This window comes from Lytechinus pictus, chromosome 11 (assembly GCF_037042905.1).
Source record: "Lytechinus pictus isolate F3 Inbred chromosome 11, Lp3.0, whole genome shotgun sequence".
Taxonomy (NCBI): domain Eukaryota; kingdom Metazoa; phylum Echinodermata; class Echinoidea; order Temnopleuroida; family Toxopneustidae; genus Lytechinus; species Lytechinus pictus.
In genome coordinates this window covers 35,164,649-35,225,596 of record NC_087255.1, presented here as the reverse complement: position 1 = coordinate 35,225,596, position 60,948 = coordinate 35,164,649, and the positions used below count along the sequence as shown (strand labels likewise).

Sequence of the window (60,948 nt, the reverse complement as noted above, 5' to 3'; positions counted from 1 at the left end):
ATTACGCAACATTTCGTAAGTGCATGTCAGACCAAAAATTGTTCCAAAACGTGATTTTGTGTGCAAAGTCAATGCAAATTGAGTTTTCTCATCTTATTCATAAAGATATGATTATTTTTGCTTTAAACAGCTGAAATCAATTGATTTAAGCATAATTATGCTTCAAAAAGGTTGTGCAATAAATCTGGTGAAAAAAACAAAGAAAAACAAAAGGTTGAAAAACAAGGAAATACATAAGAAATTCATAAAACAATAAAATACATAAGAAATTGATTTCCAAACCGAAGTTTTTTTCAATTGCTATTGTTAAGAATGCTACAAAGAATATTTTTTACCAAAAATTAGCATTCTAGGAGCTTTATTTAGTGAATTAGAGCAAAAAGTATGATTTATGCATAAATTAGCATAATTAATTCATATAAAATAAATCTCATTATTTAGGAAAATTTTACCATACAGCCTTGTAGATTACATCGCACACTACCAGCGTGCAAATTTTTGCGGCGCTCGCGCGATCGGCGGCCGAGATCTCAGGGGGGGGGGTTGAATCAACCCCCCCCCCCCCCCCCCCCGGCCACAGAACAGCCAAAAAAGCCCGGCCTAGTTAGGGTTAAGCAATTGCCACCGGAGCAAATGTCATGGAACCATTGGTGATGGTGATTGTGCTGATTATAATGAAAATGATGGTTATGATCATGGCGGTGGTGATGGTGGTGATGATGATGGTCATGATAGTGATGATGGTGATGATGATGATTGTGCTGGTGGTGGAGATGATGATGATGACGATGGCAGTGGTGATGGTGATGATAATGATAGTGACAAATGATGATGATGATAGTGGTTGTGATGATGGTGATGAAGATGATATTATGTTTTAGCAGTGCGTTCTGCATTTCTATTTTAACCCCTCTAAACTGTAGATGCAAGCTTAAATCTGATTTCTGTAGCAACACAATGTTCAACTAACATTAGACAAATTGTACAAGGTGTGTACTCTTTAATTAACATGATAGCAAGTCCTTATTTCATTTCTGAAGCAACACATCTTTCTACCTCCATGATTCAACTAACAGACAAGTTTTTATTTTAACAAGTGTATATAACTCTCTAATAATCAACATAATGCAGATAGAGGCCAGTCACATTAAAGATACAATTGATTTTGAATAAGCCTGTGTGAAAGAATGTACAAAAAATAATTCAAATTCATACATTTCCACATCTGAATCTATTGTACGTTTTTGAAAACTCGTTACTTCAAAATTTTTCATACTGAAATCCAAAACTAGATTTCATAGAAAATATTAAAGTCATGAAGATTCCACAGTCAGACCGCAGGTCCCTATGCTAATGAGCAAACAGGCCAGATTCATCCAAATCCTCTTGTGGCTCAATCCTCCTCCCTGCAAAATCTTGTGAATCATTGGTATGGTTTATTGAAACAAATATCAAACAGGCAGCTCGCAGGCTGAAAATGTTCAATTTACAAACAAAAAATCAACAGAGATAGTAAAATTATACAATGGGGAAAGATAAAACATAAATTAAATTAACATTGATAAAATGCCAAATGCAAATTATGGAAATAGCAATAAATCAACTTTCTAATATAATGTTTGAATTAAAATACAGAAACCAACAAATAGGGCTAAACGAACAACAATGAACAAAAGCAGAAAAATAGTTGTGTAGTTGACGCAAGAGTCAACTGATTGAAATTTAAATAAAGCAAGTCTGTTGCGTACACAAAAACAGAATCAATATTTTTTCAGGCCAAAATAATATGAAAAGAAACAGTAAGCCTGTGTGCAGCAAGGTGTCAAGGTTAAAGAAAATTTGATAAATTTTAACTGTTTCGAATTATTGCAAATTAATTGATAGATAAATAGGATTGAACACGGGGTGACAATTAACTTAAGTTCAGTATAATTAAACAAAATAAGAAAATATCGCAGGATATAAATATGTTTTCTACAGAAATCAACAGAATATTCTATTTTCAAATAATGAACGATGAATTATTTAAGTGACTGATATTGTGACAATATGTGTCAATTATTGCACAAATATAAAAAACATTACGGAGAGAGTAATAGAAAGTTAAAACACACAAAAATAGAGTGGAAAGCATTATCAAATCATAAGATTTTACCTGCTTTATCCTTAACTCAAATTAAATATCTTTGCAACAATTAGACAGAGTAAATGTTTCTCTTTCATATATAAGTAAGCAAATAAATAGGCAAATTCAGGCATGAAAATGTGCATCAAAACTGATTTTTTTTTTTCCCTCTGTTTTCTGTCGCAAATTGTGCAAAAGTTTTTACTTTGAGCCTCAAAGATGTCTATATCACCACAAAGCTGAATTTTTGTATCTTCTCACAATGTCACTCTTAATATGTGGCATCTTTTAATCTGGTCAAGAACACACTTTTCCCACCAAGGTACAAGACGAGCTTTCAACAATTTTGGAGTAGCATGGAATCTAGAGTTCAGATTGGCTGGATAAGGCTTTTAAAACAACAACTCGGATAATTTTATGAGATAACCACATGGGGAGTGTGACCTAAATATGAACACAGCACTGGAACCGTTGAGTGTGTTCTCTTTGACCAATCAGAGTGCAGTATTCTTGTTTTCAAGCTGCTTTATGTACTTGACCAATGAAAAGTGTGATCTTAACCCGATTAAACCGATTCTTGTTTGAAAACCTACACCATTTTAAAGCCTAGATATTCAGCATTATCATGATTTAAAAATCATTTGGGCTCAAACAAAAAAAAGTGCAAAAATAACAACTTTTGTCAGGTGAAAATAATTATTTTGAAGCCCACCCGGCCTAGACAGGGTTAAGCATCTTATGAAAATCCTGTAGTACTGTTTACCTACACATGCATCTGCCTTTAACAGGCCACTGCCATGCAAATCTGCAATCATTTACCTTTGCTGAGTCTATCCAAATTTTGTCAAGGTCATTCGTGTACAATCCACATTTTATTTGTCTCTGGTTTGTGCCAAGAAAATGCAATCATCTTTCTTTCAAAACTCTTAGTTTTCTTTCATCTCATCATATCCTAAACCATCCAATTTAGGAAATCTACAATAATTGATCTTTACTGACTTTCCTGTCCTGTCCTGTTCCACCTTTTACCTATCTCACTCAATTCAATGCCAAGTGAATCAACCGTCGTCTCTCTCTGCTGGCTTTCCATAAACCATCTCATGGACTGTTCTGTAGCATCCTCTATCTATCTCCATGGCAACAGATTTAAAGCACTCCCTTGCTAGCTCCTGTTGTACTACATCTTCTGATGCCATCATCTCCCCATAAAGAAAGACACCCATTGCCTACAAACAGGACAGACATACAGAGAGATAGAAAAAAAAAAAAAAGAAGAGAAATACACACAAGAAAAAAAGGAAGAGAGACAATGACAAGGGAATTTAATATTTCAATGTGAGTAAACAAATCCTCGATATAGACCTGTTTCAACATTTCCAGTTTACAGGGTGGCCGTGATCTGGCATAACTATGTAAGTCATTTATTAGCATTTAGAATTTCTTATAGTTTTGAATATGCTCTTTCATCAAATTTTCCCAACTGAAACAAGGTAGGCAAGAGTAGATTTTCTAGTATACGCACTATTCTATATTATAATTTATTGTTCATCTGACAAACATGAGATCTTATAAAAGGCTATTAAAGTTGGAGGTCCAACTATCATCATCATCTCTCCAAACTTTTCTTAATCCTTATTTGAAACATGTACATACATGCCTTGCATTGTGTATGTTAACCAGTTTCTTTCACAATTAATTAATTCACATAAGTTTTACATGGGGATATTATATTTGCTGGACGCAATGCCGATTTGTTAATGGAGAAAATTTGTTAGATTGCAAAGATGTATGCATGTGCACACAATTTAAGAAAATATTGCAGTTATGGCCGTCAAACGACCACATACGTAGAAAGGTACTAAAATTATCCTTTAGTACAAGGATTTGGGTCATACAATTCTTATCCTGATTTAACACTTAATATGAAGTGTTTGCATGGATATCAGAAAATTACCCACTCAGGCACCGCATGTGTGGCAGTCAAATGCTATCTAGAGTTTTATACATGTACATGAAATAATTATTGGCATTGAGAATGGTGTTATATCCTTATATTGCATCCTGCTTTGTAAAATATGTTCAATCCGGTCTTTGGGGTGCGATGGATATTACTTTCATTAAAATCATTTTCGATTAAAACGTTTTTCAATTTTATTCCAAGAGAAAGTCTAGAAGATGCATGTATCAAAAGTATTGAGAACCAAACAAATTCTGGAGACAGCTCAATTGCATCTTGAGAAGGCTCAACAGATACCCAAGACAGCTCGTCAGATTCTCAAGACAACCCAGCAGATTCATCTGACACCCGAGATAATCAAAAGTATTCCTGTGACAGAAAAGATGGGCATCACAAAACCACTGCAGACACAAGGGATTCCTGAGATGGCTCAGGTGATCTACGAGAAGGCCCAAGACATTCCTGAGATGGCTCAGGTGATCTACGAGAAGGCCCAAGACATTCCTGAGATGGCTCAGGTGATCTACGAGAAGGCCCAAGACATTCCTGAGATGGCTCAGGTGATCTACGAGAAGGCCCAAGACATTCCTGAGATGGCTCAGGTGATCTACGAGAAGGCCCAAGACATTCCTGAGATGGCTCAGGTGATCTACGAGAAGGCCCAAGACATTCCTGAGATGGCACAAGGAATCCATATTCATTCAATTGTAACTCTACTGAGTTACACACATTCAAGTCACAAAAACTTTTATCTAGAATTCCATTTATTTTGCCATGAATACCAGGCATAACCAAGAATTGTAGAGACTAAACCCAATACAAAATTATACTTGTATTACATCACATCCATGAACCTTTTATATCATAAAGAGTTATTAAAGAATGTATGTTAATATATTGTTTATCAATGTATCTCCTCAATTATGCATGAAAAGTACTCATGATAGTAAAACATGTAGCTATTATGTTTTAAGCTGTACTGTGCTCATTGCATTTTCTACACACAAAAAAGCGATGCAGGTTAAAAGATCAAGGTTTGGAGAAAAACGTGGCCAATCATGCTTCATGTTGCCACCATGTTCATGCAAACGCAAATGCATTCACAGGATATCAATGACAGAGCATTAATATAATATTTGGAATGTTTTGGAGCAGATGCTAAAATGATAGACGGTACTTCTTTGTAAGGAGCGTCAACCAAAAACAAATGCGAAGACGAAAATGAGAGGCGAAATATCATTGTTTGTAAAAAAAAATTCTTCCTTCACACTCATGGTTTTAAGAATGATGATTTTGTGATATCTTTCCTCAACAGCAACAGTATGAATGCAGAGCTGCCAACCTGAACATGTACATTTCAGTATTTTAAAAGCTGAAAATCAGTATTTTGGTGAGGAAATCAGTATTTTCAAAGATATGCCATAGGACAAAACATAAAACTGAACTTTAGAAATTAGCATTTTGTATGAAACCATCGGTATTCCTCTCATTTTTCAGTACTAAATACGGAAAATCAGTACTACTTGGCAACTATGTGAATGGTAAGAGGATGACACGCACCAGCAAAAAAGTATAGACTGCACAAACTGAGGCAGAGCTACAACACACAAAATCATGTAGACTATGTGTATCACACTAGAAGCTAGCTCCTCACAGGAAATACTTCCCATCGTCCTTATCGGTTACAAAACTACACAAAGAGTTTAGTGAGAAGAATGAACAATTGAAGGTTTCGTATCAAACCTTTCATCAAATATTCAAGACATTGAACCTATCTTTCAGAAAGCCTAGTTTTGATGAATGTACTCATTGTACATCACATGATAATGCTCATCCACTTCTTGAAGGATATAGTTGTGCAACCTCTGGATGTGCAACTTGCAAGAAATATCCTGCACATCTTACCCATGCAAGAGAAGAGAGAGGCTCTCCATACTGATAAAGAGCATATGACAAATAATTATCGCAAAAAAAAGGATATTACACTTTTCACAGACAATTGTTCCTCTCAAAAAACAAGAATAGGAAACTATAAGGTTTACTCATAAGATATGTGAACGATAAGTCGTCTGCCACACAAAGACTCACTATGAAATATTTTGAACCTGGCTATACCTACATGTCCCCTGATAGCAATCATTTTAACAGCTATCAACAAGGAAAATCAACTTCATGAATTTGAGAGTCCTGTACAAATCATAAATCAGAGTAAAAGAAATATGGTAGGAAAGGTCACCAACTTCAGCTTGTTTGAGCCTGAAGTAAAGGCCATGTAGTACATACCCATATCAAAAGTGAAAGTTGCTCAGTTTAGGTGGTCACTTATTGTGTTTGTAAAGATCAGTTACCCAACTGAGTTTGAGGAGCAATGCGTGCTAACCAAGAATGTCACTGGATAGCTGCACCAGCTCATCCGAGCACATAAAAACCTCATCCATGAGGGATCTAAAAATATGGAAGCAATGGGCATCACTGAGGCTAAGAATAGAGAACTTCTGAAGCTCGCGAGCATGATGACTCTATGGAAGAAGGTACTTTTAGACAATTTGATTGTTTGTGATGTACAAAAACTGGAAATCAAAAGTATTCTCAAATAATCATCTTGACTTGGCATGGCTGAGAAGCAGCACCATGCAGCTCATCCATGAACACAAGAATCTCATCAATGAGGTATGGAAGAAGATGGAAGAAATAGCCCATCACTGATCTTAACAAGAATTACTTTTGAAGCAAAATAGCAGGATGCCTCTATAGAAGAGCAGTTTTTGATGGATCTAAACAGATTTGAAAATCATATCTTGAATTTATTATTTATCTTTATTTATGCATGGCCATGAATAAAGAATCGGTGAAGCTCTTAAACTCTGACTCTTCCATTATGAGGATACAAGGCAAACATGTTAATCATATATTCCATGTCAATTTACCTTTTGCCTACAGCATGAATCATATGTATATGTTGCTGGGTTTTTTTACTATTGCTTTTAGAGAGTGGAGAATGGAAGGATGCAGACATTGTCCTCTAAAAATACTGAAAATACTTTATGAAGAATATCTGATGGTGTAATTGCATTTCAGTAATTAGAAAGAGAGAGCTAGAATGTAATATTGTGCATCATGAGCTAATGTATAGAGATAGAAAGATAATGTATCACACAATGTTAGGTAGACACATGTACTGTACCAAACAGAATGTTAGCTGTGTTGATTAGAATGCATTCACAAATATTAAATTTAGTAAATCAGATACAAGCCTTGGCATTATTCTACTGGCATACAAATATATTCTAGTCTAATAACTTTGTGTATCCCATAGACACTGTATGGACAATTGGTGTAAATAATTGGTGTAAAAAGTGACCTCTTGGGTAATTTCTCACAATATATATATTTCATCTATATTTAACATCTGAACACACTGTGTTTGATTATAAAAAATGACTGCTCTATGGAAATGGTAATCGTCATTACATTTGGAACACTTCAATACCGCGATATTTCAGCTCAATATTGATGCGTTTCAATCCATAAAAACAGCAAATAAAATGTTGAATTTTTATGCCTCTGCTACAAAGTGGCTGGAGGCATTATGTTTTCTGGTTGTTTGTCTGTCCACACATCCCGTTCTTATGATTGCATATCTCAAGAACAGTTTGGCAGATTTTCACCAAACTTGGTACGTGTATGTATCCTGAGGAGCCAATAAACTGATTAGATTTGGGGGTTATGGAAAGAGACACAAGAAAGATAGTATGTAGCATTTGCATCTCAAAATATTTTGTTGACTAGAAAGAACAATTTTAGAGATTCCCTCAAAGCATCATCAGACAAATTTGGTTTTCATAAAGAAATGCAGACGATTTGCTTAAAACTTATTTGTCACACCTGTTAGCAAAATATAGTTAACTGTGCAAGACCATTGTACTGTACGGCTGTATATGTTCTCTCTGTTCACAATAATGAGCAATTCAACTTCAATTTGGGCATTCTGCCTAAATGAAATCAAAACTAATTTGAATTATGATTATGCAAAAAGAGATCAGATAGGGCCTATACTAATATATTTCATGTGGTATTACAAATAAAATTAAAATGGCCTGAAAAGAGCCTATAAAATGAACGGTTTTCCATTTATCATTTCATTGAATACTAGACTACTGCATACTTTCAAATTTCAGAGATAGAAACATATTCTTGATTCATGGGAAGCCTTACAAAATTTGATATTTGCAAATGTGATATGGCCGACACCCTAACCCTTACATTTAAAGCACTTTACGATTTCTAAGACATACATGTACATAGTTTTGCCTGATAAAACTTTGCAATACTTAGGAAATACACTCTTTTCCCTGATAAACCAGTCATTTGCAATGTCTAGGACATACATAGTTTTGCTTGATAGCTTTGCAATGTATAAGACATACACAGTTTTGCCTGATAAAACTTTGCAATTCATAAGTAGTTTTGCCAGATAAAACTTTGCAACGAGCAAGACACACATAGTTTTGCCTGATAATCCTTTGCCATGTTGAAGACATACATAGTTTTGCCTGATCAAAAGCTACAAGTGTAGTCATCGGGTAAAAACATGTTTTTAAATGAAGACAATTACAAGATTAAATGAGGAAATACAAAACACATATTGACCCCAGTTCTGTATGTTCCACAGGTCAAAGGAAAACAAAATCTGATAAACCATTCTCCATTTTTCCAAAGAAAGCAAAAGAAGCAATTTTGAATTTTTAAGCTCGAAAATCTCGGAATCGTAGTTCTGCCAGTTCAGGGCCGAGGAAGGGATGTATACAAACGCATACAAAAGGCAGATTTTCATATATTTACTTTCTACATTGTGTATAAAAAAAAAAAACATATTTTACAGGTAACTATCTATATGACTTGGGAGAATGGAAGCATGTAACACATGGTTCAAACTATCTGACCCAATTTACCTAATGAAAGGATTATAGGGTTGGTCGTACCTGTTCTTCTTTCAAAAAGAGACACACATCAGGATATGATTTAGTGAGCTTGTGTTTGATGACCAGCTCACACCAACGATGTCGTACCTCTGCATTCTGATCTTTGAGGCAGTAGGTTGTATCAAGATCAACCAGAGTTTCTTTTGCCATGGTTTCCACATCTAAGATTCCTTCTAAGAGGAGGATCAGCTGATCTGGAGTAAGCTGAAAAATAAAAATCTTTTCTTCAATTTTAAAACATGTAGACCTGAATTCACAAAGGTAGTGTTTAATACATAATGTGAAACCATGATTTATATTTACATAAAAAGTGGGCGGGTTAATGCAGTAAACTTAGTGACAAGTGTGGAGTTAGAAACCTTGTTAAAGGGGAATCCAGCCTTGGTCATAAACTGTTGTGTTGGGAAGGAGAAAAATTAATTAAACAGAATGGTGAAAGTTTGAAAGAAATCGGACAACCAACAAGAAAGTTATAGCTGCTTTAAAATTGAGATCACTAATACTATGTAGATTTCAAATTGGCAACTGGGTAAGTAAATTATGACAAGGGGCAAGGACAACTTTCCCATAGGCCGAGTACTTTATCATCAGGGATTTGTGGTTTTCTCCTAAGTACCCATTCTCCTGGGGTAGTAATCTAAATATAATCCAGGTAGTATATTGTTTTATGTCCTCATGATAGAAAAATATAATTTGAAATAAAACTTTTTGGAAAAATGACATTTTAGCCATAATATGTATTGGAGTACATGGAAAAGTAGTCCTTGCCTTACATCACTATGACATCCCATATGCGGCCAATTTGAAGTCTCCATGGGTATAGTGATTACCAATATTTACAACTTTTAAAAATTCATTACTTTCTTGTTGTTTGTCCAATATTGTTCAAACTTTCACCTATCATCTTGTTTGATTTTTCTTTTCCTTATAAAAACAAGTTTTTATTTGGGTTGGATTCCCCTTTAATAGTCTATGCCAAGCTCTTTGGCGGTTTTGCTGTATTCATTAGTTTACACTGGAATTGCCCCGTGCCTGAACATGAAAAAATAACAAAACTTGTTAGCTGAACCTGTCTACACATAAATAAAAACCTTGGATAGAAAGCTTTCCTGATGCGTATTGGAAAAAATGCTTATATGCTTGTGATTATTGGACCATATCAATTAAAGTTTCATCCAGATGTAGAAAGTGAATAGTGGATTACTGGTGTAAAGGTACATGTATGAAAATATAATGCTGTAGTAAGTTATACCCATTTACAGTGCCATTAAAGAGGGAGTTAACTGTGTGTGTTCTCTCATTGACTGTGTTTTATAAATACATAGTCTTAAAATATACATTTTCAGATATCTACTAATACTACAGAGAATAAATTGACCTATTGTATTTGTATAGAGAAACTAAAATGATTTGAGAGGAAAAGTAATCGTTTTGCTACTTGGTAACATAATTATTGCGGTATGAATGTATTGAGAAGTTAATTAGCATGTTATCATTCAAATGGGTCTATATTACTAGACTACACCAGCATTATGGGTAAGGAAACTGGCCAGGTATGAGTAGTTGAGGACTCGAGATGGCACTATTGGTTCGTATCTGCTTTAAAACTTTTTGTTGGACATGCTGTATTACAGCTATTTCCAGTGCTTTTCACATCTGGGGTCAGCAAATTTTAATTGTCTCCTAACGAAAGTTCACGACAGAACGATTTAAATTCTTCTTATTGCTTAAAGCCGATACTGAGTTAGGCCCGGTTTGAAAGTCCATTTTTGATGCACGTGTACACGGCGTGTTTTTCGGTCGTGTACACGTTGTAAACACTGAGAGTGAGTTACGGTATATTTTCAGTGATTCTTACATGTCGACATTCACGGACCCGCATCCACCTGTCAATGTAACATAAACGGGGCCTATGTAGCCTAAGTCACGGTTTTAAAGCTTACCTTAGAAGTTAGAAGTATCAAAAGTTTACTCAGGTTAGCAGCGCATTAAATTAATAAAGAATGCAAAAGTAAATCAGTGCAGGGCCCTAGTTAGCGCAGATGTTCGTTGGATGCGCATTTTACATACTGTACCGTACATGCATGCACAGATCGCTGCAGAATTAAGTGTAACTGAAGTTATCGATTGATTTTCATTATTATATTGCCAATTTGAGGAGCGTGTGTTTGTAGGCTTGTAGCACATGTGTATGAGCGTATAACACGTAACTGGAGCAATGATCGCTGTCGCAATTGGTGATTCTCAAATTGTGACAGCAATCATTGCTCCAGTTACGTGTTATACGCTCATACATATGCGCTACAAGCCTACAAACACACGCTCCTCAAATTGGCAATAAAATAATGAAAATCAATCGATAACTTCAGTTACACTTAATTCTGCAGCGATCTGTGCATGCATGTACGGTACAGTATGCAAAATGCGCATCCAACGAACGTCGGCGCTAACTAGGGCCCTGCACTGACCGAAGCATACCCATTTCGTGTGGTACAAAAACTTGAGTCTCCAGAATAAATGTTGATTAAATCGGCGATTTTGGAAGTAAACTCACTTTAGGTTAATTGAAATATATTGACATATTAGTGATTAAAACATGTGCAGTGTCTGACAACTAAGAATTAATGTGAAGCTGTGAGCTTGTTCACTGACTTTACAGTCCCACGCAAGCTTTATGCAGATGCTACCGTGTACATGGTGATGAAATTTAGTACACGTGCACTGACTTGACCGTGCGTGTACACGTGTATCCGAAACGGGCCTAATACTGAGTAATATGAACTTCCATGTCAAAAATTTCCTTCCAAGTACTCTGATGTGCTGGGATGGGTACTTCCAGTGCAAACAGCTGATCATTGTTTCCCAGCAACACACAACTGTTCATAAACCCTCTCAGTTGTCAAACTGTTGGCATTTTTTTTATTTGGTAGAGCTAGAGAAACAATGAAATGTATACTTTCACCATCAATTGAGTAAGCAGATGTAAATGGTAGTGTTGATCAGCTGCTGCATGAACAGCTGTCAGAAGAGCAGGTGCCAACAGCATTACCCTAGATTTTCATACCACTGAGTGTATGCAATGAGAAGAATTGTGCATAACTTGCTAGATTATCAAATTAAACATTTCAATGAGACCTGGCACATTTCATTTAAAGGATGCATAAACTAACACCAATTTTCTAATTGTCAACCTGGTATAATGAATAAATACTGATTTATCATAAAAATATCAAAATGTTACATCCTAGATAATGACGCATGGTTGTCCTGAGATTTGTCAAGGTGGCCATGATTTCAAGAATGGTTATTACCTCTAAAGCAGGATTATTTTGAAACAAAGGAGACATCATTCTTCTCCTCTTCTTTTTCTTCTTTGTCTTCTTGGATTTCTGATGAAACTTGTCATAAGCTTTCCATCTTTCAACCTGTAAAATATCAGAACATTTATTCGATCAGATATCATTACCATATTTGTGAAAGCTTATACAGCCTATAAAATTGTTTGCTAATGACATTTCAGATCATTAAAAGCTGCAATATTCAAAATATGCCCAGGAAGGAAAGCAGCAAGCTCAAATGCCCTGTGAATGTTGTTGTCCTATCCCTAGGGAACAGCCTTTAAGAAGAATCTAAACAATTTAGCCTAAAACTGTTTTGAATTTGCAGAAAGATGGGAATATTGAAGTGATTTTATATCCATCATCACAATCATCAATTCATCATCCACCATCATCATCATCACCATCATCATCATCACCATCATCATCATCACCATCTTCATCATCATCATCATCATTATCATCATCATCATCATCATCATCACCACCACAACCAAAATTATCATAATCATCATAATCAGCACCATCATCACAATAATCAATTCATTATCACCATCATCATCATCATCACCACCATAATCATCACCATCAACATCACCAGCATCATCATCATCATCATCATCATCATCATCATCACCACCACAACCAAAATTATCATCAGCAGCAGCAGCAGCAGCAGCATCATCATCATCAATTCCAATCATAACATTCACCAACATCATCATAATCACAAATGGAAATTTAGCAGAATATTTAATGAATTCCATACCTCAGACAGTACACTAGAAACAAGAGTATTGTCATGCTGGTAAATCTGTGGATCCAACTCATCTGGCATTCCTGGTTTATCCAACCACTCCGAATAGATAGTTTCCATGGTGATGCCTCTATGTCTATAAAAGATGAAGATACAAGATTTGTATTCCACAGGAAGTGATTTGATCTCATAAAGTACATGAATAATACAGAAACATGACAGAAAGAAGAATGAGACAATTCATACATGTACAGACACAAAGTCATAGTACATGTATTTCTTTATTTAAACAACTTTTAATCTAAATATCCATAACTTGCATTTTGCACCTTATAACCAAATGCAAAACTTAATTAACATTTATATATGGATATGAACATATACACAAGGATCGTACAATTATGTTTTTGGCTATGTTAATAATTATAAAAACATAAGAAACCCAAGCACTGAAGGGCATATATACAACTGCAAACTGATCTTTGCCAGTGATAATGGGACCAAATTCCCTTCAACGGCAATAGGTAGGGGAAGGTGGGGTAAGTTGAGCATAGGGGCAAGTTGAGCCACCACCCCAAGGCCAATAATGAATGAGTCACACATTGTGGTGGTGTCATGTGTTGATGACCCATTACATAACCCTTTAATACCCGACCATATTGTTTTCGACTTTGAAACAAAAAGTACTTTTTTTGACGGAAAAATACAAATTTCAGCCAAAAAAGTAAAAAAGGGTGTCAAATATAGGAGTGCTTTTTACCCACACATGTCTTTGAATACAATAAAGAAATAGGAACAATATTGTTAGTCCAGGTATGGATCTTCATTCTTGTCATAGTCTTTTAAATGATGGATGCATAAGAAATGTGTGCAGGCAGAAAGGTGTAAATTCATAAGACAGTTATTTTAATTTTAGAGGATGTTAGTATTTATAGAGAATTAGCAAGTGAAAAGAACTGAAATACAAAATTTGACATGCTGCTTCTTCCCATATACATTTTGTACGTAGTTTTTGTGGCTCAACTTACCCCAGAAGGTGGCACAACTTACCCCACATATGGAGCAAGTTGAGCTATTCGACATCGTCTTTTTCAAAGGTCACAATGAATTTCAGCGTGGGGGTATACCGTAAGGGCACTAGTATTCAACCCGTTTGGAGAGTTTCCTCAAATATATAGAAATATAGAATTTACCTGAATTTCAGACCCGTCTTATTTGCAAGAGCAAATACTGGTTATTCTTTTTCCGTTATTTTTTTCTTCAACCAGTTGACTGTGTGCGCGGGCGATCGAATTATACGGCGACGGATTTTGGTCCTAGTATTCAACCCGTCGGCACTAGTATTCAACCTAGCGATGAAAGATGGCCCTGTCTCTCAATCTGCCCTTGTCCCATCCGACTATGGACTAGACCATTTGAGATGAGACCAAACAGGGAATTAATCAAAGCCAGAGACTTACATAGATCTAGATCTAATTTAGCAATCTAAACCCTTTTGAGATTTGCTATCAATCCTCACTAGGTTGAATACTAGTACCATTCAGTGCAAAAGGCCATCGCCGCATAATTCGATCCTCCGCGCATACAGTCGACAGATTGACAAAGAAAATATCAACAACAGATTACCCTGGAAATAACAAAGGTGTGAAATTAAGATAAATTCCCTATTTCTAAATATTTTGGGGAATATGTCAAAATCTTTGAATTATGCCGGGTTGAATACTAGTACCCATACGGTATAGGTGAAAAATATTTTCTAAGAATTAAATTTAACCCTAAAATGGCCTGGGGGGGGTTGAATCAACCCCCCCCCTCAACATTTTCTGCGATCATTCTGCCGCGCAAATTTTTTTGACCGCGCCACTCGCAGAGTTTATACTTTTAAGTCTTGCGCATCTTTTGAGACCAAATTTACGACGCCCGGGTACGCGGTTCTGAAATTACGCAACATTTTGTAAGTGCATGTCAGACCAAAAATTGTTCCAAAACGTGATTTTGTGTACAAAGTCAATGCAAATTGAGTTTTCTCATCTTATTCATAAAGATATGATTATTTTTACTTTAAACAGCTGAAAGCAATTGATTTTAGCACAATTATGCTTCAAAAAGGTTGTGCACTAAATCTGGTGAAAAAAACAAAGAAAAACAAAAGGTTGAAAAACAAAGAAATACATAAGAAATTCATAAAACAATAAAATACATAAGAAATTGATTTCCAAACCAAAGTTTTTTTCAATTGCCATTGTTAAGAATGCTACAAACAGTATTTTCACCAAAAATTAGCATTCTAGGAGCTTTATTTAGTGAATTAGAGCAAAAAGTATGATTTATGCATAAATTAGCATAATTAATTCATATAAAATAAAATCTCATTATTTTGAAAAATTTTACCATACAGCCTTGTAGATTACATCACACACTACCAGCGTGCAAATTTTTGCGGCGCTCGCGCGATCGGCGGCCGAGATCTCAAGGGGGGGTTGAATCAACCCCCCCCCCCCCGGCCACAGAACAGCCAAAAAAGCCCGGCCTAGTTAGGGTTAAAGGCAAGGTACTTATTTCTACAATATTATCAGTCATATCAATTCTAACATGCAAAATGGAAAAAGTGTCACAACTTACCCCTCCTTCCCCTACAGTGTATATTTCAATATAATACTTCAGCAATGATTATGTGATATTTGTGAATACATGTCCAGTATTAAATTCGGTCTAAGATATCAATAACGTTGCTTCATATCCCCTGCTTCACTGAGTACATAATATATCTGTAGACTTCATTATTTTTCTATATAAAAGTAGATAATTTGAAAATGGACCATGCACTCACTTTAACTCAGGGTACTCTTCAAACAAAAGGCTGAATATGTCTTTTGACAGGACCAAGTTTCCATGGTAATGCATCACATAATGATTAATGAAGCACAGGGTTTTCTCCATGGTAAGGTGCCTAGTTATGTGATGTAAGAGAAAATATCCCTGTTTAGAAAAAAAAAAGAAAAAAAAGGACAAATGTTAAATCATACCTACAGATTTGTTTTATTTCATAACACTAAGGCTGCCGGGCCATAAAGTTGGTTTAAAAAAAGCAGAAGATTTCAACGAAGATTGAAATATGAATTTTCAAAGTTTGACTTTGTGATGTCTGCTACATTGGTGATATGTTGGCTTCCAAAGGAGATGAGTCAGTAGCTGTGACAGCAAGGATTAGCAGTGTCTGGAAGAGAATTCTCTCCCTTCCTCACCTCAAGGGCAGCCCCACCAAAAGGGAATGATGCAAGTGTGTGGAAATGCGTGACCTCTGGTAGCTGTTGGCTCCCACTGTAGGGCATTGGGAAGTATACCCAAAGAAGAACAGGAAAGTAACATAAGTCGGTGGCTGGGACGGGGGAAGGGGCAAGAGCCAAAAATTTCCCGGTCATATCAGAGTATAATGACGCAAACATTTTGAGGGGTGGCCCCCTCAAAATTCTTATGGCGTAAAATTTTTATATTTTTATTTTAAAACAAATCAAATTTTGTGATGGATTTTGACATAATATTCAGGAAATGAAAATGAATGCCCTCCCCCATCCTGCCCGTTACTCACTGAAGATGGAGTCACTGGCAACAAATAAATCCAGCATGGAGCAAATTGTAAAGGCCGAGAAGAGGATGGTCAGATGGAAGTACAATGTATTATCATGTGAGAGAATGAGACCTCTTCCAGTCCATGGGTCTGGTAAGGATAATACAGGTAGGTTGATATGGTATGGTCATGTGGTTAGGAGAGAAGACACCCATTGGCTCCAGAGATTTATACTAAGGGTGTGTTCAATGTCGATTTTCAAATTCGAACAGCAGCATAAATCATGATTGAAAACACAATGCCAAAAGACCAAACACAAACACAATCAGCATTGCACATTTAGTGTCGAAAATATAAAACTGTTTATATGTTGATCGTCTTTAAATTTCCCGCTTTTGTTAGTGCAAATAACAATATGATGGATGATGTACCGTTGCACAGCCTTAGAAGGTGACGTCACAATACGTTTCAATTCTTTGCGTTCAGTAAAACTGAAGGTTAAATAAGCGCATAGCTTGCTGGCTACATGCACAATGCTGTCCCAGGTCATGTGTGCTTGTGGGATTTGCTTTTTGCTTCCAACATTTTTCCTCCCTTTTCATAGAATACTGCAGGAAAAAACTTGTTTTTTCATATTTTCGCTAAGCCCCGAGGCACTGTACAACACAAATAGCGAATATTCTTATTTGTACAATGGTGCGAGATTTCGCATTCAGTAAAAGAAAGAGATGCTCTATTCAACTCCGCTAACGCCTCGTTGAATAGAGCATCTTTCTTTCACCTCCTGCATAATCTTGTACCATCGCTCTCATGGCTATTCACTATCTGTAATAAGTAGGTATAAATAAAGATTATTTTACCTTCAAATAATGCACCTGCAGAAACCACTTGTCTGGATTTAGACCATTCTTAACAAATCCAACATCACTTCCTTCACTAGTTCCTGGTCCATCTGTCATAGGTCTAAGGATTTGTAGTTCTGATTCTGTGTTCTCTATCTCTCCTTTCAATGCTTGGTACCTAAGTAGGGCCTTGAGATTGGAGTAGTCCTTGTACTCTTTCCATGACCACTTTGGCAAGAAAAATAAGTTTAGAAGATTTGAATCCATTACTATCTTCTTCTCAGATTGTATATTTAAACATCATCATGGCTGAACTCACTTGGTACATATCATCCAACCACTTACTGGGTTTGTCATTTAGTCTAATGTTTGGTCGTTACCCAGGGGTGGTATTCTGAGATCCATTTTATCTCACATAATTTTGTTTTCTCCACTTAAAATCAGTGAGATAAAAAAATACCCTTAAAATCTTTGCAAATTGGTATAATGAGAAACTTTTTTTTTTCTAAAGCAATGTCCAAAGATAAAGGCTGTGCAATCATATATGCCACTTAGAATTTATCAGTCTGAGAATCATCTAGAATGACACCTTTCTTACATGAAAAGGCCTTTTCTATGGCCAATATCTACACCGTAGGTTAATGTTTAGTCTGAAAAGTGGCATCCCTGTTTAGTAGTACAGTCACATATTATCAATGAGATTGATACAGAAACATAATAGCCCCCATCCTATGTCAAGTTTATTTACTTTCTTTTTAAATATACATGGGTGCAAGCACATTACCTGTGTTCTAATGATAAGGACAAATCTATGTAGGCACTGCTCTGCCGCTTATTATCTTCAGACATGGAATATACAAATTCACCTCAGATAAAATTCAATATATCATCTAAGAGATAAAAAGTGATTTCAGAATACAATTTCATTACAAAGGTAAAACTAAGATATAAATCAATACAAAATAAAATGACATAAAAAAAAAATTGATCTAATAATACTGCCCAAAATGTTCCAATTCCACTTCATATGCTACATGAACATGTATTTCACACATGTAGAAATAAAGATTTGGCTCATAAACAAATGATTCTAACAATAAAGTAGTGACAGACTGAGTGGATATGACAAAATGGATATAATACCCAATAAACTGGAAATGCTTAAGGCTTTCTGACAATTAGAGTAGATAGTAAGTAGATGAAATGGTTGAAAGCTAAGGAGGATTAAATCACAAGAGACAAAAGTAAAGAGGAGTAGACAGAAAGGGTGTAAACTTTGACATGAATACAGCAATACAGACATAATCTACGCAGTTGCATTGGTAAATTTCACTGAATTCATATATTATTATTTTATATGAATTAATTATGCTAATTTATTCATGAAATCATACTTTTTTATCTGATTCACTAAATAAAGCTCCTAGAATGCTATTTTGGGGTGAAAATATTCTTAATAGCATTCCTAACAATTGTGAATGAAAAAAAATCTGGTACCAAGACCGATTTCTTATGTATTTTATTGTTTTTTTTTTTATTTCTTACGTATTTCTTTGTTTTTTTACTTTTTGTTTTTTATTGTTTTTTCAATGGAAATCGTTCCAGACTTAATTCTGATCATAAACAAGGCAAAATTAATTAAGTTTAATCAGTAAAAGTAGAAATAATGATATATTTATGAATTTTGGCTAAATACACAATTTGCATTGGATTTGTACATGAAATCATCTTTAAGAGCAATTTTGGGTCTGACATGCACTTATATAATGTTGCATAATGTCGTAACCGCGTACCCGGGCGTCACAAATTTGGTCTCAAAATTTGCGCGAGACTTGAAAGTAAAAAGTTGGTGAGCAGTGAGGTCAAAAAATTTCTTGCAGCGGATATATCGTGAAAATTGTCAAGGGGGACCATTATGCCCCCCCCCCCGGGAAAATTAGGGTTAATGAACCTACATGTAATAATGAAATTTATGCAAGTTCATACTGATGCATCTATTACATAACTTAGACTAACAATTAGTTTAAGCTTACGTAATATTTGACAAAGGAGGAATATTCAATATCAAACACAAATTTTTCTTTAAAGAGAAATTCCAGTAGTTGCAGTAAACACTGATTTCATGAGAAAGTCTGTAAAACAAGGCTTAATTGTCAGTATATCATCGAGGATCTAGATCTGGTACAGTTACATAAACTGAACTTCGTGAAATCTTGAAATCTTCGCTGAAAAATGTTCAGACTGAAAATCCCCAACACAGACAAGCGCACGTGGGACAGTGTATAATTATTGCTTTGAATGTCGTGCCCGACGCTCTACCCGAATCCTGTGCTTATTTGCTGATTTCTCAGCAATTACACAATTTCTTCCAGAATCCTTTGGCACATACGTTTTATTTATACAAACAGACACTTTGGTGGTCATTTCATTGGATTCTGTACGAACTCATTTTGATATCGTTACCAAAACTAGCATTTACCTTTAATATTCCCCATTAATTAACCCCTTGCAACTTATTCAAAACTACCTTTAACATAATACTATCGTTTGCAATGATCAAACACTAATTCATACATTCTCTGTGATTGCATGAATTGGATCCTCCATGAATGTTGCAAATCCTTCACTCAACCATTCTTCTGTCCAATCACGAGCTCCGATCAGGATTCCAAACCACGAATGACTGATTTCATGAGCGAGACGAGAAAGAAAACTTCCGTCACCAGATAACAGGGTTTGAGAGAGGAAGATCAGACTTGGGCTGTTAGACAATAAACAAGAACTAGTAAGCTTCATGGAAAACTGTTAACCCCAGAACAAAGTAAAACTTTTCCTGCCATAGGCCGAGAATAATCATTTTTATCATCAAACAATCAGACATGTATTGTGAAGTTTGGGTTTAAAAAATATGATTACACAAGAATCCATGGCAGAATACTTAAAACATTTATTTTCTTGGCAAATATAATGTGGTATAGAATGTTGTACTGTAGATAGGAAGGAAATTATTGTCTATTGTCTCTTTCGGTTCTATTTCACATTGTTGCACTCTAGCATTCTATTTATTCATGTGATTTTACTCCAATGAGTGCATGTAGAAAAGCTTTGTATGTCAATTTTTAAGGCTATTTTAAGATATTGAATTCAAGCTAAGTATATTAAAATATAGAATTTTGGATAAGGATATACATTTTTTATTTGCTGCGTATTAATACATACTTTCCTATGTATTAAATTTTATATGTCTTGGACGCATGTAAGCAAGATGAAGTTTCACTTGGATAACAACAATATAGATAAATAACGGACTTGAATTAAGGTATCCAAACAAAAACAAAAATAAACAAGACGGCCACTGCTACTTCTACTACTAATACTATTACCACTACGTAATACCAAAAATACTACTATTTCTACTACTGCAGTCAAGTTAACACTATTTTAACTGGGCTATTTCAGACCAGGATATGCTGGGGGGGGGGTCAATTGAGACCACCCCCCCCCCGATCTCGGCCGCTGATTACGATAATTTGCACACGCATAAAGCCGAATGTAAACTACAAGCGTGACTACATGTATAAGAGCCGCTTTTGCGACGGTGGTGTCAACATCAAATCTTAACCGAATCTTAAGTTTTTTAAATGGCATAACATAGAAAGTATATAGACCCACATGTAGTTCATGAAACTTGAACATACACTCGTCAAAAAAAGTTCTTGGACACTTATAAAAGTTAAAATGTTCCATATAGATATTTGATTAAAGGCAAATTATTGTATGTCAACATGACCAGACAATATTCCTCTTCCAGTATGACATGACATTTTCATGTGAACAGTCATGCATGGGCGCTTAAAGAGAAATGCCAGTAGTTGCAGTAAACACTGATTTCATGAGAAAGTCTGTAAAACCAGGCTTAATTGTCAGTATATCATCGAGGATCTAGATCTGGTACAGTTACATGAACTGAACTTTGTGAAATCTTAAAATCTACGCTGAAAAATGTTCACACTGAAGATCACAAACACAGATAGGCACACGTGGGACAGTGTATTCTTATTGCTGGAATAAAGACCCAACGGAAGTGACCGAATCCGCGCTTATTTTGCTTATTTCTCAGCAATTACACAATTTCTTCCAGAATCATATGGCACAAATTTTTTATTCATACAAACAGACACTTGGATGGTCATTATATTAGATTCTGTAAAAAGTCATTTTGAGATCGTTACCAAAACTGGAATTTATCTTTAAATGCTTTCAAACATTTCTTGAAAATCTGACTAACGGGAATATTTATACTGATTTAGAAGGGCATTCAATCGCCGGGGGCACCATACCACCCCACATACTCACAACCACTTTGCGCCCAGATTTAGTAATTTTACGGGAGGATCAGAAAGAGATAATTATCACCGAATTAACAATCCCATTTGAAACCAACATCGAAGATGCACACCAAAGGAAAAGCACAAAGTACGAGTCAATCGTTAGGGATATCAAAGACAAGGGGTACATGGTGTCATTCTACGCCGTAGAAATCGGGGCAAGGGGCCTAGTAGACCGGAATAATAAACACCGCCTTAAAAAACTCCTCAGAACAACAAGCTCGAAAGTCCGACCAACCGAATTTTTCCATACCCTTTCTAAACTCGCCATACTCTCCTCTTTTTCGATATTCTACGCAAGAAAAGAGCGAACCTGGGGGGTGGTACGTCACTTGGACCCGTAACTATCCCCAAGGGCCCAAGATAATTTTCTTAACTATGTTTTCTGCGTAAGGCAAATGTACTTTACTAATATTACTTTCATAAATTTGTGATGTCAGTAGCTAATTATATTAATTTTAATACACAAAAACTTATAATGTAGTTGATTAATTCCATTTACACATCCAGCTCTGATTTAGAAGACTGATTGAGTGCTTTTCTTTTTTTTTTACAACGTGATATCAACGACAGCTTTAACTAATTATTTTCCTGCATTACGTATTACTTGTCTTGTAATCCATGTACTGACCTGCCATTTGTTTGGAATGGAAACGATGGACCTGGTCTCTTTATGTATATATTGTATATCAGTGTCTTTGAACTTGAATAAAGTCATGATGAAACAACAACTATAGCAATGTCAGTAAAAGAAAATTGCAAGAAATGGATGTCAGTGCATGGCTGGTTACAGGCATTAAACAATAGCAATGTCAGTAAAAGAAAATTGCAGGAAAACGATCAGTAATTCTTTCAGTTGTGAAAGTTTGTGTGGCATAAATATCCATTAACGATAAAAGCAAACTTAAAAGTCAAATACCAGTCTAAAAGTGAAGAGAAAGTTATCCACATTGGATGCATCACTATTCCACTGGAATTTTAAGTAAAAGTTAGTCGATGAAAAACATGTCAAATTTCAGTATCTTGGCATAAGCAAAAGAAAATTATCCTTATCCTCCTATCTTCTGCAGGGGTGGTGGCCCTAGGTCAACCACTCCTAGGGCGGTCTCTAACTTCATCAGTAGCCAAATACTGCTGGTTCAAATTTGAAATTGTTGTTGGTGAAACTTGGAAATATCTAGCCACTTGTCTAAATGACTGCCCAGACTGCAACATTCCTATTGCTCTTGCACGCTCTTGGTTGGAAAGCTTCATCTTGAAAGTGAGTGTCCAAATGATCCATCTCATTATGCATCTCATGATGCATCCCTAAGCATTCAATTCAAATGATAACCACAATCTGTTGAAATTGTAAATTGTTGAATGTATGCCTACAGGATGGCCATGATCATTAGCATTTGAATGGTCCATTTCTTGCCATTTTCTTTTACTGACATTGCTATTGTTTAAAGCATTTAACCACCCATGCATGACTGTTCACATGAAAATGTCATGTCATACTGGAAGAGGAATATTGTCTGGGTATGTTGACGTACAATAATTTGCCTTTAATCAAATATCGATATGGAATATTTTAACTTTTTTCAGTGTCCAAGAACTTATTTTGCTGAGTGTACATAATAATAATAATAATAGCTGGATTTATAAAGCACTTTTTGCCAGAGGATACAAAGCGCTGCTATTATTACCCCGGCTTTAGCTCACGCTACCATCACCGGTGCTCAGTGCATGCAAGGAATTACTCCTGCCGGGTACCCATTCACCTCACCTGGGTTGAGTGCAGCACAGTGTGGATAAATTTCTTGCTGAAGGAAAATACACCATGGCTATGATTCAAACACACGACCCTCTGTTTCAAAGGCGAGAGTCAGAACCACTAGACCACGACGCACCCACATGTAAGGGTAAGGAAGTACTAAATCTCCTGCCCAAGTTTCAGGTGACTTGACAAAGGTCAAAGGTCATTTAATGTCAATGAACTTTGAATAATTATCTAATAAAAGATTTCAGGGTCAGCACTGCTGCTATATTGAATCACGTAAAGCAGGTGAGACTGCCAGAAGTGCTCCACTTATCTGCCTTTAACTTACTTTATATTAGAATGCTATTTTTTGTAAAATATTACATTTCTAACAAATATCTGAAAAAAATTGCCATAACACAATTAATTTCCTATGTATTTTATTGTTTGTTTAATTCTTATGTATCTCTTTGTTTTTTGAACCATTGTTTTTATTGTTTTTTCAATGAATTTTGTCAGGGACCCTTTTGCGATCATCAATAGTATGAAATAAATCCATTAAAACCAACAAAAGTTAAAATAATCATGCATTCATGATAATTTTGGTTGAAAACACAATTTGTATTGGCTTTGTACACGGAATCCTGTTTTGAAGCACATTTTTGATGTGCAAAATTTGTCGAGGGGGGGGGGGTCAAACTGACCCCCCCCCCCCCCAGTTTATTAAGGGGCCTTGAGTAAATACCTAGCCAATCCAAGACTTGCAAAGCAGCGAGGTAAGATAAGCAGATCAAGACGTGAAAATGGATGTGGTCCAAGGAGACTGAAGACAGCATACAGACACTTTGGTAAATAAGAGGCAAACTCTTTTACAGCAGCTTCATAGAGTGAGGGTGGGGCTATGATGCGGGATGGAATAATTGGTTGGTTGTAACATCCTATACGACATGGCCACTCGTCATGATTGCATCTTTCTTGACGAATCTTCCTGCAGAAACAGAGTGTGATAGAAACATATAAAAGGTGACACATTAATAATTCATAAAATAATGACTAAATAATTAATAGAGCTAATGTGACCCTTTCTAAAAATATCAGTCTTAAAAGGCTGACATCACAAGACGTACATGCATGTTACATTATATATTAATGCATAAATTTCAATTTTGTAATGGTATGTGATGACTAATTTTCTTTCTTTCAGGTATAAAATACATGCAATTTGTTTGTTGATACCTGAAGTTACAATAACAACCATTTACAATTTTTTGAGAAAATGATGTTTCTTTGATTTTTTTACTACACAATGAATGGTGAAGCTGCTCCCATATGATGTCCCAAATCAAAAAAATTAAGCTTCAAGTATATATTTTTCAATCTGATGGATTTTCCTCAAACCTTCAGCAGTATTTTATTTTGCTATTTTAACCATAAATATTTGTCAGGGTGAACTTCCCCTGTAAATTTTGGATCGGCGGATCTAGCAATGATTCAGGGGATCTTGGTTGATTTCAGAGATAACATTGGCAATATTGTAGAAACCAGACTGAATAAATATCGTAAACTAAAACCTCTGATGAACTCTAGTACTTTTTATAAGCAGATACACAAGTATAAAGGATGAGATATTCCTCCGCCTGACAAATCAAGCCAGGCATTACATAAATGAATTGGAAATGGCAGTAAAGAGGACCCACAACTAGCTTGTATTAACTTGATTTTCTAGCAGATGGTCTAATTATCACATCCTCTATCATAGCTAAACCAAATTAGTCTACTATTATTTTGCTCCAATTGCCACTTGGTCTAATATTCACTTGGATATCTTATTTCCACTAGATACCTACTTTGCCCACTTTTTCACTCTGTTATGTCACGTGAATATATGATTCATAAAATGGAAGTAGACCAAATGGCTTACCCTTCATTTTCAACTTTTCTTTCCGCTAATGAAAACAAATGCTTTCGATTTGATCTCCATTCATCTACATCTTGTGGGACTGGTACATTATAACATCTCCAAACTCCAATGGCAAGAGTAACAATGGAGCTAGGTTGCAGCATATCTGTGAAGTGGAGAGTGGACACCATCCCTGAGAAGTGGATACAAAGAATAAATATAGCACTTGTTTATACTCAATTCAATGGCATGGTTTTTCATCCCAACATTGCTACCGATTCATATCATTTGAGTGTTGTAAAGACATCCCAATGCTGCCTCCATGTGTAGGCTGTAGAAATGCTACGAAAATCACACTATTTGTTATGATAAGATAATGTAATATAATATGGTTAAGTATTTGAAAGTGTATGCTTGCATTCCAATGTTACATGGAGGAAGAGAGAGAGAGAGACTGAAAATAGACTTCATCAAAATAAAGAGGTAAAATACCAAGATGGATGTACCTTGTTTCTTCTGTAACACATCACCTTCTTCATCTCCGCTCATGATAACCATACAATCTTCTGGAGCATGGATGATAGCTTGCCAGGTTGCCATAGCACCAGGGGGTTCCTGGCATGGAAAGAGAGACCGGTTGTTGATCCATGCTCCTTGGGTAAATACACATGGCCTAAATAATCATAAAGGCAGAATTAGTTATTGTGATATCAATCTTTATTTCCTTTATGATGAAGAAATGATAATGGCAGTGACAAGGCTAGATACATGTAGCTATTGAGTTTATGTTTTAATTTTGTTATTTTGTCATCAACTTCATCAGAAAGGATGACATGTACCAGAAACTTTGAGGATGATGCTGATTACATGTACATCAATGTACAAGATTTTGCTTGGTATACACACAGGAAACTTGCTTGTCAAAGTATCGACCTGACATGATTAATACTGATAATAAATGTTGAACATTGCATAACTGTGAGGAAGAAGAATGATACAATTCCCTTTCAAGTATTGAAAGTGGCTTTTGAACTGTTGACAGAATCAAATCACTCCAAACATGGTTTGTTGCTATTATAGGACAGGCCATTCATACCCCAAATGCTGATTTATACTTTCATTAATGGATCATCAAATTGATGGGGGGGTGGGAGATACAAATCTAGATCAGATGTGTGTATTAAACTCTATCACTTAATAAAGTTTATCAACAGAGGACAATACTCACCTACCATCTTGATCAACAGCCCAAGTTAATGACCTTCCAGAAGGTCGGGTTCTGTAGGTTATACATACAGCTGCAGGAAAGTCATCTGGTTTCTTCACTCCTCTCTTCCAAACTTTGAGGCTCCAAGGTTCCACTTTAAATTCAAGAGAAATCCTCTGCATTGATTGACAAGTCAAAAATCGTTTTCTTCTGACGCTGTATTCGTTTGGAGTATAACACAAATTTTCTGTGAGGGGATTCTGGGCAGTTCCATGACATGGTGAGTTTTTAACTGGTTCCCTTTCACTATCCAAAGAAAATTCTCTTTCATTTTCCAAAGGCAAGTCCTGATTTTCAACTACCAATTGTTCTGATGACATTGTATTTATAGGATTTAGTCCAAACTTTTTTTCATCTATAATTATTTCTTCCACTGCATGAATGTCAATATCACAACAATCAAGTATCAAGGCAAAGTCATTATCATCACAATGAGACAAATGCAATGAACTCTGTTCAGGACTGGTGTTGATCGTTTGTTTGGCATCCTGTCCCCTTAGACATGGAGAAGGATATCCAATTCCTTCATTTAGACTGGTAAAAGAATCAAGAACCTTGCCTGGCCTTTCATGGCATGATTTACTTTCTGAAGATGCAATGTCCTTCAATATTTTCATGTTTTCCATTAGTTTTGGATTGACGCTAGTACATGTATTGGCAGGGTCAATTTCATCAGAGTCCTCATTAGAAACTATTAAATTCCTGTCAAGACCCACAGTTGGCAAAATAAATCCAGTTACCTCTGTAGAATCTACATGAACAGAGCCTGCACCAAACTCTTCAAAATTACATGTAGACATAGAGCATGATTTGGTCCTCAAAACATTGTAACTTTCCAGAGGTTCTTGACAAGCAGGACCACTGGGAGACCTAGCATCCTTTGCAGAAGACATTTTCTCATCAACATCTTCAGAAGATGAATATGAATGAGACAGGTCGTCATCTTGTCTTTGCAGACTTGATGTACACATCTTAGAGGAAGCTGGCTGTTCTAGGAAGAGAGTTGTACTTCCAGTGAAGACCCTGTCATTGAAGTTGACCTTGAGATTTAGAAGGTAATGCCTGACCCTTATATCATGAATGTTTGACATCAAGGGCAAGTCATTTGAAGTTGCCTCCATCCCACCAGGGTCAAAGTTCCACATTGTAAATGGATTACTTTACTAGATGTCCACGAATCAAATGTTCAAGATCTACAATTCAAAAAAAAAATTGAAGGAGAAAAGGGGAAGCAAATAAAAATCTATGAAGTCTTTAGGGCAAGCATGAATTCTTGATTATATGCCAACTGTTAGCCTTAAATACAATAGTCCTTAGCCATAAAAATCACACAACAGATGTTCAGTTTATTCTAATATTCTAATAGTGAGAGATGCACACAATGGCTTGACCTACCAGACCCAATGTATGTGCAGTGCACACATCTTGAGCGAGATTCGAGAGTAAGGGGGGGGGGTGGTCATTTTTTCCCCAAGGGAAAAGAATGAACTACCAGTTTTCATTTCATGAGAAATGTTTTTCCTAGTACAGAAAAGCGGAGCCGTATCTATATAATACCTTAAGATGACCCCCCTCGAAGCCGTCCGCGCCCGAATAGGAATTACATCGTACAAAAAACGTGACTGCATATAGATTTCCCACTTTACCCCAGAGATCGTCTTTTGATGCATCGTAGCCAGTTATCTGCTTGCACTAATGGAACGCTCTTTATGAGAGCTGAATTTGTCTTATTTTTGAGAATTTGACTATGTTTCTCATGCCCCAACGCCATTGACTTGCATGATTTACGTCATTTTTAAGTATTGCGGACGATAAACGCGTACATAAATGCGCAGCACATACTACAAATGCAAAGCATAATCTACGCTATTGTCACTACATAGTACAACAAATTTACAATAAAGTACTGTGGCATGCTGTATACATGTTTTGTCACCGAACAAACTGTCAGTAATTCAAATAAGATGACGTGGGTTCAACTTCGAGTCCAATTTCTTTTTTCTTTTCTTTTTTCCAGGAAGTTTTTTTTCTTATTCTTAAAAACAATTTTCCTCCCCATTCCAACCACAGTCAGGATAACTTTTAATCACTCTTTCCTCCTCACTCTTAGCTGTTATCAATCCTATATTTTAATAATTATAGGTTCATTTTTTTCTTCAGTAATCTTTTTTTTTTAGGAACGAGAGAAATTCTTGTTATGACACACTATCAATTCATATCAATTTCCCCCCAATCCAATTCCTTGTCTCTTCATCACATTTTTCCTTCTCCGCCTTTAGCTTATAATACACTGCATACATTTTTAAAAGAACAGACACTGATCATCCCTAAAAATACTAATAAGTATTTAATGAGATTGTGAGAAAGAGAATATTAATTATGCAATCATCTTTGGTCCACAAAAAGCCGTTTTTTATCACAAAGATGGCAATAACTTGACTTCTAGATGTCGGAATTTGAAAATTCAAACAGTTTTGTGAATTGTAGATATTCATATTGAGTCTCATTGTGAGCATATAAAATTAAAACATGGTGGAACAGCCTTTCCTAATTTTCAACTGAACTTATACATATAAGCACCCATGGGCTCATATCATCTCGCGTGCTAAGGAATATCATTCATAATAACGCTACACACACGACACATCCATATACTACTGGGCTTTCGCCCACATAAAACATCAAACATAATTAGGGATTTCACATTCTGCTATGACACTTACCCAATCATTTAGATCCTTCCGTGACTTCTCCTTGAAGTTTCTTCTAAAAAATATGTATATTTTCTTGATCTTTAGTGAAGATTTCACGGAGATAAAATTTGGTCAGCGCCGATATCAATTTTTTTCTAAAGAGGGCGCGCGATTTATATTCATATCAAAGACACGACAAGGGAAAGACTAGGCACCTACACTATTTTACACGCAAATTGACGCAGGTCATTACGCAAAGTCCGTGAAGTGTCCAATCTTTTCATTGTAAAGACTTTGGTATACCGTATTATTGATGTTCGTTAAAGCCTGTACTGCTGGTTTCGTTCCAGGCACGTATATTTTTTTCAATTTTTCTTTATTAGTCATCGTTTTAAATTAATTGCAGAAAAGTGTTATCATCGCCAATAATAATCTTGAATTATGTTTTTGACATGTTTGAAGGTTTTTCATTTATTGGTGCCCATAATTAGTAAATTAATCATAAGAATTGCGCATTCAAAGAATTTAGACACAGTTATAAAATTACCGAGGAGCTGAATCAAGGTTGTGAAATTTATTAGCGCCACCAACGGGCCTCCTTGTATTTCCGTAGAAGAGACAAGCGAAGTTACTTTCCAGGCCAAGGTAAGCGAAATTTGCTCTTTTTGACCGATTATTATATTCAAATTACATTTTTAATTTTTTAATGTATTGCTACTTACCGGAAAGAGCCCCGGTGAGTAGCGAGAAGGAGTTTCGGCAAATATTACTTCAGCAATGAAGCGATGTTTGCGGACTACTTCGAAATCAAGGGTCAAACACGGTTTGGTGTACGAGGTTAGTATATATACTAACCTCGTACTAGTGTGAGTGACATATAAGTGCCTACTTCTACTTTTACATTTGATTTAGAAGGAAAGTAGAAATCTCGGAGTCGGAGGCGAAAGTTTGAGGTTTTTTGGCGGTACGTGTAGATGAATGCAATAGAATCCCTGGCTCTGTGGAGAATAAGCATACATAAGTAAACGATTATGGCATTATCGTGATATTGGGAACCACCGTTCACTCATACAGCAGCGCTTAATCATGTCAATGTGATAATGTTATTGTTAATTCAGTCACACGAACGGTTCCCTATTTCCACCACTCTAGGCAACACCGCAATACTTACCCGTGTTAATATACTGGGACTCCACTCACGCGCATTTGGGCCGCCCTAGCTTAGAACTAAAGTTTATTATCTAGAAATTGTTAAACTATACTGATAAAATATATTTCATTAAATAGCTTGATACTGTTTGATCGGTACTCACCGGTTCTTTTGTTGCATTTTCAGCCCAATTCTCACAATTCTTGGGAAATATTCGCGACAAATCTTGTCGCCATAGACAGCTACATGTCCATCTTTATTTATAAATGGAGCGCCCTTTACGATAGTTGTTAATGCCGCGGAGAAATCGTTAGGCATTTTGGCCTGTGTTCAAGGCGTAGCTGTTCTATTTTTTTTTATAGGTATGAGATCGAAATCACAGCGAGTATTTACACTCTTCCATAATGATTCCGAAAGGGAGGCGCAACACCCCCCACCCACATGGGCGCAAATTCCAGGGGGACATGTCCCCCTCACCTAGAATAGTAGGGGGGCACATTATGAAATGTCATCCCCCTACTATTTTTGGTCTTTTCATTCAAAATCGAAATAAAATATGTATTTTGGAAGAGCTAGACGATCTTACTTTTGGGGTGCCCTTTTTTTTGCTTGTTTGCTTATCAAATTTCTTTTGGTCAAGATGACCTTCTTTTGGGGGTGATAAACCTTCTTTTTTGTTTTTGTTTGTTTGTTTTTTTCTTGTCAAATTTTCCAGCCCCTGGTCCCGGCTACCTTTGGGGAGAGATTTCCGCCCTTGCCTAACAGTACACTTGATATTGTTTGCGAATCTGCGTGGGCGTCGGGGGCTGGGGGATGAGGAAAAGCGGTGAGACGAGAAAAAAAAATAGAAGGAAAAAGAGGACAGAAAAAAAGTGAACGAAAGATAAATTAATGGAAAATAAAAGGGAGGAGAAAATAGTGAGAAAAGTGATGGGTAGGTCGAGATTTTATGTGTCCGTGCAAAAAGAAATGAGCAGAGGTTAAGATGTTGTCTGTTTGGGCAAATGTCTGTCTGTTTGTTGGACTGGCGCCTGTTGCAAAAATTATTAAGCTGATGGAATCAGAAAGTTCCAACTGCTTCATGTCATACCGACAGTGACAGGATATTAAGCGGTTGTAGGTATAAATCACGCTCTAAAACTGTGTTCTTTATTAAAAAGTTGTCCTTCATATTCATTTTCGCAAAAGAATATCAAGTTTTCAATTAATTGTCTATAGTTATCCTGTTTATGATAAAAATACTTAGAAATTGGGTTAGGTTAGGGTTATCAAATTATCGGGGCAGAAAATATATTTTTTCAGTTCGCGCGTCGAGCTGGCATTAGTGATTATGTTTTTAATGACATTCATTCTATTCACAGCAATATATTATTAAACATAGCCACTACCACCATCATTATCATCATCATCATTATCATCATCACCGCCACCATCACCACCACCATCATCATCACCAAGATAATTTTCATCATCATCATCTTTCTTTCTTTTTTCTTATTTTTTCCCCTTCCCTTCTTCTTTTTTTCCTTCCTATTTTCCTCCCTTTTTAGAGGGGCACACCACCAAATAAATATGTTTGTTGTTGTTGTATATAAGTTGGCGGATGCCTCATGAAATGAAATAAAAGAGAAAATAAGGAAATGGAAAAAGTAAGAAGAAGGATAAGAAGAAAAAAAGAAAGCCAAACAAACAAGACAAAATAATATCAAAATTTTCGTAATAAAGTCAGTCAGTTTAATAATTATGTTTTCAATGAAATGAGACATAAAAGAATTGAAACAAGTAAAAAGGGCTACATCATAGTTAAAAGAAATAGAGGGAAGCTCCGAGACAATAAAAAGTGTAAAAAAAATCAGAAAAGACTTTGAAACACTCTGAACACGAGTATAATATAAAAAAAATTGGGAATAAGCGAGGACAAGTAGCTGAGGGACCCCCCCCCCCCCCTCTCTCTCTAGTTATTTACTCAAACTCGCATATACAAGAGAAGAAATTCTTACTAATCAAAATATTGCGAGCAAATAGCATGAGCTGACATTTTTTTTTATATTCAAAATTGATAGAGAGACACATTTTGAACAATTCATGATACATAATAATCATTCATTATAGCTACCAATCGGATTGCGACAAGATCTGAGAATTAGAAATTCATTAAAAGCATAAAATTGTATAACATTAAAATAAGACGGGCGCAACGCATGAGCTAAAGCTTTATATACCAATTAAAAATTTGGACATTTTTAGCGCTTTCAGTAGTCATGAAAAAGATTCATATTTCATGAAAGCTCAAATCCCGAGGAGGAATATTTTTTATTAATTGACTTAAAAAAGGCTGTTCTAATTAAGCCCCATTTAATATTTGATTACAAGTCTCGTTAAACAGTAAAAGAGGAAAAAATAAAGCATATTGTGTTCCTTAATTCTCTTTCTCTTTAACCTTATTTTTTTTTTTTTTTTTTTTTTTTGGGGGGGAGGTATTTTGGTTTTAAAAAAAAAGAGAAAAAACGATAATTGCTGGCTAGTGGGTGTATAGTGGTAGGGACACCCCGCCCCACCCCCCCCCCCCCCGTAGTTACGCAAACATGGGACCAAATGATCCTACTTGTTCCAAGGCGAAACTTGTGCAATCAATTAAATGTTATTTTTGAGAAAATTAAAGCTTGCGCTGTTTAAATTCAATCTCTTTCACCTAAATTTGCGATGAATGCTAGCATTATGAAATATATAATTATCGTCTGGCGAAAAGAATAACCAACCGATCAGCTGACGAGAACGCGTATCACGTGATCTGCATATCAGCTTCGATCGCGAGTCAGAAGTGAAGAGCAACTGGCAATAAAATCTGGAAAAAGTCGTCAAAATGTAAGTTCCCCTTCATTTCTTTCAATTTTTTTTTATTGCTAACAATGCTTTAACTTTCTTAAACAAAAATTTAATGAATAGACAGTACGATAGCTCGTACTTGTGTTATAATACACAAATAATCATCTTCACAAAGATTTCTGACACAAAATACTACAGATGTCGCCTATGAGGTCCATACATGTAATGTTTGGACCTCATTGATTGGTACTACTACTAGGAGTGATTTCCACCTCCATTCACTTTGTACACAAGTGCGCGTATACAAATCGACGAGTGGTTCCCGAAACCACGATTTGGCCATGACGATTATAATATTACTCTCTAACTAAGTTAAGAGTCTCCTGGCTACCGCGAAGATTTCTTTTCCGTCTTCCGCCAATCTTCGCCGAAGTATGGACACACGCGAATTTTGAACTCACTATAGTCTATACAGCAACAAATTTATTCACATATGGGACTGATTAGTGATGTGAGTGTGACTGCAGAACCAGACTCCCAGAGTCAGATTTTTTTTTTAAGTTTGAGCACAAGTCACTACCGGTACAGTACAAAATTATATATCGAATATTAGGCCTAATTTCAATGGAATGCTCTTATTAGAAGTTTTGAACCAAACTTAAATACCTGGAAGTAAAAAATGTGATGGGACACACCGAAGATTCCTCACTCCGACCGACCATGTCCATGGACTAATAGTGATGGCCAAGTTGCCGAACTAATGGCAATGTGCTCTAGAGCGCGCGCTGCGCTATAGCTAGCTAGAGAGCTAGAGAGCTCGGATCACATCGCATGCTAGCAACAACGAATACGGGGATTTCCCCCAATGGTTCCACGACCAAACCCTCCCCTTTTTTACCTGCCGTAAAAATAATCCGATGGTTCATCTTGAATCTTCTTCTTTTTCTTGGTACTGCAGACAAACCAGATCAAGCGGACTATAATTGCTACAGGCGTGCATGACTATAAATGAATTTGAATTAATGTGCCCCCGAATGAGTATATAGACATTTTAATTTTGCTTAACCTTTTTTATGTTGACGTTATATATATATACGAGTTGGGTCACAAACAAACATAAATAATCAAGTTATAAGCGTAGGGCCTATGTAACAGATAATAATACATAAATGAAAACTATATTATCTACAATACGATAAAACATACAGTACGTCTGCACACACAACTTCTGATAAATAGAATTGAATCAGCGGCGATCGAGCTACCGTACCGCTTCTCAAGCAAATAGACACCAACAATATTATTGAGCTATAATTATGATGATCGAATGCAGCTCTTGAATTGGGACCTTTCGCACTCCTCACGGACGCTAATATTAGGGTCCCCTAACACAAAAGTTAACGCTTAATCATACACTTGATTTTTAAGATTGATTGTACATTATAGTCAATAGAATCAAACGTAGAAAACTGCTCTACAATCAATGCTAATTAAGCTTTGTGTTACAGGGTAGTCCTTTGCCAGGACTGTTCTGCTTTTCAGTTGATCAATGGCGCGCAGAGGAGAATAAAGCAAGGGGAGAGAAATAACAAGTACACCGACGTCTAGAATCTAGACTAGTTACAGGGGGGTTACAGCACTGAACTAGAGATACGTATCTCTAGTTCAGTGGGTTACAGGCCCTACAGATCTGCTTTTCGTGTGCAAAATCCTTTCCCGCGACACCCGCACCAGACATATACATGTGTATTACGACTAATGGCTGGAGATATTCGAAATGCAGGACCTAAATAGATTATGACATGGATAAGAAAGTGGTTTTTCAAACAAATCGAGTACATATTGAGTGAGGAAAAACTTACTGAATGAAGGCTTAGATATAGATCATTACAGTCCATCGAATCGATATTGCATTTAATGTGGATTATTGGTGGATCACTGCATGGCAATTGATTTCATGGGTCAGATCAACCTCTCTAGCCGAAACCATTTCTGTACACAGCATATGCAATACGTTTGCTTACGGGTTTCTTTTGTTCTATTGTTTACTCCTTCTACACAAACGATAAGCCTCTAGCACACGATGTAATGAGCATTATGTTTTACTTTCCCCAGAAATGGGGGATTAGATTCAAATTCCGGGGGGACCACTTCCATTGATGAGTGGATACCAGGCACGACCAATATGCATGGGGTTTCGAAAAGTACCCTAAACAAGGGAAGCAAGTCTTTTCCAGATTATGAAAATGCATCTCTTAACAAATATTTGGCTTGTGAAACCCTACAAGTATTGGATATATATCCCTTTTTCAGCATTTTAAACATCGTTTTGACACCCTTAAAACGTTACATAGGCCTTTACGTAACGTACTTGCCCACTCTGCAGGGGCGGATCCAGCTTTTTATAAAGGGGGGGGGTTGGGGTGGTATGCGAGGGAGCGTAGCGACCGAGTCCAAGCGAGCGGAGCGAGCGAGGGGGGAGAGTGTGGGAGGGGGGTGTCCCCCCTCCCACAGTAGGGAAAATTTTTGAAAATCTGTGTGTGAAAATGGCGTTTTCTTGCATCTAAAAAAGATAAAATTTAAAAAATGGTCCCCGGATTTTTTTTTTGGGGGGGGGTTGCAACCCCCCCAACCCCCCCTCTAGATCCGCTTCTGCTCTGTCCCCTTTTATACGCGTGGTCGCTCCTGGTATCCACTAATCAATCATAGTGGGCCCCCGGGCGGCCTCTCGAGCTCTAGGAGGAGTCAAATGTGGCTTTGGAAAGTCGTCCTCAATCGGATTTATCGCTGTTACCATAGTAGCAACCAGAATTTTGCACACGAAACGCATATTGAATGTTTCCGTCGCAGATGCGAAACGAAAAAAAAATATTATGTCACACAATTTGCATTGCAGGACAGAGTTTTACGACCATGATGACGGGCCCAAAAAGTCTTCCAAAATCAACTACCGTACGTTGTAAATAAGCGTGCGCGTCCTCAAACGAAAGGTCGGGAATGTCTTCTATCTCGCCGTAAATATACCCCATCTCTTATGTAGTCAAGTAATGGGTCAGATGCATAAGAAGTAGCAATTGCTTTTGCTATGCTTTGCTTGATTCCGTATGCAAAAAAATGAGCGAGCAAATGCTTTTGCTAGTAATTTCAAGCAATCGCTAACTGAGTGCCGAGCACTTTCATGACGATTAAGCTGTCGCTAAAAAGTGTATGCATAAATGGGCTTTCATATTTTATCGTGCGATCGTGGTGTGCCGCATGGGACAGTACTTGGACCCTTAATTGTCTATGCCACATCAACAACATCCCTGATATTGTCCAGTCACAGGTTCGCTTATTCGCAGATGACTGTGTGCTGTACGTATAGACAGATCATAAGCTGCAGCAGGACCTTACTGCATTAGAAAACTGGGCATCCACCTGGGGAATGAGGTTCAATGCTGGCAAGTGCCAAGTTATATATGAGCATAAATGCCAAAACCTCATACTTTTACACCATAAATGACTGTATATAGGGCCTACTTAAACATGTATCTCAACATTCATATCTTGGAGTGACTAGCTGACAATCTGAAGTGGTCACCCCAGATCAACAAAGCTGTGAGGAAGGCAAACTCTGTCCTTGCTTTACTCAGAAGGAACCTAAGTTTCTGCCCAGAGAACTGCAAGCGCACAGCATACATTGCACTAGTCAGATCTATCCTGGAATATGGTGCATGTGTGTGGGATCCCTATCTTCAGAAGGATATTCAATATCTGGAAAAAACACAGCGTATATACGGTTCATATGTGGGGACTACAGCTCTCGAGAACCAGGTTCGATTACCAAGATGAGAGAGAATTCTCAACCTGCCTACCCTTGCTTCAAGACGCCAAGTCCTGAAACTTACATCCTACTTCAAAGTGATCGAGGGGTTGGTTCCTGCCCTTCCTGTTGATAAATTTCTAATTAAAGCAAGACCTAAACGTAATATCAAAGCTAAGAAATTTGTAAACTTTGATGCTACTAATGTGGTAGAGAAACAAGTAACAAATAACTCCAAGTGTTTCTCAATAAGACATTGTAACACAGAGCAGTTAAGAAATTCTTTTTTGTGAATACAACGTTGGCCTGGAATCAACTCCCTAACGAAGTTGTCAGCAGTACATCACCAGAGGTGTTTGCGCCCTCTCCTAACCCGGTGCATTATACCTGACGGTCCTGCACTGTATTACATCCAGATCCAGATCGTTTGCGATAATTTGGTCACAATGTTGCACAGAATCGCAAAGGTTGTAAGCACTCGCACCACCAGTTGTGAAAGGGGCTTAAAGTAAACATTTCGCGCCATGCACAGCAGCTTGAGCATTTGCTTGATCAGGATATTCGCGTTTTTTAAATCATGTTTATGCACTGAGAGAGAACCCCAAGGTGTACCGTAACCTACATGTACTTGTTTTCTACCTAATAAGTACAAGAAACTAGTTTGACCAAGGAGGTTTCAAATGAGATGGAGTAACAGCATAATCTCTTTGAACAAGGTTAAAAGCCGCCAGCAGAAAGTATGTCAGGCATGCACTTTGCTCAACATCTCTTGCAATTGTGTAGACAAATGATTCTCGCATGACTCGCAGCTATAGGTCATACATAAAGGGAAATATGCTTTTGTGATGATAATTACTTTTTCGCGGCATCTTCATGATCTTGGTCTGGTTATATGTGTAGTACATAATTCGGAGGCGTGCGAAAATAAACTATGCAATATATCCTGAAATATGACTCAAATTTGCTCGACTGGGCATGTGCGGGCACTCATCTGGCATATACAGTAATGAACAATAATATTCCACCGACCACATTTGACATTTTTATTCGCCGCAAACGATCGGAAAAGTGTTAAAATCTGGTTTCAGTAAAGGTCATATTCTTTCTTTTTTCACCAATTAAAGGTTAATTGATATAGTCTGGGCAAATATCTTGTAGCAGGGACCTGGGAACGATGTTTTCAGTGGGGGTGCTGAAATCTCTCCTCAGAGGTGGGGGGGGGGACAGACACAATTGAATTTTCCATAATTACACACACACACATACCACACACACACACACCCACCCTCACACACACACACATGCATATATATATATATATATATACATATATATGACAGTCACTTCTTAGCTTTCTTCTTATAAAAGAACATAGATATATAATTAGGTAATTCGAGCGCGAAGCGCGAGCTATTTTTTTTATAGAAATTTCATGTATTTTGTCCTGAAAATTGAACATTATGAGCAATGTTTGTGGTCCAAGATGCGTATGTAACAAATAATAATAATTATGAGCGCGATCAGCGCGAGCAGATATTTTTTTTATATACGCTCTGGCCTGATCGAAAGGGACGTGTTATAAGGACTGTTTGCAGTTACCCATGAAGACGATACATATATCAACAATCAAATAATGCGAGCGCGAAGCGCGAGCTGAAAATTTGACATTCCGACCTAAATACTGGACATTCTAAGCACGTTTTAAAATTATGAACAGGATAGGTATATATACAATTGATGCGAGCGCAAAGCGCGAACGGAAACAAAATTGAGATTTCAGACCCAAAAAACGAGAGATTCTAAGTACTTTTCTAATCATGATGAGGATAGGTATAAACTATACAATTGATGCGAGCGCGAAGCGCGAGCGGAAATAAAAATGAGATTTCAAACCTAAAAACGAGACATCTTATGCACTTTTCTAATATAGGTATATAACTATACAATTGATGCGAGCGGAAACAAAATTGAGATTTCAGACCTGAAAACGGGACATTCTATTCATGTTTTGTAAATCAAGAAATTGATGGGTAATTGGATATATTCTTAAATTAATAATGTGAGCGCGAAGCGCGAGCAGAAAAAAATTGATATTCTGATCTGAAACTCCACACTGAATGTAAAATGGTTTGAGAAAACTCAGACGAACATAAGAATAAAGATTTGATCAAAATCAGACAAGGAATATCACAGTTATTGCATTTTAAAGATTAGCATTATTCCCCACTTGTTCTTTTGTATTTTATTATATAAAATTAGGTTTATTCAATATTTTCCTTTCAAGACCCAAAACAATGGACTAAAACTGATTTAGTCCATTAGATATTCTTTGCTGCAACTTATTTCATTATAAGGGAGACATGTCGTTCATTCTGGTATAAAAAAATGAAACAATTTTGATTCCACAAGGAACAGCTAGGATAGTGGGGATGTGACAGCATCAGCCCACCTATTAAATATCCATGACGACATGCATACCACCATTTTCATAAAATATTGCTAAACTTTAGAATTATCAGATTTTGATGAAATTTATTCATTTTTATAAAATGTATTTGAAATAAATATTTTCAGCCCGGAGTACCCCCCCCCCCCCCCAATCAAGCTGCGTTTCTGAATAAACATGCGTGCGCGTGTTTAGAGTTAGACCCAGTTTCTGGGCATTCTAAATACATTTTTTATTAAAATCAATAATGCGAGCGCGAAGCGCGAGCAGAAAATATTTGATATTCCGATCTGAAAGAGGGTGAATTTAAACACTATTTCAAGTAATGTGTCGGAAAATTCTGAAATGGGGGGGGGGGTTCTACAAAAGGTCGTTCATTTTCATTACATTTCTGTCATTTATCATACCTACCACTAGATTTCCAGGAGGTACTTGCGCTGCCTATGGAAAATAACAAACGCAGCACCCCAAAAATTTTGGGGGTACTTCATCCCCAGGGCCCCCGCTTCCCAGCCCGTAGGGCCATGGCGAAAAAGACTGTGACATTTGATTTCTATTGTCTGACTTGTAATTTTTGTATACAATACACGGGCGGTCGGGCGCGCGCTCACTTGATTCGACATAAAACCTGGAAGTTTCAAGTGCACCCCATGTCCCTCCCTGCTATTGAAGAGTGTGTATGGTTATCATGTATTGCGCGCGACCACGTCTGTATTGGAGTGCTGCCCCGCTGGAGCTTAATTGAGTCGCGCTATAGGAGGGATGTTATTGGAATATCTATGTAAATGATTTGCGATTGTCGGATGTGATAATTAATATGTACATTATAACATATTTAAAAAAAAATACAGGGGGAACCTGATTTCGTGGGGGTGCTGTCTATGGAAAATAATACACGCAGCACCCCCAGGATAATTTCTGGGGGTGCTTCAGCACCCCCAGCACCCCCGCTTCCCAGGTCCTGAGACTTGTCGTAATAGTGCTTGGTTATTGATGTTTTGTCATGCATTCAAATTTCAGTTGGTTAATATGAAAGATGGAAAATTGATACAAATGGATATTCGTTAAATTTCACCCCTCGGATTTCTTCGCTGAAACTGGCGGCTTCGAAGGCGGACATCAAAATCCTTATTGCCGTTCTTTCTTTTGTGCTTCTTTAGAAATGAACATATGCTTGAATAAATTTGTTGCCTGTTGGAACGGCCAGTCATAGAATCTTCTTGATCTGACCCATTGTTCCATGGGTGTCGATCCCGGGGGCCCGGGCGGCACTTCCACGAGTGGATGTCTGACCATGGGGTTTCGAAAAGCACCCTAAACAAGTAGGCCTATTTTCCATGTTCTAAAAATGCACCCCGAATCGATATTGCATCTAACGTGGATTATTGGTGGATCGCTGGCAATTAAATCCATTGGTCACATTATGAACCTCTCCAGATAAACCATTTTGCATGCGTTATCAGCACAGCAAATCTGTCTTTTTTTTTCTTTTGCTGGCTCAAACGGCAGCCCATCTCGCGCACAAAGTAAAGGATCGACTTTGCCCCGTGTGCATATGGCCGGCATCATGTTTCTTTCCCCCGAAATGGGAGATTAGATTTCAAATTCCCGGGAAAGGGGCACTTCCATTGACGAGTGGATACCAGGCGCGACCACCGGGTTTCGAAAAGCACCCTAAACAAGTCTTCTCCATAATGCATCCCTAACAAGTATTAGCGTGTAAAACCATACCCTTAAAGGAGAATGAAACCTTTGGAACAAAATAGCTTGTGTGAAAACAGACAAATCAAAGAAACAGATCAACGAAAGTTTGAGAAAAATCGGACTAATAATGATATAGTTATAAGCATTTGAATATTGCGATATCACTAATGCTATGGAGATCCTCACATTGGCAATGCGACAAAGATGTGTGATAACACTTGTGAACAACTCTCCCCATTACTTTAGTATTTATTTCACTTAAACTGCCTCTTTTATCGCATCCATCAGTACATCATGTATTCTTTCTATAGGAGGGCATGTAATACAGAAGTTTAAAGAATACATCATGGATAAAGAGTTTGTATCACCATAAAAAAAGCAAAAAGAAACATTTTGGGGTTATTTTATAGTCCATCAAAGGGAAAGTTGCCGGAAAGTTGTTCACATGTGACATCACACATCCTTGTCGCATTGCCAATGGGAAGATCTCCATATCATTAGTGATTGCAATTAATATTCATATGCTCATAACTTTCTCATTATTTGTCCGATTTTTCTCAAACTTTCTTTGTTCTTATCCTTAGATTTTCTGTTTCGTCATAAGCTTAATTGTTCCGAAGGTTTCATTCCCCTTTAACAAGTATTAAAAATTTGACTGTAAACAAGTAGCTTTCCTAACGAAATATATACCCCTTTTTCAGTATCTTAAATAGCGTTTTTGACACCCTTATTACGTTACGTAACGTGCCCACTTTTGAAACAGAAATTCCTTTTTACGTGTGGTATAGCACCTGGTATCCACTCGTCAATGAAAGCGGAACCCCCCCCCCCCCTCTTGAGGCTACCTCCAGCTCTAGGATGAACCAAATATATGTCGCTCTTGAAACTCGTCCTAAATTTGATATGTCGCTGTTACCATTGTTAGTAACCAGAATTTTGCACACGAGCCGCTTATTGATGTTTCCGTTGTGGAATATGCGAAAAGTAACACATTCTCATGTCACACAACTTGCATTACAGGACAGTCTTTTACGACAGGCCCAAAGGTCTCTTCCAAAATCAACTATACCGACGTAAAGGTATGTCCGCGTCGTGCAGCGAAAGGTTTGGTTGTTGATACTGAAACATTACGAGCTTGGATAATACTGGCGGCGGACACGCATTATACCCTATTATCTCTTAAATCTTCACTGAACTCGCATCATAAAGTGTAAGCGTTATAGGTTTCTCGTCCTGTACCACTGTGGTCAGAAATATTAATGCGTCAAGAGTAAAATAAATCAATTGCGATTGGATGAAGGCGACGACCGTAGGAAGAGCTGTGAACGTAGTAACAATTAACCAATAGGGTTTAGTTCAGTGACCGAATTTCCACGGATATAATGAGCACTTCTTCGAACTCTTGTCATCTTCGTTCAAGTATAATGGTAATGACCAGGATTTTTCTACCATAAATGTATTTCATCGAGGGCCAATGGCAAACCATTCTTAGTCTTCTTTACTGTGAATACATCACATCGTTTGCATCTTCAGCAGTGGGACCAAATACTTTACTTTAAAAACAGGCTCGAAATGTCTCAAGTTATTTTATGGTATAGTTTTATGACAAGTGCTGTGCCTTTTCTCCTTATCATCTTCGGTGTTGGGAAAAGTTTTCTTTTTCTGTGAATTTCCTTTCATGAATGACAACAGGACTTTTTTGTTCTTTCAAATCATTCGAGTGTTAAACGTCGAGGAATATAATCTTTTTAACATTGGCCTTATTTTTACCGTTGTACAGTAACTCGAAAGTCGTTCTCGGATAAAAAAAAAATTGAAAAAAAAATATTTAAAAAGATTTTATCCAATTTGTAAGCTTGAATTTAGCCTTTCGAGTTCTCTGTAATGGCTCAATGGTCTACGAGAAGATTTTGGCTCGGACTCATCAGGGGCTTTGCGTCTCAGGCCTCATTCAATGAACCTTGCCACTTGCTCAGTGCCTCCAAGACTTCAGCATCATCGTCATCACCATCATCACCAAAGTCGATGTTAACTTCGGATAGAAGGAGATGGTCCTCCCCTCTCCATGTGTCCACCCGAAGTATTCTAACTATTCATCGTGAAAACCCCAACATAGATAGAGAAGAATCAGCAAGAAAACAACTGACAGGTATCTAAATTATTTTTATTCAACTATGGAGTTGAGCTAGCCTTTGTGATAAATTTTTGAAACAATATTTCCTTTCCGTCTTCCGCCATTCTTGACCACAGTAATTCAAATGCAGTTCTTCCTATTTTCGTAATGCGGCTCTCGTTGTAATCAAACGTAATTTTTGTTACCCATCTGATATTACCGAACAATAAAATTTTGACTGAGTTTCCTTCAGTCACTTCTGAACTGACCCAACAAAGTTTTTTTTTTCATTATGTATCAAAAGAAAATATGGTTGTTAATTACAGTTCATTCTAATCGTGTTGATCGATGAGGTCTATTGCTTGATATGATGGTAAATTTGAGCTATATTTTGTGTTTATTTTTGTTGAAATAGTTGGTAACGAGTTATATTCCTCCTGCATGTAATGTGGGTTTTCACGGTTATAAGCTCCTTGATATTTTGCTGACGTCTTCACTGCGTAAGAAAGGCCTGTTGCAGAGTGTTTATTCTGTTTTCTTTGAGAAAGATCGATTTTTTTAAGTTGTCTTCGACTCTCGTTCATCGGTCTTTTGACAAACTATCGAACCATTTTGACCAGAATCCATTGTGACCGATCTTTAAAAAAGTAATCCTATTGTAATAGTTCAATAAAATGGCGCTGGTTCTGAAGGGGGTCAATTAATTCTTTCCCCATAATAACATGTCTATAACCGAAAGCTCCTTATTATGTTCAGTGTCAATTGAGACAGACCCCGTCCGAACAAATTAAACGGTCTTTAAGATTGTTGTTAATTTTGCTCAGGATGATAATGGATTAATGATTCTGAGTAACCAATTAATTCAATCCTAAGAGGGGGGGGGTTATGGAGGAAGTGGCTTCATTGACATGATTTAATGTAATGGGGGGAAGGGGACCATTATTCATCTATAATAATAATAATAATACATTGTATTTATATAGCGCTTAATACATGATGTTTCTAAGCGCTTTACAAAACGATTAAATAGCATACATTAATATGAATATCTATTAGGGGTTGTGTTCTCATACGACGATATGGGATAAAGATAATCTGGTAAAAATAGAGCTCTATATAAAGATAAAAGCATATTATGGGGCAAAAGATGTAATGTACTTTTTGGTGGTTTGTTCTTGTGTGCGAAGGGCAAGGGCAAACTGTTTTCGATGTTTGTGGGTGTGTATGTGTATTCTAGGGGGGGGGGGGTATATTTCGTTTCATCCTTTCTTATTATTAAGGTCTAGTCGGCTATGCTACTCTGTGATAATTCACAACATTAAAAACATGGCAGGTTTGATTAATTGTGTTTTTAACAAATTTTCAATCGAGTTTAAAATGTTTCCTTCATATTTGTTTCTGTTTCTAGAAGTTGATTCTCTATGGGCATGATACAAAATTGATCGCATCATATACACAGGTGTGGATTGCCTGGGGACAGAGGGAGTGAGTGGGCATTATGTTACTTTTCAAAAAGGAAAAGAAAAGGACTCCTGGTAAATCCTAGATGCACTATTGGTATAAAAATTGATTCCATGACCATTATATAGGGCCTAATAAGTTTTGATGAGACTAATAATGAACAAATATAGTCAAAAGGCAGATTTTCTCAACATTCCTTCATCGCCATGACAACATAAGAATTACATTTATCCATCGTTCCGATCGTATTCATCGCGGAAACTAGGTTTTGATGCACTCAGTATCGGATGTTTATGAAGATGAAGGTCGTCACCTTGGTAACTAGATTTGACATTTCACCACCTCTTCAGCTTTACCTTACCCATGAGTCCAATTTAGAAAAAATATTATCTTTCTTTACAAAGACACAAATCCTTATCATGAGTTTTAGAATTGAGAAGAAATCTTTCCTTATATAATTTGTTTGTTTTTCCATAACGTTGAGGCCTATACTTACCGTTTAACGTTTCGTGTCCATGTTTATTTTTAACGAAAACGTTTTGTTTCCCGTGAAAGAATCTCAGAGACAGTCATACCCCTTATATTAGAACCCCTCCCCCGTTATTAAAGTGAGACAAAAAAAATTTTTTTTGCTACTTTGCTTTGTATAAGGTAATTTGGGGTTTCAGTAAGCGATATTATTTTGAAATGAACACGATTAAAGTTCTCCATCATAGCTGTTATAAAGGAAGTCAATTTGTTAAGTATATTTTAGGTTTTTTTTTTTTAGATCTCAACTTCCACCAGTATGCTAGCTAGTAGAGCAGGATATATTGTGGATTATATGGTTTTCTATCTTTCTGTACCTTGTTATTTTTCACCTTCCGGTCGATATATTTCTTTTGCAAAGTGTGGGCACATTTTCAAGTTTATGCATGGTCACCGTTTTACATTATTTGGCATGACTTTTTTATTTGATATCTTTTGAGAGCAACTTTATCATAAAACATCGTTTTAAAGTTTCAACCCTATTTTTAAGTTTCGGGATATGGAACGAATTCATGTGAAGAACTAGGACTACAGCTTCTAGTTGAAGGGGAACGAGTGGTCATTCTTCGAGAAACATTCTTTTTTTCTAGATGCTACAATGCAGAAAATATTTGTAGAAATCACTTTAAAAATGTAATTTTGATCGTGTGGAATGCTGGTAGTTTCATTATTTAGGACATATTATAACTCATAGCATATATTTTATTGGTATTACGATTTCTCATTAAATGTTATTGACCAATATCATTCTGTATTCCCGTTACGACAATTTTCCTTAATGTTACAATATAGTCGTTACGGGGTTCGTTGGCCAACAATGTAGTTGATCAATTTGGACGAGTTCTGTTTTAGAGAAAGCTTAAAAACCTATCTTTCCGAAAGAGATTTCCTATACCACCTTACCAATTAAGGGTAAACGTGCACGGAATCTATGTCAACGTCTCGGGAACGGTTTCACCAAACCCCCAATGTAACGGGTTCATTTCGACTTCTCGTCTAATCTCTATACGCCCTTCAATCAGGGTTAATTACGTTCTTTCTTTCGTCGATTTTGTGAAACGGACCAACGGTGTCTGAATGATTAACTCAACAATCAGTACTCATGGTGCATGTGTAGCATGAATGCTTCGCTAGCATATACTGTTAATCATTATTTGTTGTGTCTGAATATTTCACATGTCGTTAATGATAGATGTTTTTTTTTTACTGAATTTGATTTTGGTGTGTCATTGTATTGTATTGTATTGTATTTATTTTCCATTCATAAAAACATGCAAAATACAAACTAAATACATCAGATATAATTACAAAATAAAATAAATACATATGAATGGCTGGATTGCCCATTCAGAGTGGTAATTATTACCACTCTGTTCTTCCTAGGGGTCCAGATAATAAAATAGATCAAATTGTACTACAAACATAATTAAAACAGAAAAGAACATTGTTAAACAAAATATAAAGTAATGAAAACTAGACAATTATGAGTTCAAGCTACAAGCAAATACACCCCCCTCCCGGCAAAACAACGCGTTGCTCAGAGATCAATGTAATTTGAAATCTTAGAGCTCAAAGAAGTAATAAATGTAGTTAAGTTTTTGATAAATTTCATATCTAAAGGTAAGTCATTATAGGCGTGAACCACTACAGTGCGTATCAAAAAAAGTTTACACTTTGAAAAAGCCCAGGGAATTAAAAAATATACAACATGTGGGTAATTTTTTCACATATAATCTTGGGTTTGGGTCTCATCTATCCAATGAAAGTAAAAGCTTTGACAGAATGTTACACTTGAATGAGCACGGTCCATTTTTGTAAAGCTCGCAGAAATCTGTTTGCGCAGAAATGCTCGTTTTCACGATGTGTGAAGGGGAAAGGGCGAATCAAACTTACCCTGCAAAACATTTCTCATACATTTCCCTTACACTTTTAGTCAATTGAAATAAAACGGATACATTCAAGCATTTTGTAACAATTATTTTGCCACCCAAATTGAAATTTCAACACTTTGTAAGCACAACCTTTACCCTTTTTGTGCCAGCTGGATCTGAGGACATAACTGAATCTGAACAAAAGTTTATATCAGACATCTCCAGCATTTTTTTCACTAAGTTTTTTCATTTAAAGTGGGTTTACATTTCATTTTTCATTTAATACTTGTTTCTCCACACATTTCCTAAGCTCGAGAATGATTAACAAAATGAAAATCAAGACTAAGCCATTTCATGTAAATCACAGCTCGGTATAAAGCAAATATCGTCACGGTGGCCTCGGTGTGTGGGGGAGTGGGGTGGGGTGCAATGCACTCTTCGAAGTATTTTGGGCAAGGAACCAAATTAAAAAGGGTAAAAGATATCTTCAAATCAATTTACTAGCTAAATTCTACGTGTTCTTAATGAATAAGGTCTACTTTTATTCGCATAACTATTTCAAAGTTCTGCGCAAATTATTTTTCACTAACTTTTCAAAAGTAAGTGGTGCTCATTCACGCGGAAATATTTTTTGACAGTTATATCGTCATTTGCTTAAATGGATCTGTACCAATGTTAAAATGTGGAAAAATCCTCAGGATATTACAAATATATAATTTTACAAAAAAAATTATAAGTGTAAACGTTTTTTTGATATGCACTGGATATATCAAACATTCTACGGCAATTTTCTTTATTTGGTTTGGGCATAATTACATTACCTACGGTTCTTAAATTATATGAGTAATTACAATATTTAAATGAATCTGCTAAGTATAATGGAGCCAGGCCGTTCAATGATTTGAACACCATTGTATAAACATGGATATTATTTTCTTTGTGATTGTAATGACCTCCATTCGAGTCGTTGGTGTATTTCCCTATTTGATATTCGATTTTGCGGTTTAACATTCAAAATAATACGGCCAGCTCTGTTCTGAATTTTTTGAAGACGTTCAGTATATTTCTTATTTGTGGATTCGTATACAATATCGGCGTAATCAAATAAGGGAAGTATAACTGAATTATACAATAATTTTAGAGTACTTTCAGTTACGAAATGTCTTAGACGTGCTAAATATTTGACAAACTTATTAGTTTTCTTACACAGTTCTTCAATATGGGTATCCCACTTTAATTTTGGATCGAGATACATGCCTGAATATTTAACAGTTAGATTGCTTAATAGTTTTATCAGATATTTTAACATTTATATTTGCACATTTTGATAACATAATATAGTTCCAAAAAAAGCATAGAATTCGTTTTATCAACATTAAGGCTTAGTTTGTTGTGGCACAGCCGATCATATATGTTATGTAAATCAACATTTATTTAGTATTCTATCTCACTGATATTTTTTCCAGAAAAATAAACAACTGTGTCGTCTGCATACAGATGCAGTTTACAATATTTTACGTGTTTATTGATATCGTTTATATATAACGTAAAGAGAATTGGCCCTAGGGTTGAACCCTGTGGAATCCCATACTCTATACTTGAGACGTTTGATGTAATATTATCGATACATGTACATATATTCCGGTTGTATAAATAACTCTCAAACCAGTGCAAAGCATCTTCTGAAACACCAATCTTCGCTAGCTTCTTTACAAGTATTTTAACATCCACAGTGTCGAAGGCCTTTTTCAGGTCGATGAATACTGCCCCCGTATAAAGACCCTCGTCCATTGCCTTGAGCCAGTCATCTGTGACTTTCAAAAGAGAAGTCATTGTTGAGTGTTTCTTTCTAAATCCGGACTAGCTGTTCCACACAGAGTATATCATTTTCTTTCATGTACAATTTAAGTTGGTTGGATACAAGTCTTTCCATGATTTTTGAAATAGAAGATAAAATGGAGATTGGTCTATAGTTACAAGGTTCATTTTATCACCTGATTTGTACACTGGAATAACTTTTGCTATCTTGTATTTATGTAGGAACGTACTATCTAGTAGTGATTTATTGATCAAATAAGTGATGGAAGTATGATGACAGGTGCAGACATTTTTAGTATTTGAGCAGTAATACCACCTATACCAGAAGGTTTTTTTTATAATTTAATCTCTTTTGAAACATTCTCTTCTTTTACTGCTGTAAAATTAAAAGATGAATCCAGGTTACATTGTTCCGGCACTATTCCAGAACTTGAGAGATAGGAATCTTGGATGCTAAATCAGCCCCGATATTTGCAAAATAATTATTAAAACTCTAACTTTGCTCAAATATTTGTTCTTTGTCAGTTTTAAACATAGAATTTAATTTCTTAGAAAGTAATGATTTCATAACAGTCCATATATTACCAGCATTTACTTTTACTTTTGTTATTTGATAATTATAATATTTTTTCTTGTTTTTCCTTATTTGGTAAGTGATTTTATTCCTGATCTTTGTATATTCTATCAATTTAATTTTATCTTTACTTTTCCAGGCTTTTTTCTTAATTTCTCCCTTTCTCGAATCAATTTAAGTATTTCTGATTTCATCCAGGGCGATGTTTTACTCCGAATTCTCCTACTTCTGATAAGCATACAATAGTCAACAACTGACATTAACATTTCTTCCCATTTGATAAATGCTTTTTCTCATGCCAGGACTGGTTATTCAATCTTTCCATGTACGCTTCTAGATCAATACCAGATAGTTTTCTGAAGTTCATCATTCGAGAAGCGTCTTCATGTTTTGATTTCCATATCATATATGTAACTCAATGAGTGGTCACTGATACCAATGTGAATAACACCATATTTATTTATATTTTCAAGTGAATTAGTAATATGATCTATGAGAGTCATTGAATTGCATGTGACCCTTGTGTAGTCGGTTCTATTAATTTGTTCTAAAGAATATAAGTTATGAATTTCTTGTAAACGTTTAGTGTCAGTCGATAATGGAGTCTTTAAGATGTCACAGTTGGTATCAGGGTCGGAATTACACGGGGGCGACGGGCGATTTTGCCCCCATGACAGTCCAAATCGCCCCTAAAAATCCTCAAAACCCAATGCTTTGGGGCGACTATTTATTTCAGAATCGCCCCAATAAAATACCATCGACAATGTAAAAAATACTTCACATAATTACGTTCTCCGGCGGCGGAGCAAGCGCATCTTTTATATCGCCCTTGCCAGCTGTAAGTTGAACGGTCGATGCAATATCCGAGCCTTCCGTAACACCGGGAGCTTCGCGATTGTAAATAAACGCGCAATGCAATATGGGATGCGGAGTACGCATAGTCTTTAACACGGGTTTTTTTAGAATTGTTGACGCACTTGCCGCATGGCTTATGAACATGTACGCGTGCACGATTAGACTGCACAGCTGGTAACGAGACCACATGCATCGTACATGTCGTACGGTATATTATGTGTACTAAGGTGTCACGCGCGTAAAACATTCCCCATAGACTTGTGTGTTAAAATGGCAGATAAGAAAAATTCATAAAAAATAAATGTGAAATTAGAGGGTCGAATGTTTACTACCTTTGGATAGGATATATATCTGACATTCCATATCTGACCAGAGAAGGGTATCGTTGCCAGCTCATTTTAAAAATAAATCGCCATTTATGAAGATAACTATGATGGGATCAAATTCATCAACTGAAACAGTAAAATAGCCCCAATTCTTCCGCCAGTCAAAAAATAGTTCCAAATCATTGATATATCTTCCCAATTTGTGCAAAGGAAGTTCAGTAGTTACCATTTCTAGAATCAGTGTTAGATTTTGAATCATATTCATACACTTTGTCAATCAGCAATATCAAATTGAAAAAATTGAATGGGTCGGGTCGAACGAATATCTTTAGCCCTCCTGATGTAATTAGGCTCATGGCACCTATATTATATGACCCATGAATTTTTTTTTTAAATAGCTACTTTGCTATTCTTTTATATCTGTACACTCACACTAGCACAAAGAAATGCATTGAAAATGCCTATTTTCTATGCAATGACCCATTTTAATGTGTTCCTCATACATGTTACATTCACTATATGGATGTCTACATATCCTACCTGCATATAGCCCATCAGTGAATGCAATTACAATATATATAGGCCCCTATTCTCCTTGTAATATAAAGGTGTATGTAAATTTTGTGTAGATATCAGGATACCAGAACTGCCCCAAACATAATTACCAGATATACATGAGATTGAATGAGGAAACAATAAAAGAATGAGAACATATTACTTTAGTACATTTGCATTTGACCTATTATATCAAAATCTTCCTAGGGCTATTGCCCATCATATGTAAGAAGGAAGAGATACATAAATAGATAGAAAGAGAGAGAGAGAGAAAGAAAGAAAGATAATTTTATAGATGGCATGGCTTATAAAGAGGGGGGGGGAGGGCTAGACTAAGATTTGAGCACACAGCCACCCCCTCCTTATAGTTGAGCACTATTAGATACCTTACCTTACTCTGTGCCTTTTTCTAAATACCTTCTTGAAGGTACCACTCTAGTTCTCTTCAGTAAAGTTCACAAAGCTCTGTCTCCTCTCTACCCCAATCCAAAGAACAATTTTAACATGAGCAATTTGTAAAGGTCTTTCTAACATAAAGTAGGTGATCATACACTTGCACAAACCAATGATGAATCAGAACATAAAGAGGCATAGACTCTCATTGACTAGTCTATATGCATTCCTAGGCTTACATGCACATACCTACTAACTTTACCTGATATATAGCCTTGCTAAGCCATTAAATCTTTTTTTGCACCACTTGATGACTAAACATATTGATATCAGTTAGAAATTGTTTGCTACTGAGGAGTTTGGGCAGGTATTCCATCCACTATAGGGAATTTGCCTGTATTACCTATATTATATGACCTATGAATTTTATTTTTTTAAATAGCTTCTTTGCTATGCTTTTATATCTGTACACTCACACTAACACAAAGAAATGCATTGAAAATGCCTATTTTCTATGCAATGACCCATTTTAATGTGTTCCTCATACATGTTATATTCACTTTATGGATGTTTACATATCCTACCTGCATATAGCCCATCAGTGAATGCAATGACAATATATATAGGCCCCTATTCTCCTTGTAATATAAAGGTGTATGTAAATTTTGTGTAGATATCAGGATACCAGAACTGCCCCAAACATAATTACCAGATATACATGAGATTGAATGAGGAAACAATAAAAGAATGAGAACATATTACTTTAGTACATTTGCATTTGACCTATCATATCAAAATCTTCCTAGGGCTATGCCTATCAGATGTAAGAAGGAAGAGATACATAAATAGATAGAAAGAGAGAGAGAGAAAGAAAGAAAGATAAATTTATAGATGGCATGGCTTATAAAGGGGGGGGGGGCTAGACTAAGATTGGAGCACACAGCCACCCCCTCCTTATAGTTGAGCACTATTAGATACCTAACCTTACTCTGTGCCTTTTTCTAAATACCTTCTTGAAGGTACCACTCTAGTTCTCATTGATTCATTTTATGGTTTATTTATTTCCAGTAAAAACAGTCATACACATACTGCAGCTAAAAAGCTGAAATGTGTGTATTTACAAAGGTATAACAATTGCACATGTAGCATAAAACAATTATGTAATAATGATAAAACTAATGGTACATTAAAAAAATTCCAGTATACAATTAAATTACAATGAAAATATACACTTTACGAGTTATTAAGAAGATCAATAAAATACGGTATTGCACTATGTTTAAAACGGGAGGTCCTACATTTGTATTGCATATACTTTTGTTTATTGCGTAAAGTCATGCCAACAACGTTCCTTTCCGGTAACCAGTTTTTACAATGTGGATTTTTGCTTACAGATACTGCAAAATCAGAGCATAATTGTTCACGTCTATCTTTTAGTGTAACCAGTTTGCATCGTTTTAAAGCATCTTCATAAGTTGAATAACTTTTGCCTAAGATAATTTTACAAACTCTTTTCTGGATTCTTTTCAGTAAAGTTCTTCTCTTCAGTAAAGTTCACAAAGTTCTATTTCCTCTCTACCCCAATCCAAAGAACAATTTTAACATGAGCAATTTGTAAAGGTCTTTCTAACATTAAGTAGGTGATCATACACTAGCACAAACCAATGTTGAATCAGAACATAACGAGGCATAGACTCTCATCGACCAGTCTATATGTATTCCTAGGCTTACATACACATACCTACTAACTTTAGCTGATATATAGCCTTAATTGCTAAGCCATTAAATCCTTTTTTTGCACCACTTGATGTCATGACTTAACATATTGATATCAGTTAGAAATTGTTTGCTACTGAGGAGTTTGGGCAGGTATTCCATCCACCTAAAGGGAATTTGCCTGTATTACCTATAGGTGTCACGCGCGTAAAACATTCCCCATAGACTTGTGTGTTAAAATGGCACATAAGAAAAATTCATAAAAAAATAAATGTGAAATTAGAGGGTCGAATGTTTACTACCTTTGGATAAGATATATATCTGACATTCCATATCTGACCAGAGAAGGGTATCGTTGCCAGCTCATTTTAAAAATAAATCGCCATTTATGAAGATATAACTATGATGGGATCAAATTCATCAACTGAAACAGTAAAATAGCCCCAATTCTTCCGCCAGTCAAAAAATAGTTCCAAATCATTGATATATCTTCCCAATTTAGGCAAAGGAAGTTCAGTAGTTACCATTTCTAGAATCAGTGTTAGATTTTGAATCGTATTTATACTCTTTTGTCAATCAGCAATATCAAATTGAAAAAATTTGAATGGGTCGGGTCGAACGAATATCTTTAGACCTCCTGATGTAATTAGCCTCATGGCACCACTAGGCATGCACAGAATTGTATGCGATCAGCTGGTGATTGTGACAGCGCTGATTATCGACATCGTCGAGTCGGAGTGCGAGACGGATAAGTTTCTAATTCGTGTTCGATTCCCATTCATAATTCCATCAATGCTGCCAATTGTTAAACATTGGCAGCATTGTGCAGCACTGCAGCTTGATTGGGTGTGCCTTAACACTAATAAAATATTAACAGCATCATTGTCATTGATCTGCTCAGCTGGATATGTTACTCAATAGCCACTCATTCAACTGCTCATCACTATATCACTCAGGGCTGATATCACTATTCAAAGTTGAGACAAAACTAAAGAATAAACAAGCCTGGACATTCATATATGGTGAACACCTTTCTTTAATATCTTTGAGTCTATTTGAACAAATAATCCTCAACCAAAATGCAAACTTACATGTAGTAATTACAGTTAAAAATGTTCTGAGCTTTTAGGCGTCACAGTGAGTCTCGGAATGTCAAAAGGTAATTGCTGATATGCGATAAAAAAAAAGTAGCCCCATGAATTAGAAAATAGCCCCAAGATATTCAGTGGTAGCCCCAATGTAAAAAAAAATTATCCCTAAAAAAATAATTAATTCCTACCCTGGTTGGTATCACCCATTATGACAATACACTTGTTAAAAGGGTCAAGATATTATAGTTTTCATATTGCTGGAATATATCAAGATGACAGTTTGGTGGTAGATACCAGGTACTAAAAATAACTGGGTTTGAAAACTTTGGACGTATCATTAACGAGATTATTTCTAATGAGTTATCTACTTTATAATCAATTTCTTCAAAAGATAACGAGTTTTGGATATAAACAGCCACTCCACCTCCGTGTCGATTTCTATCACTACGGATAAGGAGATAATTGTCAATATTTAATTCACTATTGAATATTGATTCATCTAAGAACGTTTCATTCAGTGCTAGTACATGTATTTTGTTACATTCTAATAATAATTATATTTCATCAATGTTTCGAAGGAGGCTTCGAATATTTAAGTGTACAAATCTAAGACCTTTACTTTGTAAGCAATCAAATTGCAACGGGTTTTCAATTTCTGATAAGCAAGAAGTGTTGACATTCACATTACTTTTAGTGTGAGTGGTACATGAAATGTTATCAAATTCACCAGTTAAAAAAGGTAAGGAATTGAAAAAGCATTTCGTACTTTGCCAGTCTAAAAACAATTGAGTAGGATCATCATATAAATCATTACTTATTTTAACACATTTTGTGTGAACCCATTTTTACAGACAGTACATTGTAAAGCTCTTTGAGTATTTTTTACACTTTTAAGGCAACTGACGCAAGGAAATTGTTTCACCATTAGTTAAAAACTACATAAAAGTAGAAAAAAAGTTAAAAACACTATTCAATATGAAAAGAATACAGTAGTAAAGTTAATACTATGAGTTCTAGTTGTAGATAACTAAGGATTACATCAGGTCCATGATAATTAATGATGAATATGTAATCAACCCTGCATTTATTGAAATCCTCATTAGTAATGTCAGTCCTGTTTAATCAGGGATACATCAAGAGATTATACATTGATATAGTGTCCAAATCACTCTCAGCCCTGATCAAACGTTTGACAGTTTTCCCTCCGCTTGCTGGAAGTAAGGCTATTATTCTGCCATCCGATGACCAGGCAGATATGACTTTCGAAGTTGCTTTGGTCTCTTTCAAAAGGTCTACACTGACCCTCGTCAAATCCTCATCAATGCCCATCTTCTTTCCTTTTAGTTCACTGCGTTTAGAAAGGACAGCACGTCGCACTCGATACGACACGAACTTCGCGATTATCACCCGAGGCTTTGTCTTCGACGACTCGTGAGGATCTTTTGATCTACTTCGTGTAACTCTCGTGTGACGTAACTCAGCCGAATCTATATTTTCCAAATATTATTTCTTTGCGCCCAATCGGTGTGACCGCTCGATGTCATTCTTTGAAATGGACAGATTTAGATGTTCCCTTGCAATCTTGCAGATTAGCTCATCAGTGTCTTCTCCGTCAGCTTCTGGAATTTCATAGAAACGTAAACAGTTGCGTCGACTATATTGCTCTTGATCGTTTGAGATCCGTCGGAGCGATTGTAACGATTCATGATGTTTAGTAATTGTTTGCGATAGGGACCTTAACTCATTCTCCTTTGCTGCTAATTTGCATTCCAAATCCAAAAGTTTGCCTCCGTTGACGTCAATCCGATTAGTGATCTTGTTGAATGCATCTTTCACTGCGTCATGCACTGATTGACGTATTATTTTTCGAAAGGCGTCACCATCAACAAACTTCTTCATGACGTCATCAGCAATATATTCCGCTATGGTCTCTACTTCGCTACGTGTAATTGCCTCAGGCATACTGAACCAGTATACCTTGTATAATAAAAATGGCGCCAATATTCAATACAACGTACCAAAGGCTCGCAATAGTACAAATCACAGTCAATTGAAGAACAGTTGAACATAGAAAATATTAAAATGTCATGTTTTTTGCAAAGAGTTCAGCAGAATGATAAAGTGTTTAGAAACGATGTGTATAATGTCACAGATCACAGTATATAGATTCTGACGGTGCAATGTTGACTACAACATAATTATGAAGTCTCGTCTTAAAAGAGATTCATGTTCAAATTCATGTTTAAATCAAAATGATGCACTCCTTCGAATGGTGATTATAACCATAAATTTAGCACATCTTCGAAGGAACGAAAAAGTTATCAATGGAGTTACAGTTCATTTGTCACTCCTGTAAAGTGTTAAGTGACGTGGAGATTTTCAAGACACAAGCATATATGTGTTCGGGACTACAGTAGTGTTTCAGTTCCTCACTGGTAAGTTAATGATCAGGACATGTAGACTGGGTGATAAATATCGTTTAAAAGTACTTATCCTTACTTGAAGATCAGCAATTGTCCAGATGTTACACTCTCACGTATCATATGTAGGATTTCTTCCGATTTAACGACATTTCCTTATAGTAATTTCAAGAAAAAATCTCCGTAGTTGATATATAACTCTCCGTAGTCCTTGTGCTTGTTTGGCTTATTTTTCACTTATTTCACTTTCACTTATTTTCCACTTTTAGCTTGATTCTTATCATTATAATGAACAATAGCTGCGTTAATGGTAACCACTTAGAACGACGAGTTGCCAGTGGAGCTCTCTGACTGCGGATAATGATCATAAGAGCATGAACGTTTTACGTTGTTCATAGAGTGCTCGTATATCTTGTATACGACTTTCATTAGGCTTTCCCCAAAGATTTTCCCAGGGGGTGCTGCGTGTATTATTCTCCATAGGGCAGCACCCCATGGAATTCTGGTTGGTGTGTCAACTTAGATAAATGTATATAAATTGACCAACATTTCGTGTTGAAACCCTTTTTTCTTTTTTTTTGTTCTTTTTTTTGTTTTGCTTGTCAGATTTCTTTGGATCAAATGACCTTCATTTTGTAGTGAACCCCCTTTTTTTACTTGTCAAATTTACTTCAGCACCATAGGAGTCGATCACTGCCTAGCTCCCCCAATAAATTCCGGAAGTACAAAAAATGAAATAAAATTGTAATGTTACACACAAATTGGCAAATTAACCAAATACAATATAAAATTTGGTTTCTAAATCTATATTACAGTTCAAAATTCCCGCACATCGCGGGAAATGATTCCATCTATAATTGGGCATAAACAAATTTTCTGCCCATGAATAAACAAGAAAATGGCAAACCCTTTTTTCATAGGCGGATGCAGGTGAGTTATAATACTTCTATTGATTCCAACGAACTAAACTTAACATTTCCTTTTCAAGACAGTTTATCAGAAATTTCGGCTAGCGATTTGTGCGTTCGCATTAAATGTTTAAAATGTATTAACTCTTGCATCCTATTTATGATTACAAAAGTGCTTGAAATGTCCAATTTTCAAGCCTTAATTTTCAACAAATTTCACGATCTTAGGATTATAGATTAACAGATAAGATAGTAACATATTCCTGAATTCCTAATATTGAAATTTTCCTTTTTTCAGAATGGAATGTTGACAAGTTTCATCTCGAGCTTAGAAAGAGGAATAATTTTCATATGATGACAAAATGTCCTTCAAACGTCCCGGTCCAATGTCAAAATAATGATTAAAAAATCAGCTCGCGTTTTGCGCTCGTGTTATTCATTAAGTGCGATCCACATCCACTTTACAATTTTCATAACCAATGCTTGAAATAATGCTTAAATAGACCCTTCTCCAGATCGGAATGTCATTTTTTCAGCTCGCCCTTCGCGCTCGCATTATTGATTGTCATAATAACAGAAATGTATTTAGAATGCCCAGGATCTAGGTCTGAATCTAAAACACGCACACGCATGTTTACTGAGATACGCAGCTTGTTCTTATTTAAAACGTGATTGAATTATCAAGTTTCAGATCAAAATATTAAAAAACTTTGCTCGCGCTTCTCACTCGCATTTTTGATGAAGGAAGATACCTAATTACACATTCACTCCATGATTCACAAAACATGAATCGAGTGTCCTGTTTTATAGGTCTGAATTTTTGTTTTAGTTATATACCTATCCCGCTCATAATTACAAAAAAGTGCTTAGAATTTCCATCGTTTACAATGGTTTAGGTCGGAATGTCAAAAATTTTCAGCTCGCGCTTCGCGCTCGCATTGTTGTTGAAATATGTATCGTCTTGATGGCTAATTGTTAAAAAAAAAAGTCCTTAAAAGGTCCCTTTAATATCAGACCAGATCATTCTATCAAAAATTTCCGCTCGCGCTCGCGGTAATTCCCGACCTTTCGTTTGAGGACGCGCACGCTTATTTACGACTGTAGTTGATTTTGGAAGAGACTTTTTGGGCCCGTCATCATGGTCGTAAAATTCTGTCCTGCAATGCAAATTGTGTGACATGAGATTTTTTTATTCGTTTCGCATCTGCGACGGAAACATTCAATATGCGTTTCGTGTGCAAAATTCTGGTTACTACTATGGTAACAGCGATTTATCCGATTGAGGACGACTTTCCAAATCCACTTTTGGTTCCTCCCAGAGCTCGAGAAGCCGCCCGGGAGGCCCACTCCCATTGAATAGTGGATACCAGGCGCGACCATACGTAAAAAGGGAAAGAGTGGGTAAGTACGTTACGTATAGGCATATGTAGCGTTATAAGGGTGTCAAATACGATGATTAAAATACTGAAAAACGGGATATATTTCCAATACTTGTAGGGTGTCACAACCCAAATACTTAAGAGATGCATTTTCATAATCTGGAAAAGACTTACTTCCATTGTTTAGGGTGCTTTTCAAAACCCCATGGTCGCGCCTGGTATCCACTCATCAACGGAAGTGTACCCCCCCCCCCGGGAAATCCCCCATTTCTGCGGAAAGTAAAACATACTGCCCATTACATTGTGTGCTAGAGGCATATCGTTTGTGTATGGGGAGCGGAAAATGAAGAAAACCCCGCAAATTTAGATGTTTTTTCAGACGGTTTATGGCCTATTGCATGCTGTGTATATGTCAACGCATGCGAAAATGGTTCCGGCTGGAGAGGTGATCTGACTCATGGAATCAATTGCCAGTGATCCACCAATAATGTACATTAAATGCAATATCGATTCGATGGACTGTAATGATCTATATCTAAGCCTTAATTCGGTAAGTTTTTACTTACTCAATATGTACTCGATTTGTCTGAAAAACCACTTTCTTATCCATGTCAAAATCTACATTTCGCATGTCTCCAGCCAGCTGGAGTCATAGCCATGATACAGGTAAAGTCCCGCCCCGAGCCCATGCAGGCAAATGACATGGCATGCTGGTATCATAGAGCTATTATAGCTCCATGCTGGTATCGTGTGAAAGAGCTTTGCACACGAAAAGCAAAATCTATAGGGCCTGTAACACAAAGCTTAGCAATGATTGTAGAACAGTTTTCCACGTTTGATTGTATTGACTGTAATGTACAATCAATCTGAAAATCGAGTCTATGATTAATCATTAACTTTTGAGTTACCCGACTCTAATCTCGCGTTGTAGAGGATTGCGAAAGGTGCCTTTGTCTAGTTACATACGAATCTTGCTCAAGATCTTAAATTTTGCCCAGAATGTTAAATTTTCAGGACAAAATGCATAAAATTTGAAGAAAAAATAATTAAGCTCGCTCTTCGCGCTCGCACTATTCAAATAGGGCTCATGAGATTATCACATATTCATGTTGTTTTATAAGAATAAAGCTAAAAAGTGAGCGTTAGGACTACCCCTTCAAAGAAAGAAACAAAAACTTTGAGCCGACGATCGGGGAAAATATGGGTGATATTTTTTAGCCCCCCCCCCCCCCTACTGGCGAAAGCTGGATCCGCCCCTGAATAAATAATATGTGTGTGTGTGCGTTTGTGAGAGTTTGTTTGTTTGTGTGATCGAGCGCCTTTAGAAAGTTAATTCATGATTTTGCCCCCAATCTGATCGACGCCCCTGTTCAGCACCCCCAGCGAAAAAAAAATCGTTCCCAGTGCCCTGTTCATAACCTACTCGTAAGGCGTAGGTACATAGCATTTTGTGT

At 36.4% G+C, this 60,948-nt stretch overlaps 1 protein-coding gene across 4 annotated transcripts; it reads right to left on the bottom strand.

The window, feature by feature from the left end:
* Positions 1 to 1,064: 1,064 nt before the first annotated feature.
* On the bottom strand, positions 1,065 to 34,846 carry LOC129271258 (aminopeptidase O-like). 4 transcript variants are annotated; one of them, XM_064106423.1, is made up of 12 exons: positions 34,805 to 34,846; positions 26,827 to 28,058; positions 26,105 to 26,271; positions 25,620 to 25,791; positions 24,444 to 24,686; positions 20,144 to 20,330; positions 17,588 to 17,797; positions 15,990 to 16,138; positions 13,172 to 13,295; positions 12,376 to 12,489; positions 9,065 to 9,268; positions 1,065 to 3,351 (listed from the first exon to the last, which is right to left on the bottom strand). In XM_064106423.1, exons 2-12 carry the CDS (start codon positions 28,008 to 28,010, stop codon positions 3,184 to 3,186), a joined length of 2,922 nt encoding a protein of 973 aa, XP_063962493.1. In that variant the 5' UTR covers positions 28,011 to 28,058; positions 34,805 to 34,846; the 3' UTR covers positions 1,065 to 3,183. The 4 variants fall into 4 exon arrangements, with proteins under 4 accessions (XP_063962493.1, XP_063962494.1, XP_063962492.1 ...); XM_064106424.1 differs by lacking the exon at positions 34,805 to 34,846 and adding an exon at positions 34,741 to 34,792; XM_064106422.1 differs by lacking the exon at positions 34,805 to 34,846 and adding an exon at positions 34,201 to 34,376.
* Positions 34,847 to 60,948: the final 26,102 nt, after the last annotated feature.

Coding starts and splice junctions, on each gene's coding strand:
- LOC129271258 (XM_064106423.1), bottom strand. CDS start 28,010: ATGTGGAACTTTGACCCTGGTGGGATGGAGGCAACTTCAAATGACTTG. Junction 26,272..26,826: donor GCTGTTGATCAAGATGGTAG/GTGAGTATTGTC, acceptor ATGATTATTTAG/GCCATGTGTATTTACCCAAG. Junction 3,352..9,064: donor TCTTTTTGAAAGAAGAACAG/GTACGACCAACC, acceptor TCCTGTTTGTAG/GCAATGGGTGTCTTTCTTTA.